Source organism: Benincasa hispida, chromosome 4, assembly GCF_027475165.1.
Source record: "Benincasa hispida cultivar pf3 chromosome 4, pf3_genome.v1.1, whole genome shotgun sequence".
Taxonomy (NCBI): domain Eukaryota; kingdom Viridiplantae; phylum Streptophyta; class Magnoliopsida; order Cucurbitales; family Cucurbitaceae; genus Benincasa; species Benincasa hispida.
The window spans coordinates 4,359,483-4,431,571 of record NC_143481.1 but is presented as its reverse complement, the minus strand read 5'-3'; the positions used below and the strand labels follow the sequence as shown (position 1 = coordinate 4,431,571).

Here is a 72,089-nt window from a genome sequence, read left to right as displayed (position 1 = left end):
TGTTAGTTTGAACACTTCAAACTAACCCAAAATCTGATTCTCAACTTGAACCCATTGAGCTACTAAGGGGACCTCATGAACCTGTAGCTTAAAGCTCCAACGGTACGTGAATAACTGACTAAACTCTTTAATCACGAGATCCACCATCCATTAACTATTGGTCACTCCACTAAAGACCGACAGCTACACTCTTCGCACTACAAATATATTTCTGTGTCCATTGGTGATAACGGGCAGAAATGCATGTTATTACAATGCAAAGATATAAAACAATGTGGGAATGCAACGGTAAAAATATGCAAAATTGTGTCCAAAAGCATTAAGTTGAGAACATTGCGATCGCATGCACCCATTGCATTAACGCAGCTAATTTACTTATTTTGTGCAGGAAAATGCATTGGCGCAAAGCAAATTGCGATCCAAGGAATTCGGCACCCAAGCGCATTAGAAGATTGTGACCACAAAGCTATGCAATCATATGCGCTCATGAAGATCTGTTCAAGAAGGTGGCTTCATAAAGACGACGCATCAAGGTGAAAGCATAATAAATCATGATGGGATGGAAAGCTGACGACGGTCGAATCCGAATTTAGTTTACAAGCCGTTAACGACATAGTTAACGACACATTTTATTTATTTTCCATCCATTTATTTCACGTCAACAGTTATCGTGTCTCTACCTCTCATTCATAATTCTCATTGCGTTGTCTGTTAGTTAGGAGTAGGAGTAGTGTTAGCATAAAAATCCCTCCATCATTCTTTTATTAACCCGCCGCATACACATTACCACACACGTCTAGCAACAAGTCCCTGAGTTCGACCTCGGATCACCTGAGAAAATTGCGTTTGCATTATACTTTGCGTGAGCACAAGAAAACTTGTGACAGGAACACATGGTCATCACATACATTCGTTAACGCGTAGTTCATTCCAACGCATGACCATGCATGATAATCAATGCATACATTAAGCACATGCATCACATATTGAATTCACCTTAATTTTAGTTTTCAAGTCCTTGATGATTTGGTAACCTAAATTTTCGTCATCAGAGAGGCAAGGAAACTTCAGGTTGTCGAGCTTGACGAATGGAGAAATCAAGCATATGAGATGCCAAGATCTACAAGGAGTGCGTGAAACGTTGGCATGAAAAACAACTATGTGAGAAAAATCTCCAAGTCGGACAGAAGGTCTTGTTATGCAATTCTTGGCTATGACTTTTTCCCAGATAATTAAAATCATGATGGTCTGGTCCATTTATAATCAAAGAGGTATTCCCGCATGGAGCGGTTGAGTTATCCAATGAGGACGGGACCAACGCATTCAAAGTCAACAGGAAAAGAGTAGAGATATATCACGGAGAAGACTTGCATCGCGAGAAAAACTCCGTGGACCTGAGGAATTCCGATTAAAGAAGACGTGAGCAGTCCCTGCATAATCATACGATTCAAACTCATCAGAGACGTAATCTTTTTTAAGTATCCTTTGAAATATTCATTTCATGAGCTCACTCTACCTTTTATATCCTTTATCCTTTTTATATCCTTTTTACACCTTCATTTCAAATAAAATATAATAAAAAAAACATTAAAAAAAATCTTTTACTCTGTCTTCTATATTTTTGACCCTCTCGATGTTTTTAGCAACGATCGTGGTAAACGATTGCAGTGGAGCTATGCGATAACCAAAAAATGTGACTAGTGGAGCTATGCGATAACCGAAAAATATGACTAGTTCGTTCAACCATCGTATTCGAAGAAATCGGCTCGCCGTAAAGAAGGATGTGATCATAGATGATGTGGGAAACAGAGAAAATTTAGGGGTTGTATTTTTCTTTGACTTTGTTTATTTCAAATTTTTCACTCTCGCATCTCATTCTTAACATTGATAATTTTATCATCGCATCCTCTTTTGTTGGTGCAATCAGTAAATATTAATTACTTCAATTAGTCACCGCATTGTTTTTTTGTACCAATTATGATTTCAATGATGAAACGCATGCCTATATTTCTCATCGCATGTACTAGGATCAACTCAATTTCAGGACAGTCAATTCATGAAATATTTCTAGAAGTTAGTGGTCCACCAGCTTTCTTTCAAACTGACTTTTACGAAACTTCCTAAGAGCTTCGCATGAATTCTTTCAGTCTATCAGCAATGAGGACTTTGCAACATTTAAATTTTGGGGTGCCAGTATTTATTTGCAACCTTGCTACTTTTAAAAATTTCATCTAAAAAAAGGAAAAAAAATAAAAAAAATCACAACGTTGAAATTGGATCCTACTCGTAGTTGGATGTCCGCATGACACCCGTGGGGGCAAGCCAAAACGACGGTAGGAATCGTGATCAATTGCATAAATTAAGTGATTGCAACTCCACTGCCAAAATGGCATGAGTTTAGACTGAGAAAGAACGACTTGCTCGTAGTTGGATGCTCGTATGACCCCCGTGTGGGCAAGCCAAAATCGAAGGCAAGGCACTTGGATCAGCGCAAGATCAGAAAATGAATATTTAAGTCACGCAAGGATAAAAATCATTTAGAAACACCCCGGTTGAATTTCTTTTTTTTTTTGGAAATAATTCATGCGATGTTCTAGAAACAAGTAAAGTCTTTTTGAAGGTTAAACTTGCAGTCCCTAAGTTTCAGAAATATTTTAAAAAGAGACCAGGATAGAAATTAAGAAGATCTTGGCTCATGAAATTTGAATAAGGCACCTCAAGAAATCTAGGTAAGGAAAATGCGGCTGACTCTCTAAAGAAAATCTTTAGTTTATGCTTGAGGACAAACATTGTTTTAAATTTGGGGGTGTGATAATGGGCAGAAATGCACGTTATTACAATGCAAAGATATAAAACAATTTGGGAATGCGATGGTAAAAATATGCAAAATCGTGTCCAAAAGAATTAAGTTTAGAACATTGCAATCGCATGTGCCCATCGCATTAAAGCAGCTAATTTACTTATTTTGTGTAGGAAAATGCGTTGGTGCAAAGCAAATTGCAATCCACGAAATTCGACGTTCGAGCGCATTAGAAGATTGCGACCGCAAAGCTATGCGATCGTATGTGCTCGCGAAGATCTGTTCAAGAAGATGGCCGCATAAAGACGTCGCATCAAGATGAAAGCATAATAAATCATGATGGAACGGAAAGCTGACGACGGTCGAATACAAATTTAGTTGACAAGCCGTTAACGACACACTGTAGCAAGTACATTCAACTTTTCGGTGACCATTAATCGGCGCATCAGACAGAGATTTAATGACCTTCCATCATTGCAATCATTTGAGAGAAAAGCTTCTTCACCTTGAAGCTCTATAAATACTGAAGGCCACCTCTGTTAAAGGGGTTCCAGTTTTGCTAGTTTGAAATATACACAGTTCACCATATACATAGAAGATAGATCATAGATAACCGTTAGTATGTAATTCATATACTTGGAGGCGGAGGCGAGCGGAGAGAAGAAGACTCCGAGAGATCAATCCAGGTAGAACTCGAAAGACTGCTGGGAGGCGCTATAAACAGAGAGAGGGTTGACATTTGCAAAAGTAGGAACATTATTTTGGGAAGAGTAGAGTAAAACACAGTGTAAAAGCCTTGGAAAGCAAGATATTGCTACCGTGCTTCCTATCCCTACTTTCCATTGTCGTTCTGTATTCTGATTTTATTCATAAAATGGAATTTGCATCTCTACATTTTTTCAATCTCTTCACATTGCGCATGAGTAACTAAATTTCTGAATAGGTTGAGAAGCACTTAGCTAGCATGACCTAAGATCTTCACTTTATGCGATCATCTTATCTTATATATGCGTTCTTCACCCTTTAGAGATACTTGAGAGAGTAGTTTAAAGAAAGAAGCTAGACTTGAGAGAGTTAGGTTAGAATTTAGACTCGAGAGATTCAGATTAGAACTGCATAAGCAAGAGATAGAAACTTAGAGATAAATTCTGTTTTCTATTATGCATCGCATGCACCCTAGAAATAGGATATGGTAGTATGCAATCACCTTGTGTATGTGCGTGTCATTCATCATCGCATAGATAAAAATAAAGGCTTAGACATAAGTCCTATCGACATTATCGTATACATCGCATACGTCCTAGAATTAGGAACTATGGCATTTGCATTGAGAGATGACATACTGTTGTGTGCATGTAGCATGATCATATAACTTGAACGCAATCTTAGGAAGTGTTAGCTAAATCCCTTCTCAACCCATTCCCCGCATACTCATTGTAACTTTCACTGTCATCAACTCTTTACTCAATTCCGTTGCATAGGATCTATACTTAAACAATACCAACCAAACTTATTTGTTTTTGTCACCACAAAGGAATCAAAATTTACTATCGCATATTGTCTCAGTAGTCCCTATGTTCAACCTTGGACTTACCAGGAAATCTAGTAAGGTTTATACTTGGATTTTACTAGGAAAACTTGCATGTGCAACGCATAATCCACCACCGAAATTTCATACCATTATTTCATCATATTCACAACGCATCAAGTTTTTGGCACCGTTGCTGGGGACGACGACAGTACATATTGCTCTAACGGCAACTTTTTGATTTTCGTTGCAGCTTTTAACCACTGTGCACTGCCTCTTTTTTTTTTGTAAGGGAAGAAGCAGGCATCGTATGAGCAAAGGACAAGTTCTTGAGCCCATTTATGACCCAGAGATTGAAAGAACTTTCCAAAGAAGAAGAAGAAACAACCGCCAACAACAACAAGAGAGAAATCCCAACATGGCGGAGCAACCAGAAGACAGAGCACCAAACGTAAATAATATCATGGAAAACCCCATTCTCCTTACGAACGACCACAATAGACGTATTTGAGACTATGCGTCGCCCAACCTCTATGATTTCTCACTAGGAATCTTGAGACCAGCCTTGGATGGATCGAGGTTTGAGATGAAGCCGGTTATGTTGCAGATGATTCTGACTGCTGGATTGTTTGGCGGAAGGCGTGGCGAGGATCTGCACGCCCATCTCCGAAGTTTTATTGAAATCTGGAATACTTTTGTGTTACCAAACATCTCAGCTGAAGAGATTCGACTAACGTTGTTCCCATTTTCGCTGTGTGACCAAGTAAGGAAATGGGCTTATTCTCTCGAACCAGGGGAGATCACGTCTTAGGAACAAGTAGTAGAGAAGTTTATGAATAAGTACTTCCCCCCGACAGAGAACACAAGAAGGAGGAAGTTGATTACAAACTTTGAATAGGATATTGACGAATCGCTCAGTGGCGCTAGGGCGAGGTTTAAAAGACTGGTGCGAGATTGTCTGCACAATGGCTTACCCGATTGTCTCTAAATGGAAATCTTTTACCACGGTTTGAACCCTACATCGCAGATGGCTGCCAATACGGCAACAGCTGGAGGTCTGCTTGACAAAACATATGATGAGGCTAAAAATATACTTGATCGCATTTCAAACAATCACGAAGACTGGAAGGAAAGCGATCAACGACTTAGAATTCGAGAAGGTGACTGAAGTAATAAGGCCACCGCATCCTTACAAAATCAAATGAATACGATGATAAATCTAATACAAAGTATCGCAATCGATAGCCCAGGAACGCATAGGAGGCAGGTCAACGCAATCGATCAAACGAGTGCAAGTTGTGCCACTTGCGAAGAAGCCCATCCAATGGAAAAGTGTCCGAGGAATCCACAATTTGTTTACTTCTTGAGGAACAACCCTTTCTCCAAAACTTACAACCCTGGGTGGAGAAACTACCCCAATTTTGCGTGGAAATATCAACAAAGTAATTTTCATCCCATGGCGCAAAAAGAAGGGCCGCCAGGATTTTTCACGCGAACAAACGGTCAATCAAAAAATCAAGCTAGCAGCTCACAGGCGCTGCAATCATCGTTTCTTAGAGCTTACTAAAGCAGTATATTGAGAAGAATGAAACAGTACTCGAGAATCAGGTGACTTCAATCCACAACCTCAAAATTCAGATAGAACAAATTGCGGGCGAGCTCAAAAGTAGACCGCAAGGGGCGTTGTCGAGTTCAACTGAGCTTCTGCGCAACTTAGGGAATACAGGAAAGAAACACTGTCAAGTTATGATGTTGCGAAGTGAAAAAACAGTAGCGAAGGAGAAGAAGGAGCCCAATCGAAGTATTCCATTTGCGATGGAATCCAAGACCCCGTTGACTCAAGAGGAACCAGAAGAGAATGAGACGATCGAACCATAAGTTGCATCCATTTCCAAGGCTACGGAATAGGAAACTGTGAAAATACAGCTGCCACCATTTCCTCAGAGACTTAAGAAGAAGAAAAATGATGAAATGCAGTATCATCGCTTCATGGACATGCTAAAATAGTTATATATCAATATCCCTTTCACTGAAACGATTGACCAAATTCCAAAATATGCGAAGTTTCTGAAGGACATGGTGACGAAGAAAAGGAGCACAAGTAAGTTTGCAACGGTGGCATTAACACAAAGGTCAAACACCATTATCCCAACAAAAATGCGCGACCCCGGAAGTTTCACAATACCCCGCTTGGCAGGATATATATTGGTCAAGCACTTTGCGATCTCGGGGCCAGTATCAACTTAATGCCCCTTTCAATTTTTAAACAGTTGAATGTGTGACAGCTGGTGCCCACGACGATGACTCTTCAGCTAGCTGACAGGTCCCTAGTTCATCCAGAAGGGAAGGTGAAGGATGTTCTGGTCTCAACTGACAAGTTTATCTTAGCAGCAGACTTCATCATCCTCGATTATGAAGCGGACAAGGATGTACCCATCATTTTGGGACGACCATTTTTATCCACTGGTCGCGCTCAGATTGACGTGTACAAGGGAGAGATCACGTTGAGTGTGAATGGAAAGAAGCTCAGGTTTGACATTATTAGAGCCATGAAGTATCTGGAAGAATAAGACCTAACATATTCCGACAATGAACCCAGTTGTTATGAAGAAGAAAAGTCTGAAGATGAAGATGAAAGAGAGGATGTGACCGCATCCATAATAACCTACAATGCGATCGTGGAAACAACAACCAAAGAAGAAAAACTGACGTTGAATGAAGAGAGAAAAGCACAACAACCTTCCTTGGAATAACCACCAACTGTGGAATTGAAAACCTTCCCAAACCACCTGAAGTATGCTTTTCTGGGATAAAATGAAACTCTACCAGTAATAATTTCCTCTACACTTCAAGAAGAACAAGAGCATGCGCTATTGAGTATCTTGAAAAAGTACATACAAACAATAGGATGGACGCTAGCAGACATAAGAGGAATCAGCCCCGCATATTGCATGCACAGGATACGTCTTGAGGAAAACCAAAAAGGGTCTATAGAGCATCAACGCAGACTAAACCCTGCGATGAAAAAGGTTGTGAAGAAGAAGATAATCAAATGGTTAGACGCAGGAATTATCTATCCAATCGCCGACAGAACGTGGGTCTACCCCATGCAATGTGTGCCCAAGAAGAGAGGGATGACGGTAGTCCCAAATGAAAATAATGAATTAATACCAATGAGGACCATCACTGGTTGGCGGATCTGCATGGACTAATGTAAACTTAATGCGGCGACAAAGAAGAATCATTTCCCCTTGCCTTTTATTGACCAGATGCTAGACCGCCTAGCAGGAAATGATTACTTCTGCTTTTTGGATGGATATATAGGCTACAACCAAATCATGATTGCTCATGAAGACCAAGAGAAAACCACATTCACCTGCCTCTACGAAACGCTTGCTTTTTGACGCATGACGTTCAGATTATGCAATGTGCCGAGCACGTTCCAAAGGTGTATGATGGTCATCTTCTCTGAGTATGGTGAAAGAAGGTATTGTGCTATCTAAAGAATTTGGAGAAGATGTGAAGAGACGAACCTTGTGCTGAACTGAGCGAAGTGCCACTTCATGGTGAAAGAAGGTATTGTGCTCGGGCACAAAGTCTCCAAGGAAGGGTTGGAGGTGGATAAGGTGAAGATTGAGGCCATTGAAAAGCTCTCACCTCCAGCAAATGTGAAGGCTATTAGAAGCTTCTTTGGGCATGCAGGATTTTATCAACGCTTTATGAAGGAATTTTCGAAGATTGTGTGACCATTGAGTGCATTGCTAGAGGTAGAGAGAACGTTTGACTTTGATGAACAATGCCTCAATGCATTCAAGATACTAAAGAACGCATTAATAACCGCACCTGTGTTGATCGCACCATATTGGATGAAGCCATTTGAGTTGATGTGCGACGCTAGCGGTTATGCGATGGGAGAAGTGCTAGCACAAAAGAAGAAAACAAATCTACACCCCAATGCATATGTGAATAGAACCTTGAACCCTTCCCAAATAATTTACACTACCACGAAAAAAGAACTTCTTGCGGTGATCTTTGCGCTGGAGAAATTAAGAGCTTATTTGCTGGGATCTAAAGTGATCGTTCATACCGACCACTCGACAATCAAATATTTAATATGGAGACTTGTGAGTGGAGGCATCCTATATAATGAGTTTGCATAAGACCAGGCCTTGAAATAGTCATTTTTCTTAATAACAATCATTTACTGTTAAAACTGGCTATTTCAAATTATATGACCTAGGGTAACTCGATCTTAATCTTGAGCTAACTGTAAACTCCTGTTTATTCGGGATTATCCTTTGATCTGCATAGATGAAAGTAGTCCAGCAACATTGTTCAATAAGCCTCCCATTTTGGGGATAAGATCGGGTAGATAGCTATGGACATAGTACTGCAAGATGGAATTCACTCCTACCCGGCTTAGGGTTAGCAGATAGGTTATTCTCTTAAGCGTTGATTCCTAATTTTGAACAATGGGGTCTCGCCCTTTCATAATCAAGAGTCATGGTTTATAGGTTGGACTATAAATCAATTATTTAAATGGAGGATCAGTGGGAGCTTAAGGAGCAAGATGTATTTACACGGGTAAAAAGATAACTTTGACCTAGCTGTAAATATGAACGACCTATGAAGGATCGACTTACTTATTATGGTTAAAAATGGACAAAAATATCTACAAGTGAGAGAGTACCACTATCGAGCTATAGTGGTGTGTCTCGGTAGTTAACAAATATTGATTAATTCGCTCTAAAGAGTTTAACCAATTAATCTCATTCGTTAGAGCTCAATATTTGTAGGTTCATAAGGTCTCTTTACTATCTCATACAATATATCTTGGAACAATGAATTGAGTAGATTTGAAATGTTCAAATTCAATTTAAGGTTTGATTAATTATATTCGATATAATTAAAATTTTTAATTTTGTTTAAATTAAACGAAATTGGAGAGAATAGAATATTTAAATATTGATTTAAATATTGGTTTACATAAATAGGATTCATGTATAAACTAGGTATTTGAGTAATTTAATATTTGATATTAAATTATTAATTAATTAATTAAAATTGTTTAATTAATTATTTAAACAAAAATAATTTCAATTTTTGAAAATGTAAATTCAATTTTAATTTTAATTTTATTTTTAGTGAAAAAAAAGAATTAAATTCAAAATTGAATTTTAAATGGAAAATTCCACTTTGGGTGGAATTATCCAAAATTTTCCTTTCTAATTGGGGTGGTTTCACCCATTTGATTCGGAACAACCCAAGCTTCAGAAAGGAATAGGGTTTTATAGTTCCGTGGGCATGTTGATGACATGCAAAAATGCATGTCATCTTAGGCCTTTTATTTAGAATTATGAAGGTTGTTATGCAGAATATGCGGCAATTATGTTAGGAATTCATGAGAAAATGAGCTTGCGGTGTTTAGCATTGAGAATCTCGACTAACCCATTATTATGCGTTATTATGCATTTAATTGTCTATTTTTGTAGCTAACGCAGGAAGTGGACGCAAACGCGAAAACTAAACTACCGCCTAGACGACCGCATGCGGAGAAACTCTCCATCGCAAAGGCGAACGCATACGATCAATGCATGGGTGTTGTGGTGATTAGCCGCATGCGTCCATCGCATAAGAGTTGTGATCGTCAAACGATTACAGTCATCGTGTAGAAGTTGCGGTTAAGCGAATGCGGTCACTACATGATTGCGGCTACACGATAATGCATAATAGAGGAATTAACGCAAGGTTGATGGAATGAACGCATCAACGCATCTCTCGGGAAATCAAAAGATGATGTTGACATTTCACCTACCACGCCGTTAGCAGCAAAGATTCAGAAAGGACTAATGCGCCGCGAATGTCAGAATCAGAGCAGTCTATTAATGCTGTCAGCAATCTAAGCTCTATATAAAGAAGCCGATGAGCAGAATTTCAATTTATCCAAGGTTTCTCCCGAGGTTTGCCTTAGGGCGGATCCTTGTGATCCAGACTAATGCGTGAGAAGAAAGCTTGGAGGTTCTTCATCTCCTTCTTCCATTCCGAGTGACGACCGGAGCTAGATCTCAAGAGAGTCAGCTCCACCACCCATCCATGGCACCATCGGCAGCCTTGATGCACATCCGATAGAAGAAAGTCATTTCTTCCAACTAATCCTTTCATTTTCTCTTCTTTTCTTGTATTGTATTGTATTACATTTTGTGATTAAGGAATTAATACATTATGTGTTTAATGCATTTCTATTTTTCCTTCGAATCCATCTCCATCTTCTTTACTTAGCATCTTTAACTTTCATTGCATCACTTAGTGAGATTGCTAGGGTATCGCACACTTAGTCATGTGATTAGGGATATGAAGCATATAGAAAACCACTGAGAGGTGTGCGTTGCGTGAGTGTGTGAGTAAACCTTATTTGCTTAGTGTGAAGCTGTAGCAACGCCTGTCTATAGGCAGATGCAATGCTTGTCTATGAGTAAAGTCAGCAACAACTAATTGCCCGAGAGGGTAAGTGGTTGGTCGCATTAAACAATGTAAGCTATTGTTTACTAGAGATAGGAATAATCTTGCGTCAGCCAAGTTTGTGTGGTTACCTTGTCTTATGTATGCGCCCATCACACCTTTAGAGCTACTCGAGAGAAAGTCTAAAGAAAGAACCTAAGACTCAAGAGAGCTAGGTTAGAATCGATGCTCGAGAGGGCTAGATTAGGTTTGCATAAGCAAGAATGGGGAACTTAAGATAAGCTTCGTTTGCTATCATGCAGCGTATGCACCCTACGGAGAGGATATTGCATGCGTCCAGGAAGTAGGATACGATGGTATGCGGCCATCACGCTCATGCGGCGAGAGCACGTGAACGGGTTATGGAGGTTTAGGCTGGCATAGGCTTCTCGACACTATCGCATATACATCGCATACGTCCTAGAATTCGGCTCAAGTGTGTGTAGCATGATCGCATAGTTTGCGTTGGCTGAGGTTACCCTTCCAGTCAAGCTCAGTGCTGCAGTAAAGACATCTCCACGTTTTATCTATTTTTCCATCCATTTACTTCATGTCAATAGTTGTCGTGTCTCTACCTTTCATTCATATACTCATTGCGTTGTCTGTTAGTGAGGAGTAGGAGTAGTGTTAGCATAGAAACCCCTTCATAATTCTTTTATTCAACCGCCACATGCACATTACTGCATATGTCTAGCTACAAGTCCCTGAGTTTGACCTCAGATCACCCGAGAAATTTGCGTTTGCATTATACTTGGTGTGAGCGAAAGAAAACTTGTGATAGGAACGCATGGTCATCGCATACATTTGTTAACGCAAAGTCATTCCAACGCATTACTACGACACATGATAATCAACGCATACTTCAAGAACATGCATCGCATATTGTGTCCAAGAAACTTTAGTTGTCGAGTAATGGACATCTAATTTTTAGTTATCACATGTTCATACCGTTCTATAAGATCTAAAAATGGCAGGTCACACTTACAAGAATTACTAAATGTTAGTAAAAGTTCTTGACCGAAAACGGTAACCAAACTACTGTAGGAATAAGAGTTATTCCAGATAGAATATTTGGTCAAGATTGTCTTGCTTCATTGAAGGAATATTTGATTGCCCCTCAGTAGCATTTATTCTAAATCACTAAAGTATTGTTGCAAATAAATAAAGAAATAGGAATGCTTTATTACTTTTGATAAAATTGGATTTAAATGCATAAGTTTAATAGAATTTGTTTATTTTTCAGCAATTTCGAATTCGTTTATACAACTTCTTACTTTTAATAAATTTAATGGAGAGGGATACTCTGACTGGAAATCAAACATAAATATAATATTAGTGGTTGACGATTTGTTTTAATGAAGGAATGTCCTCTTCTTTCCAGTTTAAATATTAATTGAAATGTTTGGGAAGCTTATGATAGATGGGTATGGGCTAATGAGAAGACAAGAGCCTACATCTTGGCAAACATATTTGATGTGCTCAACAAGAAACATGAACCCATGCCTACTGCCCGTGAAATCATGGCATCTTTGTAAGAGATGTTCGGGTAACCATCATCTTCAGTACGACATGATGCTATAAAATATATTTATAACTCACGCATAAAAGACAGGATCAATGTTAGGGAGCATGTCCTGGACATGATGGTTCACTTTAACATTGCAGAAGCTCACGACACTATCATAGATAAGACCAGTCAAGTTAGCATGATCTTGGAACCTCTTCTGAAGAGCTTCTTGACCTTCCGAACTAATATTGCAATGAATAAGATTAATTACAACCAAACTACTCTATTGAATGAACTCCAGACTTACCAATTGATGATGAAATTAAAAGAAAGTGAAGCAAATGTTGTTTCACAGAAAAAGTTTTTGAAGGGACCATCGTCGGGAATGAAGCCTTCAGATAAAAAGAAGTCTACCCTTCCTCTTCTAAAGATAAAAGTATCCAAATGAAAAAGAAGGGAAAAAGGAAGAAGAAACTTGCTGCTAAGAAAACCAAGGCTTCTAAAGGAAAATGTTTTCATTGTGGAAAAGATATGCATTGGAAAAGCAACTGCCTGAAATATCTGGCTGAAAAGAGAGCAGAAAACGAAAATCAAGGTAAATCAGATTTACTTGTAACTGAAACATATTTAGTTAAAAATTCTCACTTAACCTGGACATTAGATTCATGCACCACTAACCATGTTTGCACTTTTCTGCAGGAAACTAGTTCTTGTACTACACTCTCAGAATATGAAATGACTTTCAAAGTGGGAACAGGTGAAGTCATTTCAGCTGAAGCAATGGGAGACATCAAGTTATATTTTGGAGAATCTTTCACTTTGTTAAAGAATGTATATTAAAATGAAAATAAACTTGATCTCTATATCTTGTCTATTAGAAAATATGTATAAAGTATCTTTTAAAATCAATGAATTGTTTGTTTTTTCAAAAGGTGTTCATATTTGTTCTGCTAGACTTGAAAATAACTTGTATGTTTTAAAACCAACTGAAACAAAAGCCATTTTAAATATAGAGATGTTTAAGATGGTAGAAACTCAAAATAAAAGACAAAAAATTTCTTCTAATGCCTATCTTTGGCACCTTAGACTTGGTCACATCAATCTCAACAAGATTGAGAGATTGGTAAAAAACGATCATCTAAATCAGTTGGAAGACATTTCATTACCAACATGTGAATCATGTCTTGAAGGAAAACTGACTAAAAGATCTTTTACCGAAGAAAGTCTTCGTGCCAAAGAACCCTAGAACTTATACATTCAGACCTTTGTGGTCTAATGAATGTAAAAGCTCAAGGTGGATATGAATATTTCGTCAATTTTGTTGATGACTATTCGAGATATAACTATATTTATTTAATGAGTCACAAGTCTAAAACTCTCGAAAAGTTCAGAGAATTTAAGCCTGAAGTTGAAAACTTGTTAGGAAAAATAATTAAAACACTTCGATCAGATCGAGGTGGTGAGAATATGGATTTCCAATTCCAGAACTATTTAGTAGATCATGGAATTCAATCCCAACTCACAACACCTGGAACACCACAACGAAATGGTGTTGCAGAAAGGAGAAATTGAACCTTGTTAGACATGGTTCGCTCGATGATGAGTTATGCTCAGTTACCTCAATTCTTTTGGGGTATGCTGTTGGGTTCGATGCCCTAAATCTCGTAGGGTTCTATAGTTTGTAAACCTTATATGAATAAATATATATGTGATTAATAATATTTGATATTTTATTTACTTTGTTTATGAAATATATGATATTTTAGTTGCATTAACCACAAACTAATAAACTAACATCCACGGTTATCATTGTAACTAAATATGCATGTGGAGATATACAGGTGGATCATGTTTAAGTGATAACCTAAATGGTTTGTAGTATATAGATAAGGTTGGATACCTTATCCTAGCGACACTAGGAATATGGTCCACTTTGTAGATGTTACAAATGTTGTAAAGTGCTACAAATGATTTGATCTTGATTATTCATGTATTAGACATGCGAGTAGGGATATTCTATACAAAGGAGTTTGTATAAGACCGGACCACGAAATGTTTAGTCTCATTATATAATGTCGTTCATAATAGAGACTTTCATTTCATTAGGATGACCATAAGTACCATGACCTTAATCCTGAGTGAGTTGTGAACTCCTGCCTATGAAGGCTGTCCTTTGATTTGTATGGGTACAAGCGGCCAGATCGCCGACTCAACAAGCCTACCATTTTGGGGATTCATCTGGTAGGGGAGCTAGGAACTCAGCTACACAAGATGTAATTCACTCCTTCCCCGATACAGGGTAAGTAGATAAATTGCTCCCTTAAGGGTTGATTCTAGGTCTTGAACAATGTGACGCTACACCTTCTTCTGGCCCGAGAGGGGTTTAGTCATAGTGAGACTATGATCTATTGTTCATTAGAGGGATCAGTGGTACTTAAGGAGTTAAATGTAACTACAGGGGCAAAACGGTAATTTGGCCTAGCTGTACTTACGAGCAATTTGTGAAAGGTCATCGTACTATTGATTGGTTATATCTAATGGACATAGAAATAAATCTGTAGTGCGAAGAATGCAGTTATCGGTCTTTAGTGGAGTGTCTGACAGTTAACGGATGGTGGATAATGTAATTAAAGAGTTTTATTAATTATTCACGTACCATTGGAGCTTCAAGCTACAGGTCCATAAGATCCCATTGGTAACTCAAAAGGATTTAGTTGAGAATCAGTTTTTGGGTTAATTTGAATTGTTCAAATTAATAAGAGGGAATTTAATTATATATGATATAATTGATATAATATATTTGATACATTATAGTTTAATTTGAGGAATAAATATTTGAAAATTGTTCAAATATATTTTCTATGAATGAGATTCATAGTTGTTAAATTTAATATAAATATGATTTATATTAAATGCCATAAAATAGAGAAAAAGAACTATAATTTATATTGTACCTGATGCAATATTAAAACTATAGATTATAAATATAATATGATAAGTTGGTTATCATATTTATTTATATTATAAATATTTTGGATAATTGATCCCTTTTTTTCTCTAACCACCTTAGTGGGAGGTTAGTTGGTTTTTGTGGTAAAATGGAATAAATAAAATAAGATTTTATTATTTTCATATCGAAGACACACGAATTGTGGAGAATCTATACAATAGATTGAGAGAGCATATACAATAGGCTTACAGTCTAAACGATTGAGATTTTTTTCTCTATATGATAGTCTTCTTCTTCAATTGTCTTCCTCCTTCAAAGATACTACAGACAAATCAACAAAAGTTGTTGATCAAGCTGGTCCATCAACAATAGTTGTTGCCCCATCACATCGTTCTCAAGAGTTGAGAATGTCTTGACGTAGTGAGAGAGATGTTCATTAGCCTAAACGTACATGAGTTTAACAGAATCTCAGGACATCATACTTGATGATGGCCTAGAGGATCCATTAACCTTTAAATAGGCAATAGATGATGTTGATAGGAAACAGTGGATAAAAGCCATGGACGTAGAAATGGAGTCAATGTACTTCAATTTTGTCTAAAAACTTATAGATCAACCAAATGAGGTTAAACCTATAGGTTGTAAATAAATCTATAAGAGAAAGCGAGACCAAACTAGCAAGGTGTGAACCTATAAAGCCAGACTAATGGCAAAAGGTTTCACTCAAAGGGAGGGGGTTGACTATGAAGAGACTTTCTCTCCGGTTGCCATGATAAAATCAATCAGAATACTTTTATCCGTTTTCGCATATTATGACTATCAATTATGGTAAATGGATGTCAAGACAGCTTTCTTGAATGACCATCTTGATGAAAGTATTTTCATGTCTAAACCAAAAGGGTGAAGGAAATCAGATTCGAGATTTTCATTAGCAGTAGAAGAAAGATAATTCTAAATCACAATCATGAATGAACAATGAAAATTACAGTCGACTTCAAACAAGTGGTTATACAATTCACAGAGAAATTACAGAATGAAAAACTACAATACATAGAAAGCAAACTCTACGCACATGTGAAGATGCATCTCCACGCTCCTTTGCACATGACCGCTCGAACAACAGCAACCTCGAACGCTCGATCTACACGACCATAACATAGCACGAACACTTCATGCTCGTCCTCAACGATCGTCTCGGCCACGAATTCCTCAGCAACACGAATGGTCTCCACAGCACCATGAATGGCCTCCACAAAACCTCGATGGTGTCGAGTTGAGTCTGACACCACCAACAAGACTACCTTGGTATTCTCGGTGTGAGAATCAAGAGGGTGGGCATTGTTCGGACTTGGAATGAGGCAGACGAATGAGGAAACACAGATCGTGTACATGATTGGGCAAGTGGGAGATGGCGGAGACCTATCGTATAGGTCGATGCCCAATCGTTTAGATAAAGCTAAGCGATCGTCTAGGAAAAGCTATGCGATCATTTAGCTCATCATTTAACTCGGTCTGTCGCCTACAGATACTACACGATTGTTTACTTTGGGCAAGCGATCATCTAGTAAAACTATGCGATCATTTAGTAAATACTGCACGATCTTTTAGCTTGCCACTGCACGATCGTTTACCTTGCCCAGTCGTCGTTTAGTAAATCTATATTTACTTGACAACTCCGTGAGTTTCTTTTGTGTGAGAGAGAAAACTCAAAGAAAACTTTTTAGCCTTTTTAAAACCTCTTTTCAAAATAGGAAAACCATTTTCCTTTAAAACTCACGGTTACCATGAATCCAATAACCACCCACTACTTTGGTTACTAAAAGTAAAAGAATTAATTATCTAATAATTAATATAATTATAAATATAAATGATAACCAACTTATCATATTATATTTATAACCTATAGTTTTAATTTTTCGTCTCATGAAACATATAAACCATAGTTCTTTTTCTATTCCATGGTTTTTAATGTAAATCTCATTTATATCAATCCTCCACTAGATGTATCTCATACATCATACTGATTATATCATATATAATCAAGATACCTCTTGCCAATTTGAACATTTCAAATCAACACCAAGAACTGATCCTCAACTAAATCTATTGAGCTACCAAGAGGACCTCATGGACTTGTAGCTCGAAGCTCCAACGGTACGTGAATAATTGACTAAACTCTTTAGTCACAGGATCCACCATTCGTTAACTGTCAGGCACTCCACTAAAGACTGACAGCTGAACTCTCCTTACCACAGATATATTATGTGTTCATCTTAACCAATCAGCAGTACGATAACACTTCACAGATCGCTCGTAAGTACAACTGGCCCAATAAATGTTATGCCCCTGTAGTTACATATGTCTTCTTAAGTACCACTGATCCCTCTAATAAACATAAGTCATAGTCCTACTATGACTGAGTCTTCTCTTCCAAAGAGAAGTTGTGGCCACTATGTTCAGGCCTCGAAATCAGCCCTTAAGGGAGCAATCTCTCTACTTATCCCTGCTTCGGGAAAGAAGTGAATTCCATCTTGTGGATTGAGTTCCTAGCTCCCAGATCAGACAAGTCCCCAAAAAGGTAGGCATGTTAAGTTGGCAATCTGGCCACTTTCACCTATACTAATCAAAGGACCGCCCTCAAAGGCAGGAGTTCCCAAAACACTTAGGATTGAAGTTGTGTCACTTATGGTCGTTTAGGTGAGATGCAAGTCTCTAGTATCAACGGTGTTATATACAGAGTCTAATCATCTTGTGGTCTAGGTCTTATACAAACTCTTTGTATAGGACACCCCCGCTTGCATGTCTCCACATGAATGGTCAGGATCTACCATCTGTAGTAGTTTACAACACTTGCAAACCTCTACAAAGCGGGCTATATCTGTAGTGTCACCAGGAAATGTATCCTACCTTAATCCTTATACTACAGACCTATTTAGGTTATCACTTAAGACATGATCCACTTGTATATCACATATACATGCTTAAGTTCACATAAAATAACCAAGTAGCTTTATTTATTGATATGAGTAAATGCCAGAATTAAATAACACTTATTTTATTCATTAAACAATGTGTATATTTACAAAACAACGAGACTTCGGGAGAATTAAGATACCAATCCCAACAAAGGGTTCATTGTACATGGTCAAGAACAAAAAGTTCGTAAGTTTAAAAGATCCATTTATGGGTAAAAACAAGCTTCTAGATCCTGGAATATAAGATTTGACACTGCAATCAAGTCTTATGGCTTTGTATAGAATGTTGACGAATCTTATGTATACAAGAAAATAGTCAACAAAATTGTAGCTTTTCTGATCCTTTATGTTGATGATATCTTGCTCATTAGGAATGAGACAAGTTTACTTACTGACGTAAAGAGATGGTTAGCATCAAAATTCCAAATGAAAGATTTGGGAGATGCTCAATACATTCTTGGGATCTAAATTTTTCTAAATCACAAGAGCAGAACCTTAGCATCATCTCAAGCATCTTATATTGACAAGATCTTATCAAAATATAATATGCAAAATTCCAAAAAGGGTATGTTACCTTTTAGACATGGAATTCATTTGTCGAAGGAGCAGTGTCCTAAGACGCCTCAAGAAGTTAACGAAATAAAAAGAATTCCATATGCATCGACAGTTGGGAGTCTAATGTATGTTATGTTGTGTACACGTCCTAACTTATACTTTGTAGTTGGAATCGTTGATAGGTTCCAATCTAACCCTAGACACAGTCATTGGACTGGTATCAAGAACATCCTCAAGTATCTCAAGAGAACGAGAAACTATATGCTTGTGTATGGACCTAAGGATTTGATCCTTACATGATACACTGATTCTGATTTTTAGACTAATGTAGATTCTAGGAAATCGACAGGATCATTTTCACTCTTAATGGAGAAGCTATAGTGTGGAGAAGCATCAAATAGAGTTGTATAGCTGACTCCACGATGGAAGCAGAATATGTAGCTGTATGCAAAGCAGCTAAAGAAGTAGTGTGGCTGCACAAGTGGTCTATAAAAGAGGATCAAGTTTTAGTATATAGCCAAAATGGTCTATAAGTATATGGATGAGATTGGGTACCTCATCCTTGTGACATTATTGGATGCGGTCCATTTTTTATACTGATACAAATAATGTGATCCCAAAAATCATTCATGTGAAGACATGTTAATGAGACATCTTATTAAATGAGTTTGCATAAGAACGAACCTCGAAATAGTCATTTTTCTTTATAATGATTGTTTACTGTTAAAATTGGCTATTTTAAATTCAATGACCTAGGGTAACTCGATCTAATCTTGAGATAACTATGAATTCCTGTTTATACGGGATTATCCTTTGATTTGCATAGGTGAGAGTAGTCCAATAGCACTGCTTAATAAGCCTCCCATTTTAGGGATAAGACCGGGTAGATAGTTGGGGACATAGTTTTGCAAGATGGAATTCACTCTTACCCGACTAGGGTTAGCAGATAGGTTATTCTCTTAAACGTTGATTCCTGGTTTTGAACAATGGGGCTCTACCCTCTCATGATCGAGAGGGTCATAGTTTATATGTTAGACTATAAACCAATTGTTTAAATGGAGGATCAGTGGGAGCTTAAGGAGCAAGATGTATTTAGAGGGTTAAAACGATAACTTTGATTTAGCTGTAAATACGAATGACCTGTGAAGGAACAACTTACTTTTTATGGTTAAAAATGGACAGAAATATATCTACAAGTGAGGAGAGTATACAACTATCGAGTTATAGTGGTGTGTTTCAATAGTTAAAAAATATTGTTTAATTCGGTCTAAAGAGTTTAGCCAATTAATCTTAAATCGTTGGAGCTCATGATCTATAGATCCATAAGGTCCCTCTACTAGCTTTTAAAATATATTTTGGAATAATGAATTGAGATATTTGAAATGTTCAAATTCGGAATTAGGGTTTTGAATTTGAAGTGTTCAAATTCAATTTAGGGTTTGATTAATTATATTCGATATAATTAAAACTTTTAATTTTGTTTAAATTAAACGAAATCGGAGAGAATAGAAGGCTTACATAAATAGGATTCATGTATAAATTAGGTGTTTGATTAATTTAATATCTGATATTAAATAATTAATTAATTAATTAATTAAAATTATTTAATTATTTATTTAAATAAAAAAATTCAATTTAAATTTTATTTTTAATTTTAGTGAAAAAAAAAGAATTAAATTAAAAATTGAATTTTAAATGGAAAATTTCAGTTTGGGTGGAATTATCCAATTTTTTCCTTTCTAATTGGGGTGGTTTCACCTATTTGAAACAACTAGCCCACTCATAATCAACTTCTTGAGGTGTCATTAAGCTAAAATTAAAATGCTAGCATGATTAATTTGCTTAAATACATCTGATTTTATCAGTTTTAGAGGATCATGCAAGTTGAAATTGTTTTATCTAGAAATTCTCTCCAAACTCTTATCTTCTTTAATACAATTGACCTCAATTATGAGATTCCACCTCTCATTCCAATTTAGATGATAGTAGAGAAGATCCTTGTGATGGTCCTTTGGTGTTTTGGAGATCAAATTTGTAGAGGAGAAAAAGAATTTCAACTGTTCATTAAAGGTATTCTAACATGAAACCCTCTTTTCAGCAAAACTGTTTTAGCATGCTTTATAAACTAAAATTAAGTGTAATTGTAGTGCTTATTGATTCTGTTTTTTCTACTGCATGTTAGTTTTATCTATCAATATGGACATACAAGATTTATTTAATTGTGGTGTGGGCTTTTTCGATCCGGTCCTCTATTTGCCTGATCTACTCGTGGGTCTTCTGACCCGATCATTGGCATGGTGGTTTAGCTCTGGTCGCAAGGTCTGGCGCTCACTGGTGTTGTGCATTCCCCAGATTTTTTCAAGCTCCGATTCAGATCTCTTCAAGTTTGTGGGTTGTTTGAGTTGTTTGTTTGCTCCAAAGGTAAAAATTTTTTTTCATATTTATTTTCAATTTAGTAATTTAAAGTTATTTCATTCATTTTATTTTTATTTCAATGATTAAGCTTCTTGAAATTTTGAAATGTTGGAATTAAATTAGTTCAAGAATATGTACTTGGTTGATAGTCTTGCTTGGTGTGGTTCAAGTGTATAATAAAACCATTGTTTTTAATTATATATGAATTAATTTAGTCTTATTTGGTTGATTAAGCTTGCTTAGTATGATTCAAGTGTTATTTCATTCATTTTATTTTTATTCCAAGGATTAAGTTTCCTGAAATTTTGAAATATTGGAATGAAATTAGTTCAAGAATATGTACTTGGTTGATAGTCTTGCTTGGTGTGGTTCGAGTGTATGTTAGAACCATTTTTTAAAATTATATTTTAGCCTTTAATATTTTATTTGTGTTATTCCTTTGCGTTTATCTCAAAATTTAATATAAACTAATTTAGGTATTGTTGTCGATTATGGTTCATAAGATTTTAAAGTATTGAGATGAAAATTGGTTCATGAATATGAACTTGTTTGATGGTCTTGCTATCATCTTTTTATTTGGTGGCTAATGTGCTTATAGAACATTTTCTTGGGTTATATTTTAGTCTTGAAAATATTTTATTTGTGTTCTTTTGTGTTTTTCTCATGTTGATATAAACAAGTTTTAGGTTTTATTGTTGATTACTGTTAAGTTTACAAGCTTAAGGTTACACATTTTTTCCTTGTTATTGTTTGTCTCTTTTGTAGACTAAGTCGCATATTTTACAATCATAGATAAGTCATGGATGAAAATGAATAGATTGTCAACTGAGTATGGTTTAGGGGTTGAGATGTTTATTAAAAATGATCTACAACATTCAAATATATCGAATGTCATGAGTTGTCCATATTTGAAGTGTGTGAATGCAAAGACTCTAAATGTGAACATAATAAGAGATTACTTATTTTTTTAATGATATAGATCAAAGTTATCAGACATGGATTTTTCATGGTGAATCATTACCGATTAAGAGAAAGAATGAAAATGTGTCTACTAGTGAGAGAGAAGAAATTAATGAGGATGATGTTGATGTTGATGACACAATTGAAATGTTTGAGGCTGCACATAATTGGTTGTGCATGAAGAATTTTTTTTTTTTTATATATTTACTGCACTAATATCTGGTCCTAAACAACCGGTAAATGATATAAATGTTTATTTAGCTCCGTTAGTAGATGATTTGAAAAACTTTGGAAAGATGGGATGGAATGTTACGATGCATATGAAGAACAATGTTTCACGCTTAAAGCTATTTTATTATGGATCATTAATGATTTTCCTGCCTATGGAAACTTGTGTGGTTGCCCGGTTAAAGGATATCATGCATGTCCAATTTGTGGAGAGAAAACTTCATCCACTTATTTACCAAAAGGGAAGAAGATGACATATCTCGTGCATTGCAAGTTTCTACCACGTCATCATCCATATAGGAAACAAAATAAAGCTTTTAATGGCACACAAAAATTAGAATTTGCTTCAGAACCATTGAGTGGGGAAGAAATATTACTTAGTCTAAGTCATATATACTCCACTTTCTTAGTGTTTAAATCAGCGCACCCATATTATGTATATAATCTTTTCTCAATATGCCTATTCAAATGCCCATAGAGAGGGGAGATTCGAAGTAGGTCAAAGTCGCCTTTGAAAGTTGTCCAATTAGTCTAACCAAATCTTCCAGTGGAAGAGTAATAATACAATAAACAAGAGAAAGAGGTTGACATTAGTTAGCAGAGGCCTTTTCCGGGTAAGAGATGAATGAATGAGGTCTTACGAATGGCTTTTTCCCACTTAATAGATTCATTCCTTCGTTACGGTGGTTAAGGGTACCTGTCGTTTAGAGATGCTATTGGAGTTTGCAGAAACAAATAAGTATCAATATTCATTTGGTAAGAAAATTATCAAGGAAAATAACAGTGGAGATAGTCCTTCAACTTATTGGAAGAAAAAAATATATTCTTTTTTTAGCTAGAATACTGGAAGTATCTTGACGTGTGACATTGTTTATATGTGATGACCATTGAAAAGAATGTGTGTGCAAATATTATTGGCACATTGCTTGATATTCTTGGTAAAACGAAGGATGGAATGAAAACTCGAATAGATTTAGTGGAGTTGAACATTAGATAAGAGTTAGCCCTTCAAGTGGGAGAGAAAAAAATCTTTTTACTTCTAGCATGTTATACATTATCAAGAGCTGAGAAATTGAGCTTTTGTAAGACATTATTAGAAATTAAAGTACCTGAAGGCTATTAATCAAACATTTAAATTTTAGTGTTGAAACTTTACAGACTTAAATCGCATGACCACCATGTTCTTATGCAACAATTATTACACTTAGGTATTATGTGAAAATTGTAATACGTTTTACAGGATGAATTAACTAAAGTACATGAAGGTGAAGATGTTTTGACTAAGCATTGGGTATGGATGAACATTGGGGACGTGTTAGAGGAGTGGGTGATTTCGTTTCCCATTCTCAATATTTCAAGTTAGTAAAAGCAAAGTCCATAATGAGCCAAGAAACTCAAGGAGCCTCTGATGAAAAGAATGTTCAACGTGTCAAAGTATCAAGAGACAAAACCCATAGCAAACAATCTCATTAAACTAGATTGTCTATTAGAAGTGTCGCACTTAGTGCATCTGAAGAAGAGAATATGAAGAAGATGCCTAAAGAAAGTTTGGAAGTAATTGTATTTGTTGTGAGCTTTAAATTTTAATCATAGTGTGCTTAACCATGCATCACATTTGTTCTTTTAAATTTGTTAAGGGAACACCATGCCACTTGGCTACAGGATCTTTAGATAATATTGTTACAATACCTATAGTGTTTAATGATGATGTGGCATGTCCTACTGTTAAAGTACTGATAGATATTTGCTGGGGTTGATGCCCTAAATCTCGTAAGGTCTTATAGTTTGTAAACATTGCATGAACAAACTCATTGTGTGATTAATAAAATATATGATATATTCACTTTGTCTATAAAATATTTGATATTTTAGTTGTATTAACACAAACCAATAAACTAACATCCTAGGTTATCTTTGTAACTTAAAAATGTATGGGTAGACATACGGGTGGATCATATTTAAGTGATAACCTAAATGGTCTGTAGTAGATTGATAAGGTTGGGTACCTTATCCTGGTGACACTACGAGTATGACCCGCTTTGTAGGTGTTACAACTGTTGTAGAGTGTTACAAATGATCTGATCTTGATCATTCATTTATTAGACATACGGCAGGGTTATTCTATACAAAGGAGTTTGTATAAGATCGGACCACGAAATGTTTAGTCTCATTATATAATATCGTTCATAATAGAGACTTACCTTTCACCAGGATGACCATAGATAACATGACTTGAATCTTCAGTGAGTTATGAACTCTTGCCTATGAGGGAAGTCCTTTGATTTATATGGGTGAGAGTGGCCAGATCACCGACTAAACAAGCCTACCATTTTATAGATTCATCTAATTGGGGAGCTGGGAACACAACTACACAAGATGGAACTAACTCCTTCCTCGAAGTAGGGATAAGTAGATAAATTGCTCTCTTAAGGGTTGATTCCGGGTCTTGAACAATGTGGTGCCACACCCTCTCCTGGCTCAAGAAGAGTTTAGTCATAGTAGGGCTATGATCTATTGTTCATTAGAGGGATTAGTGGTACTTAAGGAGTTAGATGTAACTATAGGGGAAAAACGGTAATTTGGCCTAGCTGTACTTACGAGCAATTTGTGAAGGGTCATCATATTATTGATTGGTTATATCCAATGGACACAGAAATATATCTGTAGTGTGAAGAATGCAGCTGTTGGTCTTGAAAGAACTCGTTTTTACAGAGAACCTTTGAGCGGAAGCGGATCGTCCAAATCTCATTTCGATTGAAACAAACATTTACAGTCAACAATACAGATTATGCATCAGAACATAAATTACAACATGCTTTCTAAATAAGAAACAAGGTTTAAGAGAATATACCTTTGAAGAACTCTTCTTCACGTTAATCCCTCGAACCTTCACGAACACCTTGATCAAGCACGAACACTTCAAACAGCAGCATACAACAACACAACTTTTGAACCAAAAGAGGACACTACCATTTAGTTACCTTGGTATTCTCGATGTGAGAACCCATGAGTGGTGGGCTCTGGCTATTTTGGTTAGGAAGGTGTTTTAGAGTTGAAGGAGGAAGATAATTGAAGAAGAAAAGCACTATCACATAGAGTTTCGTTCAATCGTGTAGGCGATCAAGTCTATCGCATAGAGTTTCTAAGTTAATCTTATAGTCTCTCAAGGAAATCGTGTAGAAGACTTCACGTATAACACTGATCTCTGGAACAATAAAATCAAATTTTATTTTATTCTAGTTTGCCATAAAAACTGTTTAACTTCCCACTAAGGGTGGTTAGAAAGAAAAAGGGAATTAATTATCAAATAATTAATAATTATAAATAAATAAGATAGCCAACTTATCATATTATATTTATAACCTATAGTTTTAATATTGCATCATATACAATATATAAACCATAGTTCTTTTTCTCTATTTTATGGAATTTAATATAAATCATATTTATATTAAATTTAACTACTATGAATCTTATTCATAGAAAATATATTTGAATCATATTCAAATATTTATTCCTCTAATTAAACTATAATGTATCATATACATTATGACAATTATATCATATATAATTGATTTAATTTAATTATATCATATATAATTAAGTTTCATTTTATTAATTTGAACATTTCAAATTAACCCAAAAACTGATTCTCAACTTAAATCCATTGAGCTACCAAGGGGACCTTATGGACCTGTAGCTTAAAGCTCCAACGGTACGTGAATAACTGACTAAACTCTTTAATCACATTATCCACCATTTGTTAATTGTCAGACACTTCACTAAAGACCGACAACTGCACTCTTCGCACTACAAATATATTTCTGTGTCCATTGGATATAACCAATCTATACTATGATGACCCTTCACAAATCTCTTGTAAGTACATCTGGGCCAAATTTTCGTTTTGCCCCTATAGTTACATCTAACTCCTTAAGTACCACTGATCCCTCTAATGAATAATAGATCATAGTCCCACTATGACTAAACCTCTATCGAGCCAAGAGAGGGTGTGGCGCCACATTGTTCAAGATCCAAAATTAGTCCTTAAGGGAGCAATTTATCTACTTGCTTCGGGTAAGGAGTGAATTCCATCTTGTGTAGCTTATTTTCCAGCTCCCTAATCAGACGAATCCTCAAAATGGTAGGCTTGTTGATTCGTCGATCTAGCCACTCTCACCCATGCAAATCAAAGGACCGCCCTCATAGGCAGAAGTTCACAACTCACTCAGGATTAAGGTCATGTTACCTACGGTCATCCTAGTGAAATGAAAGTCTTTATTACGAACGACGTTATATAATGAGATTAAACATTTCGTGGTTCGGTCTTATACAAACTTCTTTGTATAGGATATCCTCGCTCGCATGTCTAATAGATGAATGATCAGTATTAGATCATTTATTGCACTTTACAACATTTGTAACACCTACAAAGTGGGCCATACTCGTAGTGTCACCAGGATAAGGTACCCAGCCTTATCCATATACTACATACCATTTAGATTATCACTTAAACATGATCCACCTGTATGTCTCCACATACATGTTTGAGTTACAATGATAACCATGGATGTTAATTTATTGGTTTGTGGTTAATGCAACTAAAATATCATATATTTCATAGACAGAGTGAATAAAATATCAAATTTTATTAATCACTGAAATGTTTGTTCATATAAGGTTTAAAAACTATAGAACCCTACGAGATTTAGGGCATCAACCCCAACAGGTCTGTAGTGGAGTGCTCGACAGTTAACAGAGGGTGAATAATGTAATTTAAAAGTTTAATTAATTATGTAAAAAGTTTTTTGCAATGCCGAAAGGTAGAGCAGCTTCAAGGTCTTCGGCAACGAGTGAAACTGCAGACCCAAGTGGAGATCAAAGAGCTGCATCTCAATCAACGCTATTTTCCGATCTGAACGACTAACTTTGGAAGCGGAACACGAACCTATTTCCGCTATTCCGGGTTCTTATTGAGCGTAGCGAAATCAAGGTTTATGATAAAGTCAGCGAAGTTTCGATGGTGTTCTACCTTTGCGTAGTCTCGGTCCACAGTGGAAGGCTCCGCACCTGAGCCTCGTTAGACTCAGCGGAAGTGTAAGGTGTAAGTAAAGAGAATAGAAGAAGAGATTCAGTCTGTCCCTTAGCCTAGTCTATATCTACAGCTGACGCAACTCCGTACTCTATAAAGAATCGACCAACTCTTCTTTTTTCGGTCTATTTGCATCAGGCTTAGCCCGTCGAGATCTCTTCTCTATGGTGGGAGGTTGATTTCGTCTCGACGAGTGTGTTAGGGGGCTAGAGAGGGAGTACCTATGCCTCTGAATCGATAGGATGACCATTCTAAGCAATCGTAGGCGAAGGAGACAAGGGCGAGGCACCGAACATGCTCGAGACTCAACCTCCATCCGTCATTAGTAATCTCAATCCGCTTTTCCTATTCACTAGTACACTGCGCGCTAAAACAAAACGGGAAGCCTCTTTCTTATTATTAGGTTGATTGGTTTGGAACCCTATACAAACAAGGGGCTGCTTGCTGCTCGCCCCTATTTCTAAGGGGGCTTATGCACTCTACTCGTTACCACTAAACGACGAAGCCTTGAGCGGAAGGAGGGACTTGAACCCTCAACCTCAGCCTTGGCAAGGCTATGCTCTACTTGTCCAAGAAAGGCTGGAATACCCAGTTCATAAGAGTGCAAAATGTGGCGGGGGCATTGGTGAGTCCGAATAAGAACTCAAAGGAGCCATACCTTGTTACACATGTGGTCTTCGGCCCATCTCCTTCGGCAATCCTTACTTGATAGTACCCCGATCTCAAGTCAAGGCAGAGATTTTAGCTAACAATGTCTTGACTTCTTGCCTTACTCAATGCTTCTCCATCAACAGCAGCAGGAAGGACAGGAATAGGAGAAGGAAGAAAGAGACCCTCTTTCTTTCTTTCTAGGTTGGCCCTAGGAAAGACATACCGTTGGAGCTTCAAGCTACAAGTCCATGAGGTCCCCTTGGTAGCTCAAAAGGATTTAGTTGAGAATCAGTTTTTGGATTAATTTGAATTGTTCAAATTAATGGAGGGATTTATTTATATATGATGTAATTCAATTGTTTCAATTATACATGATATAATTGTCATAATGTATTTGATACATTATAACTTAATGGGGGGAAATAAATATTTGAAAGAGATTCAACTATAATTTCTATGAATATAATTCATAGTTGTTAAATTTAATATAAATGAGATTTATATTAAATGTCATATAATAGAGAAGGTTTTATGTGATAGGTTTTATGTTATATTTGATATAACATATAATTTAATATAAATATAATATGATAAGTTAGTTATCATATTTATTTATATTATGTTATTATTATTTGATTAATATGGAAGGGAGTTAACTCCCTTCCCCATCTTTTCTTTCCACATACTTTAGTGGGGTGATTATGTTTTTATGGCAAGTAGAATAAAAGAAAAATAGTTTTTCTTTCTTTACAACTGAATGAACGTTGGTATTGAACGATTGAGAAAAAGTTTACATAAAGGTTCTGTATCTTTGAGTGTTCATGTGAAAAAGCTCTCAATCTTCTTCCTCCTCCACCTAAACTTTCCCTCTAAACCAAAATAGTCAGAGTTCACCACTCCTGGGTTCTCACTCTGAGAATACCAAGGTAGCATTGTGGTAGTGTCTGGTTTTGGTTCAAGATCTATCTTGAAGAAGGTCTTCAAGTTGTTCGTGACTGTTTAAGGGAAATACACGAAGAAAGATTCTTCAAAGGTTAGGTTTCTTGAAACTCATTTTCGTTTAATAGCATACTGTAATTTAATTTAAATACATATCTATTTGTATGTTTACTGTAAATTTTATATTCAATAATTTATGGAATTTGGTCGATCCGCTTCTGCTCAAGGTTCTCCTCAGTCGAGTTCCTTCAACATTGTCATGGGAGAAGATTTTCTAATACCAATTATTGTGAAGGAAAAAATAGAGTCTTTAAATCAAACGATAGGCAACTTCATAACATGGTCTCGTGAACTTGTAATTATGGTTGACAAGAAAAAAATATGCCTCTTTTTCACTCTATGAGTTTGGTTATTTATTATTTTTTGTACTTTGAATTTGTAACTTTGATTATGGTAGGAGCATTCAACAATTAAGAGTGTTGGGTACTTCTCCAAATATACGAACACCAATGGTACCATCAAGCTCTTGAATGGACATGCCATAAAGAACATGAACGATGTAGACATGATTCGTATCAATTTGAACGAGCACATATTTGGAAAGGAAAAATTTGTTTATTTAGACCGTGATGATCTAATCCATTATTGTAGTATGGTTGAAATTGGTTATATGTGTATATTGACATATATTGCGCAAGTATTACTCATCTTGATTCACAATCTTCATGTATATTTTTTTTGTCATGTTTAAATAATAACTTTTGCTTTGTTTAGGTATCTTTGGGATGACAATGATATTACCAAGAAGTTTTTTATAACTGACCAAGCAAAAAGATCACCATATGTAAAGTCTCTAGATCTTCAATCTAGAAATTTAGCCAACCAACTATAATTGGCTACTTTGGACCAATTAGTTCTTATTCCATATAGCATAGGGTAAGTAAATGACAGTTTCTTTAGTTATTTTTAATTTGCAGTATACACATACTAATATTTCAAAATTGTTGCTTATTATAGTTATCATTGGATATTGATTGTAAGCAATCTTCAAGAAAACTATGTTTATGTTTTGGATTCTATTCGAAGTAAGGTTCAAGAGGAATTTCATGGAGTTATAAATACGTAAGTGTAACTGAACTTTCTTAGCTCTTAATTCAAGTATTTATGTTTGGCTAATGTTTTCAAACTATTTAGTAGACTGAAAACATGGCAAGCCAAGCACAATCTCCAGCACTATCGGTTTTTTCCAAAATGAAAACCTATAAAGGTAAATTTGCATTCATATTTTAACAAATTGTGTTTGTTCAAACATAAAAATAATTGTTTTAAACTTCTTCACATGCAATGCCTCCGTTAATTAGATTCTATAGGATGTAGGTACTATGTGCAAAAGTACATACACGAAATAGTACATAATCCTAGTACTCCCATTATTAGCCTCGAACATAAATTATTTATTTTTATATACTAGTTATAATTTAATAAATGATGTAAACTTAGGTTGTGTTTATCTTTTTTTTTTCTTTTTGTAGTTCAATACAAAAAATGCATAGAATGAATCTTGACGAGTTTTGTAGTTTTGAGAGGTTGATGTAATTTGAACACAATGGGCAAGTTTTGTTGACCGATTTGTATAAGGATGCACTTTTTTTTTTTTTTTTTTTTTTTTTTTTTTTTTGTCTTAACAAAATATAAATGCTAGCTTATAATGAATCTTGACAAGTTTTGAGTAAAATATGCCAGTTTAGAATGACTTTGAAATACTAATCATTGTTTGTAGATAGACAAATTATTATCTAACCATGATCTTTTATTGGAAGATTTGTGTATAATTTTCTTTTATGGGTATTTGGTGTAAGTATTCATGGAAGTACTAATTGATATTTGTGAAGTGAGAAATGATTATTAATATTATAGAAGTGTTTGGTATTTCTAATTGTAGTTCTAGAGAGGCCGATGGTTCCATATAAGTGTTGGATATGATAGTTTTAATTACTGTTCTATGGAAGTGTGTTATCGATATACAAATGTTGTTTAGTGTGTTTATTCATATTTTTAAGTACTTATAGAATGGATTAGAAGTACTAATTATTGTTTGTGGATAAAATTATTATAGAAGTGTGTTTTATTACAGTTTTATGGAAGTTTGTTATTGTATTTTAGGTAATTTTATATTTAGTTTTATGTGTATTATTGTGTTTTGTTATATTTTTAGGTTTGGGTTATGGGTGGAAGAGAAATATTGTTGACTTGCCATGCAGAACGGTAGATATGTATAATATAACAGACACGAATTACAATAAACTATTTTTTATATATATTTTTTAATAAAATACGATGATAGACATTTCCTAACCTAAAACGAGACATTTAATGTCGTTTTTAACTCTTTAACCGACAAAATGCATTAGACAATTTACAAAATGGGATATTAGAAAATCGGACAATTATTGAAAAAATTTAGTAAAAACTGACATTGAAGATGGTGTACAATGTCTATTTTAAATTGACATTGAAAATGGTGTACAATGTCGGTTTTCAACCGACATTGAAAATAATTGGTACTGATATTGAAGAAATACAGTGAAGTTATCAAAAATTATCCTTCTTCCCCATTTCTAACTTTTCCCCTTGGTTAAACCCGACACATGTGAGTGTTATTGAATATTCTAATTAAATATGACATTAATTTATCACTTCGGGCATAGTTCAGAGAGGATAAAATACTAATTATTATATAAAAAATCAGTGAACTCAGCAAAATATGATGTTCGTTTTGTTCCTTTATAGTCTCTAATATGTTTTTATTTTATTTTGATCTTTCATTGTTTTATTCTGCAATTTCATCTAATTATTTTGTTATTAATCACCAATACATATTATGGATAGGTTTATTTTCACTTCTAATTATTTAGTTATTAATAGTTTTTACTAATACATAATTTTTTATTAAAATTCACATTTAGTCTTTAAATTTTTATAAATTTAACAAGATAGTCTTTGTACTCTCCATTTATTATGTAACAATTTAGTTCTTATATTTTAAAATTTGTAACCATTTAACTTTTATCATGGATGTTAACTTCATTATAATGTGTATGTATGTAAAAGGAGATTGTGTGTGAGATATTATGATTTTATTTGATTTTATTGAGTCCAGCTGTGATATATTTGATATATTCAGATGGAGAAAATTTGGATTTAAATTGCAGATCACAAAACAATTAAAAAAAAAAATTAGAGAAATAAGAGAATCTTAGGATGATAAGATATTGAAATGGAATTTTGGAGTCCATGGCTCTGTTTCGTTTGAGAAAAACAGAGTATTTATGGCAAATTCTATAAATCACCTTTTTTTTTTTTTGTTGACCAATTTAAATTTTGTTTAATATATAACTTTAACATACTAAAAAAAAACTTCAACAAATAGTTTTAAATAATTATGGTATATAAAATCATAATATTGACCTAGAGAGTTGGTGGTTTTGTGGATTTTTACTTCTTGTAGTTAGCTTTCGCCTAAAATAATAATAATTTACATTGATTTTATATTTCAACATGAAAAATTTTTGCAAATCAATTAAAGGAAGTGGGAGTAATAAATTAAATAAACATAAATTATAAAAGGAGAGAGAATGTGTATATGAGATATTCATATTTTTTTTTATTTATTAGAAATTTTTTATAAATAGAATAATTCTAAAAATATTTACACAGTATATCATATATTGGAAATAAATGGAAAATTATTTTCTGAAAAGAAATAAGAGAATCTTAGTATGATACTCTGTTTCATAATTTTTCATTAATACTCTGTTATAAAAACAGATGACACCGACTCCATTTCTTGATTTAATTTCTCCGGAAATTTCAACTTCAAATAATGGTAATGGGGATGATTGAAGAAGGCCTTCGGCTAGGGGAAATCAATGGAGTCAACATTCCTCGGAGGAAGAGATCCAGCAGCGTCGAATCCAAGCCTGACGATGACGGAGCCTCCATTTCCATGATGGAGGTGGCCACGATTATGATCGCGATGGCCAACGCGAACGGTGGCTACTACAAAAGGAAGAGGAAGAAATCTTCGACGTCGAAGCAGAGGAAGAAATCTTCGACGCCGAAGCAGAGGAAGAAATCTCCGACGAAGAAACAGAGGAGGAAGTCGAGAGGAAAGGAAATGGAGTTAGGGAAGAGTCCGCCGGAGATGCCGGCGGCGATGAGAGATCGGATTGTGGGAAATGGCGGAATCGAAATCGAATTGGTGATTCAAAAGAAACTTGAAGAGAGTGATGTGAACAGAAACAATGGGAGATTGAGTCTTCCGGCGAAGAAGGTGAGAAGGGAATTTGTGAGGGAAGAAGAGAAAAAGATTTTGGATGAAGAAAAGGGGAAGAATGAGAAGAAGAAGAAGGGAATGGAAGTGGGGATTGTGGATGATTTTCTCAGAGAAAGCTCCATGTGGTTGAAGAAATGGAAGATTGGGAGTGGTAAGGATTACTGTTTGATGAACAATTGGAATTGTTTTGTGGAAGAAAATGGTTTGAGAAGTGGGGATTTCGTTCAACTTTGGAGCTTCAGAATCAATAGTTCTGACCGTCTCTGTTTCGCCATTGTTAAACTCTCACATCTCCTTTAACTCTGTTTCAATCTTTTCTATGTATCGAGATTTGAAGGTTCTATCTAGACGATAGAGGAGTATATAGACGTCACTTTTTTAGGCTTAATTTTTAAAAATAAAAAACAAAAGATCAAACTGAACTAGTTAATATTCATGCTTTAGTGTTATTACTATAATACAAAAGTAATTATCTTTGACAACAAATTCTTTTATTATTTTTTTTATATATTTCTTTTCTTCTAAAAAGTAAATCGAATCTTGTTCTTATTTATAATTTTTTGGTTTAAACTAAATTATTATTGAGGTTTTAATTCTCTTGAAGAAACGGTCTGAGAGAATGAAGAGAAATTAGAAATTAATTGTTGACATTCAAAGGAAATTTAGAGCGTGTTAGACAATTTAGATTCGTTTTATATTTTCATATTCATTTAATACAACATTTTTATGTTTTCAATATATTTGAATTTTGAATTTTAAAATTTAAAATGTACAATTATATTTAAAAAGATAAAAATATTAATAATTATATTATTTCATATTATAAACTCAATTATTCTTATAAGAATATTGATATTATAAGATAAAAGTTATATAAAATTTTTAATTAATAAAAGTTCATAAATTAATTAGTATTAGTCTATATTTGAAAATTAGTCTTAATAGTTTATAAACATAATACCAAATATATTTTTTTAAAAGTTTAGATTGAATTTTAAATTATAAATTTGCTATCAAAGACTTAATTCTCCAGCCGTAATCACTATAATAAAATTTTAAAAAAATGGAAAAATGGAAATTTTAGTATGATTTAAAAAAAAAAAAAAAATCTTATTTGCTCAAAATTAAAATCCGGGGCCTGAGAGCTGCAAACTTCTTGTTTGTGTGCGATTTCTTTTCGAAACATAAGTGTTCAAGTTTTTTGTTTTTTTGTTCTTTCGTTCGTTTCAAAGAGAAGTTACTGGAAAATGGTGTTTCAGAGTTATCACTGTGACATGATATACGGCAATTACAGAGAACCCGGCTTGTTAAGAACGTTCAATATTTCCAGCTTCCATCTTGCTTCTCCATGATTCATCGCATATCCATGAATACTTTGAAGATTTCTGTTTAATTCGAAACAATGCTTCTAATTCTCATCGAACTTCATGAGAAATGCCTTGGACATCCGCCTGGTGGCAAACCGGTATGCTGCAAAATTGCAACTCTGTTCCCCACAGGATCCGGCTTCATTCTCACTTGCTCGGGCAGTCCATGCCCATATGATTGCTTCCGGATTCAAGCCTCGTGGGCATTTCCTTAATCGTTTACTGGAAATGTACTGTAAATCGTCGAATGTTGTGTATGCACGCCAACTGTTCGACGAAATTCCCAACCCAGATGCTATAGCAAGGACTACGTTGATTACGGCTTATTCTGCTTTGGGCAATCTGGAACTGGGTCGAGAAATATTTAATGGAACTCCATTGCGTATGAGGGATACTGTTTTCTACAATGCAATGATCACTGCTTATTCGCACAACGGTGATGGTTATTCTGCTCTTGAGCTGTTTCGTGCTATGAGACGAGATGACTTCCAGCCTGATGACTTTACATTTACAAGCGTTCTCAGTGCTTTAGTGCTTGTTGTTGACAATGAACAGCAGTGTGGTCAGCTACATTGTGCAGTGGTGAAAACTGGAATGGGGTGTGTTTCTTCTTCAGTGTTGAACGCTCTTCTGTCTGTTTATGTCAAGTGTGCATCACCATTACCGATATCATCTTCAGCAATGGTTTCAGCTAGGAAATTGTTTGACGAAATGCCCAAGAGGGATGAGTTGACATGGACGACGATGATTACTGGGTATGTGAGGAATGATGATCTGAATGGGGGGCGTGAAGTTTTTGATGCAATGGCTGGAAAGCATGGGCCATCATGGAATGCCATGATATCTGGGTATGTGCACTATGGTTGTTTTCATGAAGCATTAATAATGTCTAGGAAAATGCGTTTTCTTGGAATTCAATACGACGATGTCACCTATACAACCATAATCAGTGCTTGTGCCAATGGTGGATTCTTTGAAATGGGGAAACAGGTGCATGCTTACATTCTAAAGAATGAGCTGAACCCAAATCATTATTTTTGGCTGTCTGTCAATAATGCACTGATCACTTTATATTGTAAAAATGATAAAGTTGATGAGGCACGGAAGATTTTCTATGAGATGCCAGTTAGAAATATTATTACTTGGAATGCAATCTTATCAGGGTATGTGAATGCAGGGCGTATGGTGGAAGCAAAGTCTTTCTTCGAAGAAATGCCAGATAAAAACCTTCTTACATTGACTGTGATGATTTCAGGATTGGCACAAAATGGATTTGGAGATGAGGGTTTGAAATTGTTCAAGCAAATGAGGTTGGATGGTTTTGAACCTTGTGATTATGCATTTGCAGGAGCACTTACAGCTTGTTCTGTGCTTGGAGCATTGGAGAATGGTCGCCAGCTCCATGCCCAACTTGTTCACCTGGGCTACGAGTCGAGCCTTTCTGTTGGCAATGCAATGATCTCAATGTATGCAAGATGTGGAGTGGTTGAGGCTGCAGAATCTGTGTTCGTCACTATGCCTTCTGTAGACTTGGTTTCATGGAATGCAATGATTGCGGCACTGGGACAGCATGGGCATGGTGTAAAAGCAATTGAACTTTTTGATCAAATGTTGGAAAAGGGTGTATTCCCTGATAGAATAACATTTCTTACCGTTCTCACTGCATGTAGCCATGCAGGGTTGGTTGAGGAGGGACGCCATTATTTTAATTCAATGTTGGAAATTTATGGTATCACCCCTGGTGAAGATCATTATGCTCGAATGGTTGATTTGTTTTGCCGAGCTGGGATGTTCTCATATGCAAAGAATGTCATCGACACCATGCCTTCTAAGCCGGGTGCACCAGTTTGGGAGGCTCTTCTTGCCGGTTGCCGGATTCATGGGAACATGGATTTAGGAATAGAAGCTGCTGAACAACTTTTTGAGCTAATGCCGCAACACGATGGAACCTATGTACTTTTGTCGAACATGTATGCTGATGTAGGTCGTTGGAACGATGTTGCTAAGGTGCGGAAATTGATGAGGGACCAAGCGGTCAAGAAGGAGCCTGCTTGTAGTTGGATTGAGGTTGAGAACAAGGTTCATGTGTTCATGGTCGATGATGATGTGCACCCTGAGGTGCTATCTGTCTATCGTTACTTGGAGCATCTGGGCCCTGAAATGAAGATATTAGGATATATCCCAGACACTAAATTTGTGTTGCATGATATGGAATATGAACAAAAAGAACATGCCTTGTCTACTCACAGTGAGAAGCTCGCTGTTGGGTTTGGGATAATGAAGCTTCCTCCAGGTGCAACAGTCAGGGTTTTCAAGAACCTCAGGATCTGTGGGGATTGCCATAATGCATTCAAGTTCATGTCTAAAGTGGCGAAGAGGGAGATAATAGTGAGGGATAGAAAGAGGTTTCACCATTTTAAGAATGGTGAATGTTCGTGTGGTAATTACTGGTGATTCTCCAAAATGGCCATAATACCACCTAAAACACGCAAGGAGATCATCCATGAAATTGGGCACCAAGTCGGTGGATTTGCAAGTGGAGTTGAAGGAATTAAAGGAAAGGTTAGTGATAGGTCTCAACCTTTCAATTTTATTTATCAACAGAACAAGGGAGATTCTAGAGTTCCCTACCTCTCCAATGCCTGACGATTACATTTACCAATTTTTCAATGCCTTTACTCCTATTACATGCTCATATATATATACCCCTCTCACCTTCACTCTTCTAACCCTAACTAACAATATTCTTCCGGGCCCGCACCTAATAACTTACATATTCCCTAAGCCAGCTCACCTCTCTTCCTCACCCGTTTTCTCACATATACCTTAGTGATCGGGGCCTATCATTTAGCTAGAAAACTGACCTTATATTAATTTTATGGTTAAATTGTATATGTTGGCCCCATGTTTTGATTTTAGTTCTAGTTTAGTTCCCATGACTTTTAGAATTTCATTATTTAAAACTTAATAGACATCTCTACCACTACTGTATAACTGCATTTCAAAATTTATATTTATAGTTTCTGGCACTGATGGGAAGTTTTCTATAATAGCTTCAACTCTCAATGTTTTCAAACTTCATCTGTATAATTGCAGGTATTTACAAGTTTTGCCTCCTTTGTTGTTAAATTCCCTCGGTATCACTAACTATGTCGTCTGGGTCTCTAGTTCTCATGAATTATGGAATAGAAAGTTTAATAGGGTGTTTTGTTTAGTGTATGATGATTACTATTTTTTATACTTCACTTAATTCCATTTAGACTTTGAAATACAATTGTGCTAAAAGTGTAGCATTATTGAGCTTTGCTTTTTCTCCCCCCATCATACTTGTATTATTTAATCACCCATAAGTTTAAAACTGAAGTGGTTTGTGTTTTACCAGATGGAACCGCTGAGCAGTGGTTGCTGGAAACCTGTCATGCTGAGGTATAGTGGACATCGGAGAGCCAATTTAGCACACTTGAAGTTATGCAATGTCACTGAAAACTCACTAGCAACCCAACCCCCATTCTTTGTCGCCGTGCTCTTGTTTGCTGCAAACCTGTGGAGTCCTTCCATCTAAGCGAAAAGGTAAAGTTTTTGTTTCTTTGTCCATTTGTTTTCTAACAGGAGTGCCCTTGGAAATGCTATTGGAGTATAAGGGTACGTTAGTAATTAGCTAAGTTTGTTAGAAGAGTTTTCTATATATAGGGTGTGTAGAAAGAATAAAGGTTGGTGATTATTTAGTTAGATTTGAGCTTGAGTGATCTATTTCAAGAGAGGGAGGATCCAAGTACCTCATATGACTTAGTTCATCTTATAGTTTCTTACATTTTATACTTCAATATCATTTTAGTTATGTTTGGGTGCTATTACCTCCTCAATAGAGTATCCGAAATGCCTATCATCCTTTTAAATCTTTATGTCTATTTTATCTAATCATTACCCATCTAGTGTCATTCTTGGAAAATTATGTAAACTCAAAGAAAACAACGCATCACACCTAGAATGATACTATAATGAAGGATTTCATGCTATATTATGAAGTTTGGTGATAAGAATATGTGTGCTCCCAAAACGAAGTACAAGGTTGCAACAATACAAGGTTGCAACACTAAGCTTGATCGCAAGGATAACCCCAGCCAATGCAAGCTATGCCATCATGCTATACACACTTGACATAGACGCAAGCGATGTATATGCGATAGTGTCGAGAAGCCTATTTCTAAGCCTCTATATTCCCGCTCACGTGCTCTCACACATAAGCAAAATGACCGCATATCACCATATCCTACTTAAAGGGTGCATACGCTGTGTAGTAGAAAACGGAGCTTATTTCTAAGTTCCCCATTCTTGCTTATGCGATCCAATCCGTTCTCTCGAGTCTTAGATTTGAGTAAATCTGCATTATGTAGTCATGAAACTTATTTGTTCACACTATCATTCAAGAGTTCTGTCTTTGTTCCAGTTCCTAAATGAATGCTACAAGAAGGCTTCATTTTGACCATATTTTTCTAAATACATAACAGGATGTTCGTTAAGTCAAGGAGAAGGATGTGGATTATGAAGAGTTGAGACTAAGAGTCTACTATGTAGGAAGGTATGTTTTGCTTTGAACTTAAATAATTTTAACCTTGGAAGGTTCCACCATAAAAAGTTTGGATGAAATTGTTTGGGTCTTGACTCTAGTCTAGCTCTGTTTTCCATGGTCTCGCTTCACCTTAGCACCATCTGAAATGCTCAAAACTTCGAAGAACTTGGCTTGAATCAAGGATGGCTACGTGCTTTCTTTACATGAGGGGATGAGCCTCGATTGGGCGAGATCTTTATAGAAATGAATGACAAACAAAGATCCAGTTGAATATTTTTGTTACTTTTCTTCCTACTGTTGCAAAAATCAAGTATTTTTCTCCATGGTCAGGTAAAGAACCTTAAATTTCAAAATAATTGTTACTCGAACAACTTTACCCTTTTTTGTTTATGTTTATCATTGTTATGTGATCAAAATTAGATAAGCTTTGGGATATCTTCATGATTATAATTCTTCAGGATATGACCTTTATTTGGTGCTCTCTTAGTTACATTACCATGAATATCTCTTTGCTTCAAAGACCTACCTTTCATTATCTTCGTTGAAGCTCAAAAGCTTATTGAGCAAAAAAATTAAAAGTTTATTTTAAGAATTCAATAGATATAAAATTAAAAGTTTAGGAAATCTATTTAATACAAACTCGAAAGTTTAGGGTTTCAATATGTAACTTCATTCATAAAGAAATATCATGTTAGTTTATAAACTTTTAAAATATCTAATTTAGCCTCTAGATTTTTAAAAATAACAATTTTGGTACCTGCTCCCCGCCACCTACACTCATCTCACACCCACCTCATGATAATGACAAGGAAACCTCCACTTATCACTTCTCTTTTTTACCCATTCTATATGGTCCATTGACTTTCACAATCCATGTCCCAAACTTTCTTTATTTCTTTCAACTTTCTTTTAACTTACAAATGGCTATTTTTGTGGTAAAAATTATTTAAAATAAATTAAAAATTATTAAAAGAATTATAATTAATTAAGTTTCACTATTTTTTTTATCACTTTTAAAATTAAATTCAAAATTTCACTTTATAATTATTTTTTTATTAATTAATAAAAATTGACGTCACTGATTGAAAATGAGTATTTAATAAAAAAAATGAAGCAAAAAATATAAAATCTTGAAAACTAAAGACTAAATTGAAACAAAACTTAAATCTTAAGGGTAAAATTATAACATTGTGAAACCTAGGTAATTAATTGAAACAAAACTTAAAACTTAAGAATCGAATGTGTAATATTTAAAAACTTAGGGATCAAATAAAAATTAATCCAAAATTTAGAGACTAAAAAACTATTTTTCCCTAAAAATAATTATATAGATCCTTGGCATTTTTACCCTAAAGATTCGCAATGAAGAATGGGGAATAGATAGATAAATAAATAAATAAAAGATTCAGAGTCCCAAGATTCTGAACATTAATTTCCCGTTTAAAAGAATACAACAAAAATATTTGAATTATTAATATTATGGTACTAAATTTCTGTGGAGCTGTCGACATTTCCATCAATACCTTCACTTTTTAATGGGTTTAACAATGATATTTCTATTATATCATACCAAATTTATAAAAATATGAAATAAGCACTAAAATGTCGCTATTATAAATATAATATAAATAATAAATATTTTAACTAATTGGAAATGACAAAAATTTATTTATTCTTAAATATACTTTTAAAAAAAATTTAATATTCATCGACATCGACATTTTCATAAAATTGAAATCTCTACACTTTTAATCAAACATTTTAAACTTCGTTTATATATAACTCTAACGTACTATAAAAAAGAACTTCAAAGATAGATAGTTTTAAACAATTATAGTATATAATTTATATTGATTCGGGGTATTCTCGATAAGCTTCTCTCATTTCTCTGAAGAAAAATTAATTTAATAAATGATATATTACACGTAGACTTAATAAAATCAAATAAAATCTAAATCTCTCATGCGCACATATTCTCTCTCATTTTGTGATGGGAAATGATTAGATGCAGTCTCGTATTCCTTTTCTTTTATTCACACAAAATTATTTTTTTTTTAAATTGTGTCACGTGACTAAATTTCATTAGATGCTCTTGCTGCACCTAAGTTTTTTTCCTTTATAATGTATCTTTATTTAATTTATTACTCCTACTTCTTTTAATTAATTTGCAAAAAGACTTCACGTTGAATCAATATAAATTTGTTGTTATTACTATTATAAGGCGAAAAGCTAACTACAAAAAGTACCACAACTCTTGGGAGAAGATATTAAAGCTGTGAAACTAATTATCCAACAACAACCCCTAATCTCTATAATGTCAAAGTTAAAGTTAAATTATAATTAATGTCCAATAAATTCTCTCATCAATAATCGTTAAAGAAAAAAAAAATATTATCCTAGTTAGAGATTCAAATTTCTCTCCTAGTGAATGTGTGTGTTGAAATTGACTCAATCAAATTAGTCTAAATCAAGTGTGATTTTGATTGCATTTGGATGGACAAATTTTTAAGAACATTTGATTAAAAAATATTTTTGGTCTCTAAATTTTAACAATTTAGTTCTTGAACTTTGATCGATTTAGCCCTTATTTCAATTTTGCAACAATTTAGTTTCTGAATTTTATTATATAGTAATTTAGGCTTTATACTTTCAAACTTATAATAATTTAGTCCCTAATGTAAAAAAAATTATTAAAATTTCATGTCAATTTGTATTATTTTATGATGTAGACTTTGTATTTATAAAATATTGAGTCTCTAATTAGTTTATCAATTTATTTATGCAAGAAACCTTATTAAATCTTAACACTAATTTTTATAATAGGGACTCAATTGTTATATATTTTAAAGTATAAAGACTAAATTATATGTAGTAAACTCCAGAGACTAAATTGTTACAAAATTGAAAGTATAGGAATTAAATCGTTACAAACTAAATTTCTGAGATTAAATTGTTGTTTTTACGAAAGTTTAGGGACTAAAAGTGATTTTTAACTTTTATTTAATTTTGTTTTGTTTGGTATCATTTTTTACTATGAATTAGTTTTGACCTATTCAAGATTAATGGTAAGACATTAATATTTCTTTTTACTATAAATAGTTTAACTAAAAAAGTCTTTAATGATGAATAGATGATGAATCAAAGATGAAATAACGTAGAGTAATGGATGATAAATTATAATTTTGCATATCCAAAATTATAATTTTTGTTTTCGTAATTTTCAAATATTTAGCTGGAATTTTGTAGTGAATAATTTTATTTTTAGCAAAAACAAAACAGATAAGAAACATAAGGAGACAATGGTGAAAACAAAAAATCACCTCAGATTTTACAGCTGTACATAGCCAAATCCCAGCAAGAAAATTTCAAGTTAATATTTATCTCCCGAAAAAAATGGTCAAGGCAATATTAAAGTGAAATTACCAATTTGGTTCTTATAATTCAAGCTTGGCTTTGAGTTCAGTCCTATGTGTCTTTAATTTCAACCCGACCTTTATAGTTCCGAAAGTTCAAATTTCACCCCTAAAGTTTAGTCAAATATCAATAAAATATCCCTATTTGACGTCACAAAACATCATTCCACATTTGTTATACTAAAATTATTATTATTATTATTATTGCATAGGATAGTTGTAAATGTAACAATAAGTCCGAAATTATTAGCAGATATAACACAATGTAAAATTTTTTGAAGGCATAACAAAATTTAAATCTAGTTCTTGGACTTTATTAGTGATAGACCATATCGTTAGTAATAGATATTGTTATATTTGTGATACTTAAAAAAAATGTATACCCTTAATTATTATCTCTAAAAGTTAAAAGATAATTTAGGTTAAATTACAAATTTGGTACTGATTTATGAGCATTTAATCAAACTATGAGATTATTTATGACGTTTTTTCAAATCACAAGGACCAAATTTATAATTGAATTATTTACTATGTTATTAACAAAAACAATAGATACCAAATCAAAATCAAGCTCAAACCACAATTTTCACATTAGTTTGATAGAAAATCCATATTTTATTTTATGTTTAGATTCACTGAATTTAACAAATATTTGTTCGGCAGAAAAATTCAGATTCTATTTTTGAAAAGTATTTCCAGATTTTGTGATCCAAACCGTGCAAATTCTAAATATATATATATATATATATATATATATATATTATATATATATTTATATTTATATTTTCATTGTATTCAGATTTTGAATTTTAAAGTTTAAAGTGTGTAATTATATTAAATAAAGATAAAAACACTTAGAATTTTAATATGTCATGTTATAAACTAAATTCATTATTAAAAAAAACACATAAAACATGTTCATAAATTAACTAATAATAGTTAATTGTTAATTAATATTTAATGAGTAACTACAACAAATTTTATAATTTATAAATATAATATCAATCATAATTTAAATAATTATTTAAATTAGAATCCTGTTTCTAAATCTACTATCAAAATATGAAACTATTAAATCCTTATTATCAACTAAATATGGTTCAAATAGATGATATATCAAAAGGTACGAAGTTTGAATTCTGATCGGAAAAAAAATGGAGGAGGGTAAAAGCGTAAATAGAGTATTGATATAGTTGGAGATGGTAGTTATTTTTCAACGGTCAGTTGCAATCCCAAGTTAGGAGATGATAAAGAAGAGAAAAAGAGGGGATGAAGGCGGGAAAGAGAGAGAGAGAGAGAGAGGAATGGAGGAAAAAGCTTAGTTGTTGTTTTTGCCATTTTTGTTGTCTCCTTCCTCTCTTCCTCTCTTCCTCTCTTTTTCCTTTGTTGTTTTTCTTTTCAGATCATCTTCTGGAAAACCAGGACGAGAAGGCGGGAAAAACCCGATTTCCCTTTCCATTTTCCCGCTTCAAATCCGGCTTTCTGGTAAATTTCTTCTTCAATTTTTCAATTCCTTTATTCTAAGTTGATGATTCTGTTTCTTAATGCAACTTTCTTTTGTTTAGGAAAGGGAATCTTGAGGTTTTGAGGAAGGATCCCTGAAAGCAGAATCGATAATGGGAGGGGAGGAGCTAATGCAGGGCGTTACTAAAAATTCAAATGGTCTAGAAGAAACAATTCGTGTTTCTATTAGGTTAAGACCATTGAACGATAAGGAATTAGCTAAAAACGACTCGTCGGATTGGGAATGTATTAACAATAACTCCGTTATGTTCAGAAGTACTTTACCGGAACGCTCTATGTTTCCCCACTCTTACACATTTGGTAAGAAATTACTCCAAATGTTCCTTCTGTTTATTTGGTTTAGGGCATGTCTGATTCTGAAAATCACTTTGAAACAAGTTTTTAATTGTTTAAAATCACGTCAATTTGTTTGTTCAGTTTTAGGCATATCTAACACTAAAAATCACTTTAAAACATGCTTTTAATTATTCAAATTCATGTCATTTGTTTGTTTGGTTTAGGGCATTTCAGGTGCCGAAAATCATTTTGAAACATGTTTTCAATTATTCAAGGTCGCTTCAAATAATCGTTTTGGATCTGATTTTTCTCTTGTGTTTCTCTTTAGATAGAGTATTTGGAATTGACAGTACAACAAAGCAAGTTTACGAAGAAGGGGCTAAAGAAGTTGTTCTTTCTGTGGTCAAAGGAATTAATTGTAAATACTTTTCTTTATCTTTCCATTTCTGAATTATGTCTATCATATTACAACATGATGAAAATATTTAACAATGCCTTCAAATCTTTTAGCAACAATTTTTGCTTATGGGCAAACAAGCAGTGGAAAGACTTTCACTATGAATGGAGTCACTCAATATTCTGTGGCAGACATTTATAGTTACATCGAATTGGTAAGTTTCACATCTGAAACATCTCAATTCGTCACTATTGAATCTATAGACGCGTAGAAGTATTGATATTTCAATAGAAATTTAATACGATACAATTTTGTGGATCATAGCATCAAGACAGAGAATTTGTGCTGAAGTTTTCAGCAATTGAGATATACAACGAAGCTGTTAGAGATCTCCTTAGCTTAGAAAATATCCCACTTAGACTGCTTGATGATCCGGAGGTGCATAACCTACCTTTCTTCTTTCATTTTTTTTTTTTAATATTTATTTTCTTTTGTTGATTTATAAAAAAATAATGAAGATTTTAATGGTATATAGTCTTAATGTTGTAGAAAGGAACTGTTGTTGAGAAACTTACAGAGGAGACATTGAAAGACAGGAATCATCTCCAGGACCTTCTTTCCTTCTGTGAAGGTAAAAATATTTTGTAACTCTTTCTTTGCTAGCATCACTAACTCGGGCTAAATATATGTTTTAGTCTCTAATTTTTTATTGTTCGTTCAATTTAGTCTTTTTTTTTAAAATAAAATAAAATAAAATTCTCTCTTGTATTTCAATATTCTATAAATGCATGTTTGAGAGTGATTTTGAAATTGTTAAAATCATTTTTGACATCTTTACAATTGCTACGAACTATAACTTTAATCACTTTAAATGAACTTCGGCCCCGTTTGATAATAATTTTGTTTTTTTGAAAATTAAACCCATTTTCTCCCCATTTCTTACAATAATTTACATTTTTATCAGTATAATGGTTGAATTCTTAGCCAAATTCTGAAAACAAAAACAACTTTTTAAAAACTATTTTTTTATTTTTCAAATTTCAAGGTGGTTTTTAAACCAGTGGTAAAAAGTAGATACTAAAGAATAAATTTGGAGGTGAAAATAATGTTTAGGCTTTATTTTAAAAAACAAAAAACAAAAAACCAAATGGTTATCAAATGACACCTTAATATTTAATTTTACACTTTTAAATACAATTTTCATATCATCAAAATTGATTTTAAAAGATTAAAAGCATGTTTTAAAATATTTTTGAAAATGACAAAAATAATTTAAACTATTTTAGAATTACTTCTTTAACCTATCCTAAATTAGTTTTTCATAGTCGGTGAATGTTAACATGTCATAATGTTTAGAAAACTCATGGAAATTGAAAAAAAGAAAAAAAAAAAATCTTTAATTACTCCTCCAAATGTCTATATTTGATTTTTGACCTTTTTTCTTCTCTAAATTTCTAACAATATATTATGTCATGGAAGTATGTCATTAACCAATTTGAGCATAACCAGCTACTAGGAACTACCTTTAAAATTGTTAATATATTAGGGACCAAATTTAAAAAAATAAATAAAATAATAAAATAGTTAAAAATATTTATAAATAATAGTAAAATATCACGATCTATTTTTGATAGACTAGAATAGACAATAAAATTTGGTTATATTTATAAATATTTTGGTTATTTTTTTATATTTGAAAATAGTTTTTTAAAAAATAAAAAATATATATATATAATAAAAAGAGAGACTAAATTGGGGGAAAAAGACAAACCAGCATTAAGAATTAAAATATATATTTAGCTTTTTTTTTTTTTCCTTTTTTTAATTTACCCTACGAGCATTTATTGAAAATTTGGAGATACATTATTTTAAGCAGTTCAAAGAAAGATAGGGGAGACGTCTCTGAATGAAACTAGCTCCAGATCCCATCAAATCCTAAGACTAGTAAGTATGCCATTTATGTTACTAATTTTCTAGTATCTTTTCATTTGGGTCCCGAATTTGTATGATTTGATTCTTAAAATTTTATTCACTTTTCATCTTAATCCGTAAATTTTAAAATTTTCAATTTTAGTCTTCAACTTTCATTTAAATTCATGTTTAGTCCCTCAATGGAAAACATCGTGGAGACAGTAGTATATGAAAGTTGGAAGACTTAAAGATAAATTGGAAATGATTTTTGAAAAGGTAAAAAGTTGAATTTAAGATAGTTTCTATAATTGTTTTGAACTTTATTTCTAATTACCAAGGTCTCGTTTGATAATGTTTTTGTTTTTAGTTTTCTATTTTTGAAATTTATGTTTGTTTCCTCTCAATTTCTCTATTATAGCTTTCACTTATTTTAAGAAAACTCTTGCTTTTGTAGTCAAGTTTTATAAACCAAAAAAAAAAAAAAAAAACTACTTTTTGTTAGTTTTCAAAACTTGACCTGCTTAAAATTCAATGCACATGAATAGAATTTATATTTTATGTTAAACTTTAAAATTCAAACTTGGGTTGTTTAAAGTAAGTAGAAATAAAATTGTAAGTTTTCGAAATTCAAATGGAAAGGAATAGAAGTTTAAGCACCAAAATCATATTTAACCTAGGTTTTCAAAAATAGAAAAATAAAGAAAAATATTTACACAAATAACAAAATTTAATTATACTTGTGATAGACATTATTATCGATATCTATCATAGATAAACGTTGATAGAAGTCTATTAGTGTCTATCAATGATGAAAACTTATAGAAGTCTATCATTGATAGGGGTAATAGAAATATCAGTGTCTATCAGTGATTGAAACTTAAGTCTATCATTGATATTATCAGTGATAGAAACATATACAAGTCTATCATTGATAGAGATTTATAAAAATTTATCAGTGTTTATCAATTTTTTTTCTACTTCTGTAGATAGTTTGACATTTTTTCTATATGTAAAAATTTCTCTATTTAATACTTGTGCTTAAATTTTCCATTTAATAAACGTTTAAATGATGATTCTTGCAGACAATTGAAAGCTCCGCTCGCAAATTCAAGAAGTCTGAAAGTTCAAGTAGTCTCACAGCTACAGTGGTAAAAATAATATATACATCTATTCTTGGCAGTTCAATTAATTGAAATCCTCTTCTAGAGAAACAAAATGAAGGATTTTGTTAGACCCAAAAAGAAAAGAGAAATATCCAACAAGTAGAAATCAGTATTAATTAGAAGAAACCAACATTACAAGAGTTTGAAGACAAGATCTCCAACTCTGATACCATATTAAATAAATCGATTGACAAACTGATTGACGCGAAAGCTTAAGCTGATGAGTTATGGTAAATTTAATTATATCATCACCTTAACACCTTCTTTCTTTCTTCTTTATACAGAATTTTGTTGATCTTGCGGGAAGTGAACGTGCTTCTCAAACAAATTCTGCTGGTACAAGACTGAAAGAAGGTTGCCACATCAACCGTAGTTTGCTGACTTTGGGAACTGTCATTCGTAAATTAAGGTTTGGTTTTGTTTCCCTTACATATTTGATGGAAAGTAGGGTCTGTTTCTGTTTCTTGTTTCTCATTTTACTCCTTTAGAAACAAAAACTAAAACTCCGTTCGATAATTGTTTCTTGGTTCTAGTTCAGCAAAAATGTGTTAGGTATCATGTCAAGTTTTAAAGTAAAGCAACAAAAATTCCATTTTGATGCCTGTACTTTAGATCTCTCCTAATACTTTCAAATGTCTAAATTTAGTTTTAAGCTTTTAAGAAATTTTAAAATGAGTCCTTAGTTTGACGGTAATCTTATCAAACCTGGTCTCTTTCTTTTCCCATTTCAAGTTAATTTACCACATCAAATATCAACACATGATCCTTTATTCTCTGTTTATGAATGAAAATGCAGCAAAGGAAGGAATGGGCACATACCTTATAGAGATTCCAAGCTAACACGCATACTGCAGAATTCTCTCGGCGGTAATGGTCGAACGGCTATCATTTGTACAATGAGTCCTGCACGTAGCCATGTCGAACAATCAAGAAATACATTGCTATTTGCTACTTGTGCAAAAGAGGTGAGTACAAATGCACAAGTCAATGTGGTAGTCTCAGATAAGGCATTGGTGAAGCAGTTGCAAAAAGAATTGGCTAGACTTGAAAGTGAGATGAAGAACTTAAAGCCACTTCCTGTCAAAGGTGATTCTACTTCATTACTGAAAGAGAAAGAACTTCTAATTGAACAGGTGAGGGTTTGGCTTTTTTCTACTACTATCCATTCTATTTATACATGTATTAAATCTAATGGAAAATAAATTGATTCAGGCAGAGCTAAGTTATGTATTGGTGCCCTTCATCTGAATTCGGTTAAACAGCCTATATGTAATTTCAAACTTGGAAGAAAAAAGGAAAGAAACAAAGAAGATAAATTCAGTTTGAACATTAAGTCAGTTTGCTGAAGGAAATTAGCTCTTTTTTATTTCTAATAGTTGTCTCTAAAGAAAAGTGATGCTTAAGGAGAGTTAGCTTGTAGTATGAGGTGTATCATGTATGATAAATAGGAATTTAGAGGTAGAAAGAAGTTCTCTTTTTTGAAAAACTGCACTCAGCTAGCAGGCAAGTATTGCTCTTTCTTATCTTGTTTATGTGATTATTTGGATGCTCATGCAACTGTGCCTTGTTTTGTTTTGTTGTAAATACTCAGATGGACAAAGAGATAAAGGAATTGACACGGCAACGTGATCTTGCTCAATATCGAATCGAGAATTTATTGCATTCGGTTGGAGAAGATAGGATATTTAAGCTAAGTGAAAATGCAGTACAAACAATACCAGATCTAGTTGACCTAGATCTAGATCTACGTTCTGACGACTCGAGTCTCAAAACTTTCGACACATTTACTGCACATGAAGATAATAGCCCTCACAAGATTGATCCTCTATTCACTATGAGTCATGAGGACAATTTTCTACTAGATAGCAGTACTCCTGAATTGGCTGGACCTGATCCCTATCAGGACTGGGAAGAGATTGCTCAACGTGTTCATGCAAATTCTGAAGATGGGTGTAAAGATGTTCAATGCATTGAACAGGAAGAATCAAAAGAATCACTGGATGAAAATGGTGATTTAACTTTAGCTAGACTGGAAGACAATGAAGGGCAGATGATTAGTAGTTTTGGTACTAATCAAGGGACATCCCCACAAAGGAAGAATAAGGAGATAATTACAATCAACAAAGATTATACTTATGATGGTTTTATGCCAAAAACGGCTGAGATGCAGAAAACATTGAATTGTATTTTAAATCTTTATCCTTCTGAGCAATCTTTCAGCTCAATTGAAGCAGCAAAATCTCGTTTTCAAAACTTGAAGTTGGCCAGAAGCAAAAGTTGTTTGACTGTTCTAATGACCATCCCACCTTCTACTTTGATTGAAAAGGAAGAACAGGATCAGAATATTCAAATTGTTGGATCTGACGTGAACTTCTCTGGACAAGCAGAAGGTAGTCGGAGAAAGCGTGGTTTAAGCTGTGGAAATTTGGAGGGAACTTTGGACACCAAGGACTCGCATTCTGTATGTAGTCGCTGTTCGGAAACCAAAACTTTACAAATAATAGATGAAGATGATGACGATAATACTAGTGTTCTCAACTTTGCTACTGGAAAAAAAGGAAAGAGCAAAAATCGGTTAAAGAAGCGATCTGGTTCGGTGAGTTTGCTTTTCTTTTGTATTTTGCTTTTTTGTTTCTCATTCTCTTCTGTTGAGAAATCATAACATTTTGAGATTTTCTTTTCTTCCACTGTTATATCAACCACAATATATTTAGATAACAATGGTGAGAAATGTTGAATTTGAACTCTAGTTAGAATATCTCTCTTACCATCTCAATGGATGTATATGACAGAGGCTGGGAAGGGTCTCTAAAAAGGAAGAACCTAAAGAAACCACACAAGAAGTTCACATGGAAGAGGCACAGGATCTTCAGGCTCATTCTGAGTGGGTTCTAGAGTTCCAAGGTCAACAAAGAGATATAATTGAGCTTTGGGATGCTTGCAATGTACCATTGGTCCACAGATCTTATTTCTTCATCCTTTTTAAAGGAGATCCTTCTGATTCTGTATACATGGAAGTAGAGCTTAGAAGGTTGTTCTTTATAAGAGAAGCCATTTCTCGATCAGTCAGTGCGTCAGGAAGGGGCGACACCATCACGCTAGCTTCAAGGTACGTTCTTATTACTCTTTTTTTCAGTTTTGCAGAGTTCCATCCAACTTTTAACCAACCCATATCCATCACCAGATTACTTTTTACAATAAGTTTTAGGGGACCAAGAATTCTGATAATGAATTTTGACAGAAGGACATAGATGGTTACATTCATTACTGAAAGAAACACCAAAATGTATATAAGGAAACAGCATTAAAAAGAGTCTAAAATTTTGAAACCTGGATGATATAAATTCTAGACCAAATTCCTAAGTTCATCCAGTGTGATTATTCAGCACTATAATACTTTTTGTAAATTGGAGCACAGTTTGAAGGCTCTAAACCGCGAGAGAGAAATGTTGGCGAGGCGAATGAAAAAGAAGTTCTCAGTGAAAGAAAGAGACGCCCTTTACCAGAAGTGGGGTATTGACTTGAAGACGAAGCAACGAAGCATACAAGTGGCACGAATGCTATGGTCGAGAACAAAGGATTTCGACCATATAAACGAAAGTGCTACCCTTGTGGCAAAGCTCATTGGATTTGTGGAACCTTCTCAGGTCTCTAGGGAGATGTTTGGGCTATCCTTTTCACTACAATCCTTAGATCACAGATCTTTTCCATGGAAAAGGAACATGTCTCTTCCTTTTTGAACATTGTACCATCTCAGTATATATATTTTTTTTATTATGTCTCTACTCATCCAGACAAGTAGAATCCAATTATGTAATGAAAATTCCCTAGAAGATGGACAAGATTCTCTTTAATTTTTTTACCTTTGTTGTTGTATTGTCAGTCTAATTGATTCTTGTTCTTGTGTATATAAAAAATTGCAAAGGAGATTATTTGTAATGGGGAGCGAACATTTTCCTGCTTTGGTTTCGATTGGTATAAGAACATGAGAATATCACTCAAAATGCCCAAAAGATTTGATTATGTTAACAATGAACTTTATTTAGGCATGTTAAAGGTGTACAACTTTATTTAGGCATGTTAGAGGTGTACAACTTTATTTAGGCATGTTAGAGGTGTACAATTAAAAGATTACTAAAGTACAGATTGAAAGATTTTCTCTTTAAAAGTTCTACTATAATGATCTCTCTCTCTACTCAAACTTACTGTTAAGAAAAAAACTACCCACCACTCTTTAACGTTAAGAAGAACAATACTTGCAACATTTCAAATGTTCATTTAGAACCACTAAAAGAACAATACTTTCAGATTTTCAAATGTTCATTTACATCGATGATTTTTTGTGGAGTGTTGCACCGTTGCTACTCTTTCAGAGCTCTATTTTGACTTTGAAAGATAGAATCTTTTGAGACCAGTTTGGAGTTACATGTCTTAACAATTGAATTATGATCGCATTGGTCACGTTAGGTTGGTTCTTCATACAACCTCCAATTGGATTTTATTAAATTTCTCTATTTTTTGTTTAGATCTCTATGATTGAAAAAATTTCACAAAAATATTAGTAAATCCTTGTTTGAATTATAGTTCCTCAAGCATGTTCTTGATATTATCAATATTGAATATCTATGACAAGCTTGTACTAGTCTTTTTTTTTTTACAATATTTTTGAGTGTCTGGATCAGTTTTTGCACGCTTCGACTAATCTCACGAAACCTGCCTAATCCTACAACATTTAGGTGTCAAGAAAACTCATAGAAAATTAATTCCTAAATAGGTGACCACCATGGATTGAACCCTTGACCTCTTAGCCATTACAAGTCAAAGATAGAATATTAGTGTCAATATCAATATTGAGATTTTAATTTTACCGATATATAAATACAATATTGATATTATCAAATATTTTTGTAAATAAAGAATTTTATAAAAATTATTTAAATTAATAGTTGAACTCTTTTTTCTTCAAAAGTTCATAAATCTTGTTATTAATAAAGATATTTATATTGAGATTAATAAATAATATTTTTCTTTTTAGGTTTTATGTATTTTTTAAATAAAATTGAAGATATCGATTAATCTTAAATATCAATATTGCAATTTATGGATATATTGATAAATATATCGACATATCGATGGATATTAGGCCAGATGAATGATCAGTAAGGACGCACAGCAAACACTCAGTTTTCTTAATGTTGATCCAGATTATCATAAATAGTAATATTGTGTACGAAACAGTATCTAAAATTGAACTGCTAAAAAACAGTTAAAAATGAATTATTAACACAACAAATTCCATGAGTCTCGACAAAGTATCTCTTCACATCTCTCTTCCTCTTCACAGACACTAAAAAGCTATGGTAAATAGCAATCCAGAAGAAATGCATTTACAGGCTAATGATATATTACAACTATCCAATTATGATTCAAGAACGGCACCTTTGGTAATTTTCCATCCAGAACTGGAATATGACATCTCGTATCTCGTCGTATAGGTTTTTCTGTTTGAATCGTTGTGTTCTGGATGTTCCACATCAATGAGACGAGCTGATTCTTCAAGTGTTGCTTCCACCATGGCACGCCGACCATCTAAGGATACTGTTACACTGTCAATGGTCAGATTTGAGAGAGTGTAATCATAGAACCAACCGAGTTCTGAAATTTCGATTGCACGATCCATCCAGATCTTTAACATCTCACCATCTAAAATCTGAAAAATATATTAGAATCTCATTATGTTTGCTTCAAGTGAAAACATAATGTGAGAGAAACAATGCATTCAATCTAAAACGAGACGAGTTAAGTTTGATATCATTGGAAGGGGACACGATGCTGTGCTACACATAATTGTGAGACATTACTCTGAATTTAATAAACTCTATCATGAAAGGATGACAGTGAATGAACAAGAATTATGATTAACTTCCTAACATACAGTTTCAATAAGTGTTTTATCCTTGATATTTCGTAATGAAACTTCCTGATAATGACAACAAAACTTCTACCCATCTCTATCTTTATAATGGTATGATATTGTCTACTTTGGACAAAAACCCTCGTGGCTTTACTTTTGAAACTACTCAATTATCTCATACCAATAGAGATAATTGTCTTCACTTCTATACCATAGATCTCACCCTTCCCTAACTAATGTGAAACTTTGTTTACACCTAATAAACTATCCAGAAATTTGATTGCATATAAAATGCTAATGTGAAGCACATTTTCAGACATGGAAAATCACCATTAGAGAGGGAAAAAGAGGTGGGTGTTTTTTCCTTGATATTGCATGTAATGGAACTTTTTGTTCCTTCAACAAGAAACACATTTAAGGTTTAGCCATCTCTACTTCTGCTTCGTCTAAGAAGTTGTAGGTTCGCTACTCCTTGCTGTGATGCAATATTCTTAAAAGACAAACACTTTTACTTGCTTCAGTAAAAGGTACATCAAATTGAACACTCAAAAAGGTAGCTATAACCTGATATAACATCCATTGCAGATACACCCTTAGTTCTTTTATTTAGTCATTCCATGTGAACTTTTTGCTGACAAAGTTGAAAAGAAGTTTGATTAGTAATTTAGTTTCTAGGAATTCATGTACTACTATAGCAAATTGATGGAGTGAACTTGCATTTGGAAAGATAAAACACCCCAGCAAAAGAATCGAGATGTTTGCTTACGCGGATTATTCTCTTAGAATTGCAACGACGTTAACAAGACAATCTCGTACTTCAACGATTAAACTGGAAGGGCTTTTGTCCTATTTTATTTTATATTTGCGGGAAGGGGAGGGGGGAGAGGCCATTGAGGAAATTATTTTGCACTCAATGAAACAAAAACAGGATAATCTAATATGTACGAAATGTTAAACATCCTTACCTCTGATAGTTTGGCAAGGGAATGTTCAGGTCCAAAAGCCAGAGACTTAATGCTCTGCCATTTGCGAACTAGACCTTCTGCAATTCGTGCATCCATTCTGGATGGCTCCTTGCTGGATTTTTCGACTTCGGATGCTGCACAAATAAAAATCGGGTTATGAAACTCAAAGACCAGGTTTTCTCCTATGAAGTTGAACAGGAGAGAAGCTCGTAAATCATTAGGACAAGTTGGTGAAACTGAAAACAGATTTGGTATCACCATTTATAGTGAAAAACAGTAAAATGATAGAAAAATAAGTTACAAAATCCACTAAAACACCTTACGAATCCACCTAGACCTTAGAGTTGTGTCAAAAGCCTTCAAGAAAATCTCTAATCCAATCTGCTCGAATTATTATGACAATGCATCTAAAAAACTAAATAAACATCACTTAACCAGTATGTGAATTCTCTAAAGCACAAAACCATTTTCAACTAAAGATTTTAACATTTACACGTAAACACACTATTATAGGACAAGTACCTTGTCTAGAAATTCTAAACGTAGGAAGCTGAAATTAGTTTTCTTTTTTTTTAAAAAAAAAAATATATATATATATATATATATATTTAAAACATACCCACACTGGTAGTGGATGCCATTGAGGAACCAGCTTCTTTAAGTAGAGGAGTTGTGTTATTTCTAGCAGGTACAAATCTCAAACCAGCCAAAGTCAAGAACCCAACTGCCAAACCAGCACACATGATCTTCACACTTGCATCTTTAATTTGATCGGTAATTGGTTTTTCATCATTTATTTCACCAGCTCTAACTCTCTCAGAAACCTCAGAAAAGTTAGTACGTTCACTCTCATCAAAGTTCACTATAGGCACCTGACTATTTACAGCAGGAGAAACTTCCATTTCCGCTTCTGCCTCACGCCTATAACTGTTCTGAGTGAGGGGAAACACCTTCCGCAGTGCCTGAATTGCACTGGACTTCACATGATCTAGAACGGCAGTAGCCTCAGCACCAATCTTCACTATAGCTGCTGCTGCAGCTAGGGGTGATCCGTTAACTCCTTCCAGTTTCTCTAAGTACCTCAGAACAGTAGGATCATCATAGTAATCTCCCAGTTTAAAATAAATATTTTTAGTGTCTCTAAATCTGGAGAACACAACTTCAGCCAACCATGTCTCCAACAGCTTACATAGCCCCGGAAGATCATTTTCATCATCACCCTTCGAATTTTCAAGGATGAAATCTACAATAGCTGGATTTCTGTAAGGTGAACTCTCACTATCTAAGCCCAACCATGATTGACACTCATCAAGTTCTCCACCGAGTAGGGAACATAGCCCCCTCTCGAGAGCAAAATCAACCTCGCGAGGTGCATATGCTGTGACAGCAGTCCCAACAACAGCTTCCTTAGTTTGCTGAAGTTGTTGGAAGAGGTTGTCAGCATCTTGGATAAGGTGTGGTTTTTTGCCGACAAAGGCCTGTGCCACAAGTGCAAGTGCCACTCCATAAACTTCAAAACTTTCTGCAGGAATATTTGTCGGTGTGGCTACAAAGAGATCAACCTTTCAGAAAGAAAAAGAGGCTTAACATTACAAGCAGAAAAGGCAAAAGCGAGGATAAAAATTTAGGAAGAATTCAATTCTGCAAGAACCTGCTCAGATGCTGTCATTCGTTCAAATGCCTCATTCATAAAATCTTCACGGGTGAATCCACCAGCAATAGCTGTTGCTCCCCCTCCTCCAACAGCCCACAGAATATTCCGCACTCCATGAAGACCCTCTTCCCTTCTTGTTCGCCACTCGTCACCAAGAGGTAAAGCTAAAAGTTCCAGAACACATCGAGGTGTGATCTCTTCCAATGTCTCATCAATTTGTGCAAGCAAATCTGGTGCAAGGCTACTGGCACCCTCCTCCTACACTCCCAAAGGTAAGTGTTCTTCAATCAATATAATAAATATCAAACCCATGACTGACTTTATGAAAGCCAATTGATGTAGTCTTGATTTTGTGCCTTTTTCTCATCATTACTCAGTACTTAACATTTGAGATCGATGATCATCGTTATTTAGGTTAACCAAATTCCCAATTTAATTCACTCTCCAAGAGTGAACGTCATCCAGAACCATTGAATGCTATTTTGTGTAAGAAAAAGTAAAGATAGCTTAAAAGGCCCTCCTCGAAAATGGTAATGGGCGGATTGAAGAATTGCAATCAAATATTTACCTGCAACAACTTCAAGGCCCTCTCGAGCACTTCGCAACCCTGAATAAAATCAGGTGGAGATAATGCCATAGCATCCCTTGATATGTCAACATAAGCAAGAGCCAGGGCCAGGACAATATCTTGCTTGAATGATTTTGGCAACCTATCTCTGAGCAAGCTCTCTCCAATTTCAAGAACCAATGCTGTCTCTCCAGCTTCTTGCAACACACATAAAGCACCAGGAACCTACAAATTAACAATTCCAGTCTAAAACATCTGCTCAGTTGCGATTATAATAGCAAACAGCACTGATTTGGATAAAATATGCCTCGCATATTAAACCATAACAATTGACATTCGCTACAATATTAAGAGCACAATTTTTTACTCAACTAACCAAAGCAAAGTATCACATTGATTATAACATAGCAAAAATCGAAATAAACATCACCTTATCGAAAGGGACTTGCGTGAGAATGGTACCATCTTCATCATCCGAAAGGCCTTGATTGTACTCTCTTCGCGAAGTATGGTCCGCCAAGGTTTCGCAAGCTGCCTGAAGAATTTGCCGGCGACTTATGAGAGTCTCCTGGCTAAACCCATACTGCGGCGGCTTCGAAACTCTAGCTTCATAAGCTCTCCGAATCCCATCCCCAAGAAAATGCGTCTCCGCTCCAAGAACTCGATAGAAATCTATGGGGATTGTAACTTGGCGCTCAGGGGAGGCAATTGGGGGAGGGAAAGAAGGGGAGAGAATAACACTGGAGGAAGAGAGAGAATGGGAGTAGTCAGAGGAGGAATCGGAGAGGAATTGAAAATCTCCGAGTAGTCGCTCGGCCCATTTGCTAGCGGCACACTTCACGGAGGCGTTATCCCCGCCGGAGTGATTGAGCCGTCGTGGTTTAAGGCATGGAAATGTGAATAGTGAGCGGCCGTGGAGACCGGTGGTTGAGTGGCTCAACATTGTTTCCGTCGGAATGCGTATTTTCCGGTGGAGCAAAGTTAAAGGCTTCTTCTTCTTCTTCAGTTAGCTTTGGTGAATTTTGGAGTCTCTCTGAAAATGGCTTTCAGTTCGATTCGTGGATTCTTATTGAACTCCAATACTAATTAATTATTAAGTATTATATTAATTTAAGAATCATTTCTATACAGTTCCGTTGTAGTCTAGTTGGTTAGGATATTCGGCTCTCACCCGAAAGACCCGGGTTCAAATCCCGGCAACGGAAGCACTTTTTATATTTGTTCTTTTTTCCAATTTCTTCCTCTTCTCTTCGATGCTAAGTCCTTCATCTTCCACTTTAGTTCTTCAATGCTAATTTCACATCAATTACAAGTTGATTCCTCTTACGACTATTATTTTTGCTCTAGTTGTGAGAGAAGAATGAGGTAAGAATATATTTAAGAAGATTGCTTCAAGTAGTTGTTTTTATTTCTCTTAACGTATAAATCTTAAGCCTTCTAATAGTCATGATTTCAATTAAGTTTAAGCCTTGTTCTCCTATAAAGATGTTTTAATTAAGTTTAGTTTTGCTTAGTTGCTTTCACATTGTTTGAAATAATATTCATATTAGAAAATAGGAGTTGTTATAGGCCTTCCTGTGTCTCAAGTAGATGTTTCAAATGAACCAATGTTATTATTGATGATGCAACACCTGATAATGAAACTGTAAACATATATGTTTTAAACAATGCATAAATTTAGGAAGATTGCTTCAATTTGTTAATAGTTTATGTTAGTCTTTGATTGCCTTCTGATAGTCATATGATTGTCATCTTATTACCTTATGAATTCCTTTTTTTTTCCCGTCTATTGTCATCTAATTATTTTTTTACTGTTGTTTTTGCTTCTTTCTATTGGGGTTGATGCCCTAAAGTTTCGTGTCTTGTAGTTTGTAAACAGTTTGTACGAACACTTGTGATGTATAATATATGATATTTACTTCACTTCTTGATTTTGCTCAGTTGAATGTTTTATTTGCTTTACCACAAACCAATAAACTAAACCTCTGGTTATCTTTATGTAACTTAAGCATGTATGTGGTGACATACAAGTGGATCATGTCTTAAGTGATAACCAAAATGGTCTGTAATATATGGATATAGGAGGGAAACCTTAACTTGGTGACGCTACGGATGCGGCCCACTTTGTGGAATAGTTACAAATGTTGTGACTTGTCACAGATGGTCTGATCCTGATCATTCATGTTGGGGACATGCGAGTGGGGATGTCCTATACAAAGAGTTTGTATAAGATCTGACCACGAAGTGTTAACGTCTCATTATATAACACCGTTCATGACAGAAACTTCACTTCACTAGGATGACCATAGGTAACATGACCTCAATCCTGAGTGAGTTGGGAACTCTTGCCATTGTGGGTGGTTCTTTGATTTGCATGGGTGCGAGTGGCCAGACCTCCGACTCAAACCTACCACTTTGAGGATTTGTTTGATTTGGAAACTGGGAACTCGGCTACACAAGATGGAATTCACTCATTTCCCGAAGCAGGGGTAATTAGATAGATAGCTCCCTTAAGGGTTGATTCTAGGGCTTGAATGATATGGCGCCACACACTTTCTCTTGGCCCGAGAGATGTTCACACATAGTTAGACTATGTTGTATTGTTCATTGGAGGAATCAGTGGTACTTAAGAAGTGAGATGTAACTATAGGGGCAAAATGGTAAATTAGCTTACTTGTACTTACGATCATCTGTGAAGGGTTATAGTTGATAGAGATGTAACTATAGAGATGTTCACACATATGATATAATTGAACTGGTTAATTATATATGATATGATTGGCTAATGTATGAGATACATTATTTTGGAGGAAATTGGATATAAATATGTTTTATATCAAATAGAGGAGAAAACATTATAGTTGATATATGATATTAAACTATAGGTTAATAATATAATATGATTATATTAATTAATTAATTAATTGGGCGGTTATGTGATAATTGACCGAGTTTTTCTCCGGATTCGTGCAAAAGTGGGAAGTTCGATTCAGTTCTTGTAACTGAAAAATAAAAATGAAAATAGTTTTCATTTTTGTAAGATATCCAAAAAATCGCTCACGGTGTGAAAGATACGATTGCTTAGTGTTGAGAGCCTATGCGATAGTGCCCATCTTCCTAAGCGGTTGCACACCTGTGTACTAAACGATCGCCCACAATTTCTAAACGATCACTTACGTTTTCTATACGATCGCTTAGCGCGCCGAGCGGAATTAAACGATTACCTACCATTTGATAGACGATCGCTTAGCTAAACCTACACAATTGTGTACCCCCACCTAAACGACAAGCATCTGACTATACGATAGTCATCACTTTCTCCCACTTGCTTGTTTGTTTTACACAATCACTTTTCCTCCTTCCCTTTATCAACTCCATCAAAGTCCACCCTTTAGGTTCTCACTCCGAGAATATCGAGGGCTTCAAGTGGTGGTGTCGTCCCTGGTTGCTGTTTGTTCGTGTGCTGCTGATCGTGTAGATGACCGTGGTGCTGCTAGGCGACTACTTGTTGGACGAGTAAGAACGAGAGGAGTTTGTCTGCGTTGGAACGAGTCCCTGTGAAAACTGTCTTCAACTGGTAAGTCTCTCGGTCTTTTGTATTTATTTTTAAAAGCATGCTAGTAATTAGTGTTTATAGTGCATATCTGTATGTTAGAATGTATGTGTGGTAATTCTGTCACAATGAAATCAAAAAGATTCGCTTCCGCTTATAAGCATTCTTGCATAAGAGTTCCTTAAACTTTTAACGCATATTTTTTCCCCTTTTTCTCACTTTTTCTCTATATTTTTTTAATATTATTTTTCAATCAATTAATATATTCAGATAGTCATTTGATTATCTTCTGATTTTCACATGATTATACTATATTCCCTGTCATATAGTTCGTAGTTTCTAATATAGTCAACTGATTACCTTCTATTTTTTATCAAGTAGTTAATAGTTTATGATAGTCTTCTGATAGTCATATGATTTGAAAGGGGATCGAATCTCGCAGCAGAAGCGTTTTGTTAGAACACCTTGCATCCCACAATCTAATTTTTGCATAAACATAATCATTGAGTTAAAACAGAATAAAAACATGTAACTTAGCATGCATTAAGGAAAAGATTAGAACAATTCTTACATTTGTAGATTTTCAAGTGCCATGAACAATCCTCTCCTACTTCCAATGAACGAATCTCTAACAATCTTGACACGAACAATTTCTTGAACAATCTCGAATAGAGTAACTTCGTTATTCTCTAGGATTCCAATAGAGGGATAAGTGGTATCTAACTATTAGGAGAGAGAAGAGAAAAGGATTTTGGAGAGTAGGAGAGATTTTTTTTTTTTTATGGCTTAGAGAAAATTTTGCATAATAACAATTGTGTATTGTGTTCTGTGTGTCTTCCTAAAGGGTCATAGGGAAGTCTTTATATAGAGAAGGGTCAAACTCTTTTTCTAAAATTTTCCTTTTCTATAGTTAATTAAATAACAACACTTATTTCATTAATTAGTCCATTTAATTAATTAACACTTATTTAATTAATTAACCCAATTAAATAACACTTATTTAATTTTATTATGCACAATAATTAAATAACTATTTATACATTAAACCCAATTTAATGTATATATTTAATTATCATAAACATCTCATGTATATGTGCAAAACCTCTCTATTAATTAATTCTTTGTGAATCTAATTCGCTTGAATTAATTAATTTGAATCTTATTCAAATATTACTTTCCAATTTAATTATAGATCATAATCATAATTAATTATATATTAATCACATTAATATATAGTTTCCTCAAATTAATTTAAACAATTCAAATTATCCCTCTTAAGTATCCTCTAGTGAGCTAACGAGGGGGACTGGTGGACCTGTAGTTCAAAAGCTCCAACGATATGAGATTAATTGAATAAGTTCATTAACCAAATTAATTAATATTCTTTAACTGTGAGTACACTCCAGTAAAGATCCACAACTACACTATTCTCACTACAGATATTTTTTTGTGTTCACGGATATAGACAAATATCAACAAGTTAGTCCTTCACGAGTGTTCGTAACTCCAACTGGGTCAAATTATCATTTTACCCTTGGGTTACCTCTAACTCCTTAAGTACCAGTGCTCCTTTAATGAACAACCTATTTATGGTTCAATAAATAAACAGGAACCCCTCTCAGGCCAACAAGAGGGTAGGGTTCTTTGTTCAAGTTCCAGAGACACTATTTAAGGGAACACTCATCTACTTACCCTTAAGGTGGGAATGAATGAATTCCATCCTAAATTATTATGTTCCCAACTCCCCACTCGGTTTTTTCCCAAAATGGTAGGCTAAACTGGCCATTCTCACCCATACAAATCAAAGAACAATCCCTCGTGAATAGAAGTTCATAATATACTCAGGATTAAGACTAAGTCGCTTACGTCAATTTATTGAGATAGAAACTTGACTAATCAATGGTGTTACATCTAGTGGTTACTATCTCGCAGTTCAGTCTTATGCAAACCCATTGCTTAAGATATCCCCACTTGCGTGTCACCTACACGAACGCTTTAGATCATTATATTTGTATCAAATACAATATGGGTCATATCCATAGTGTTACCAAGATAAGGTATCAAATCTTATCCCTATACTATCGACCCTTTAGGCTGTATCTTGAATATTAATTCCTGTATGTCTCAACATACAATTCAAAACTCATAAGACAGTCTTGGATGTTAGTTTATTGGATTTAGGGTTATTAAGAAAAAATAGACAACAATACAAACAATAAAATTTATTGATTTAACATCCATAACTCTTTATTGATGACAGTCAATTAATGACATTTACTATCTATGAGTTTTATGGCATAAAATCCAACATGATTGTCATCTTATTACCTTATGATTACCTTCTTTTTTTTCTTTCTATTGTCATATAATTATTTTTTTTATTGCAAAAAATGGTAAGAACAAGGAAGATGAAAAAAGCAAAAAACGACCAAGAAAAGATGGGAAGGGAGAATGTTCGACAAAAAAAGAAAAGAAAAGTAAAAGACCAAGGATCAACCAAAGCCCTGGAGTAAGTAGCATATTACCACATTGTTAGATTGCCTATTGATTGACTCATGTTTTACTTCATGTAATTAGTGATTGTTATTTGATACACTCATTTCTTAAATTTAATATAGTGTCTATATACTTTAACAGGGCATCTTATCACATCGGGTCAAGGTTCATTATTATTTTAAGTTTGAAATAATTGAAACATTGATTAAGAATCTAACACTAACACAAATGAAAATGTTTAAAAGAGGCCCATTTGGATTCTTTTTAGACTTTGGAATCAATATATTTCAAGGACAGTTGTTGGTTTATCTTATAAGAAGGTTGTTTGAAAAAGATAGCACAGATGAACAATTAGTCTTCCATTTAGAAAGGTTTAAAGTTAGATTTTCCATGAAAGAATTTTGTTTGATCACTGGTCTAAATTGTAGTTCGTTTTCACAATCCTTACAATTGACCAATGAGTAGGATAAACCACGTTTATTGAGAGATGGCATTTTCAAGAACTTAAATTCAATTAAGAGAAATCACGTAGTAGCTTCTATTGCAATGCCTTCACATGATAATGGGTCGATGGTAAAGCTTGCAAAATTGTACATCTTAGAGTGTTTCCTTCATTGCAAGCAAATGCATAATGAAGCAGAGTCGAAAGAATCTGAGATGATAGAAAATCATGAAACTTTAAATAACTTTCCTTTATATTAGTTTTTAATCTGACTGTAGAATTCTTTAGAAGGACTGCACAATCCAAAAACCCAAACTGTACATTGTAAGGTTTTCCACAAGCTTTGTTATGTTGGCCATATGAAATCATCCCAAAACTTTTTAAATTGTGTTGGGACTGTAACAAAAATTAGTGAAGAATGCCCGAGAATGTTGAGATGGAAACCAATGAAAAAACCTGATTGGAATTACCTCCAAGTGCGTATCTTCAAAGTAAGTTGATAACTTGTAAAAATACAAGTTATTTTACCTTTTTTTTTTTATCTAAAACAATTAGGAAAAAAACTTAGCAAATGCGATAGCTTGGTAAAAAATTCATGAAAATAATTATATCATACGATCACATGCGTACAAAATCTCACAATCCACGAAAGATATAAAAAATGTGCTTTTTTGGTGTAGGAAATCTATTTATGCGATCACAAGGTATCAACGCAAAGGAATTCCCAACACCAACATTGGAGTCGTATAGTTGAAAACATAGCCTCATGCGATAGAAGGTGACATGACACATGGCGGTGGATGTCAAATTAGAGACCAAGTTGGTAGCTGACAATAAAGCTTCATGGCAGAGCCAATGAACTGACGCGGAGTAGACAATGCATCAAGGTATGGAAATTAATGCGTCTTGTCCGTACAATCATTAGTGAGAAAGGAAGAAGTGCTTCTTGATGCCTATAAATACCCAACAAGATTTCCATGCAAAAGATATAGTGAAGACATTAAAGGAAACTCTGCAAAATTTCTCACTTCATAAACACTTCCTTTAGAGCCCTCGTGAAATCTTGAGTGAAAGCTCAAGATTTCTTCCAAAAAAACAAAGGGGAAACTTCACCTTCAACACAATCTTACGAAGCAGTCATCTACAAAGTCAGAAGGAGCAATGAATTGCACTCCACGGCTTGATAATCTATCTCTATCTCTTTTCCTCTACTATTGTTGTTATTTATATTGTGTAAAACGATGAAAAGCTTCTTTTTATCAATATGAATGCATCTATAGTATTTTGTTTATCCATCTCTCCATCTTCTATCATGAGCAACTAATTTCCTTATGAGTTGAGAAACATTGAAACTAACATAAACTAAGTAAAGCTTAATCATGCATTCAACTTGTTTTATGTATGTTTTATAAACTACTTGAATAATGCGAAAGATTGTTCTAAATAGAATGAATCGATGTTTGAAAAAGCAAAGGATTTAGGCCACATAAAACAAGAAGAGATTATCTTTAGAAATAGAGAGACATCTTTTGCATCAAATACTCATCATATGCATCCTAGAAATAGGATATGGTGGCTAAATACATTGAGAAGTATAGGTTATGATTTTTGAGTGATTTACTTAAATGCATGATTTATGCAGTTACTTAGGAATTGTTAGTGAACATTTTTCTCAACCCTATCTTTATTCATTTGAAACCTATATCTCTCCACATAGGTTGTTTTACTTATGATTGTGATTTCCATCGCATCCATTACTATTTATCTTAGTGATAGAATAGGAACAAACTCATTGCGTATTTAACAAACAATTCGTGTCAAGATCGAAACAATCATTGTCAACGCATAAATAGAATGCAATCCCTGAGTTTGACCCTGGATTCACCAAAATTTTAGTTGGATTTATACTTGGATCTAACTAGGTAAAACAATACGTTTATAAGATATTACATAGAACTTAATCATCGCATAGATAGAACACATCAAGTTTTTGGTGTCGTTGTCGGGGAACTGTGGCAACTAAGTTGCGCTAAGATTATTGTTTTTTATTTTCGCATGTCTCGATTTTTGACATATTGTACCCTAATTTGTAAAAAAGGTACAAATGTTTTATGAGCGAGGGATCAACACTTGAGCTAGTATATGACCCAGAGATCGAGAGGACCTTTCACAAAAGAAGAAGAACAAATAAGAACATGAGACAAAGGAACAAGGCTCGAAAGATGGCAGATCAACTAAACAATCTAGAAGAGTCGAACGCAGTAATCAATGATAATTCAGATGCTTTTACCAACCCCATTCTTCTAGCTAATGATTGCAATAGACCCATCAGGGACTATGCTTTGCTAATCCTATATGATTTCTCACATGGAATTATGCGTCCAACACTAGATGATTCCAGGTTTGAAATAAAACTAGTGAAATCACATGAAATTTATTGGATCGATATGGCAACCCTAGAGAGGATGAATAGGGTTTAATTAAACTGTTTTTTTAAATTAACACAATTAAACTAATTAATACACTTTTTTATAAATAATAAGAAAAAATCAATTTATGCAACAAATAAGATGACAAAAAGTGTGATAATTTAATTCTATCAAATTTTAACAAATAAATAAGAACAAACTAAAACATATAATAAATTGCTTAAATTAATTGCAAAAATAAAAAGGAAAAAGTTAGAGAAGAAGCCACTGTAATTTTTATAGTGGTTCGGTCAAACTCAACCTACTCCACTCCCCAAGCGCCTCTTGGGAATTTGAATAAAATCTTTCCAATTCCTTCCACGGATTAGAACCCAACCGTTACACCACCGCTCCTTTTACGGGTTAAAGAGCAAACCCGATCCTTTCCACGGTTTAGGATCAAATCGTACAAATGTTGGAATTTTTGAAGAACACAATACAACTCTCACTAGAGTGGATTTACAAGTTTAAGCACTTAACAAATTTATCCTCACAATACAATAACACTCTCTCAAGAATAAGATTAAAAGAAAAAAAATTGAGAGCTTAGAGAGAGCAACAATGGAAACTTTTGAGTTTTGGAGGATTATGAAATGTAAAATTTGTTAGTTCAAAATTTGGAGAGGAAGATGGTTTATAAAGAGATGGAAAGGAAAAAATTGAATTTAAATTGGACCATTAGATTTGTGTTAAAAAAATGAAAGGTAGAGATTAAAAGAAATTAAAAGAAAAATAAGAAGATAAAATAAAAAATAAAAATATATATTTTATTTTATTTTTTAAATTCTGAAATTTTCAAACGGTAAAAAACATGTATAAAAAATATAATAATAATTATAATAATAAGTTAATGGTAAAAAAAATTTGAGATATATATATATATATATTTCTAAAAAAAGCTTCCAACGGTAGGAGCATTTAATGCTTTCTGAATTTTTTTTTTTTTAAATTTCAAAGAAACCGTTTGACACATTTTTTTAAATAAAATAATATATATAATATTTTAAATAACCAAAAGCCCCACGTGTCACTCTCCCAAAGCTCCACGTGTCGTCGCTGGATTGATCATTGATGTTGACTCAGTTGCCACGTCATCGCCACTAGTATTTTTCGATAAAACTTGTTTCGGTCATAACTTCTTCGTTTTAGCTCCGATTTGAGTGATTCAAGAGGTGTTAGAATCGTTGTTCTGAGCTCTACGCTATGGACATATTAAAACACTAAAATTTCTAGTAATTAAAAATTGAGTTTGTTATCATCAAAACATTGATTAATTAATTAATTAAAATTAATTAATTTGAGATTAAGAGCCAAAAAGCCAACAGAATTATGCGTCATGCTTCAGATGATTCAGATAGCTGGACAATTTGGAAGGAGATGATGCGAAGACCCTCATGCTCACTTGAGAAGTTTCATCGAAATCTACAACACATTCGTATTCCCCAACATTACTCCTGAAGAAGTTAGACTCACCTTATTTCCATTTTCACTATGTGAAGACGCCATGAAATGGGTTTATTCACTTAAACCTGGTGAAATCACATCATGTGATGGAACACGAGATATACGCAGCGGAATAAGGATCTAATTACACTCTAATTGCTTCTAATTAAAAGGAAAATAGCATGCAAATATAGGACAAACAATAAAGTAAAAGTGAGTAGAGTATAACCTTTGTAGCTCCTAAAAAAAGCTTTTCCTTGCTGAATCTCGACCCCAACTCTTCCAGACCACCACTAGAGTTTACCCGCTATTCTCTGGACTCAGAACCGAGTTGTGGGACCTGATGAATGAAGGAATGAAAAGGGGAAGAAATAGTGGTTCAAGGTTAATGTATGAAAGAAAGGAGAAATTTTAGTGAGAATTATGGAAAACAAAATTAGAAAACTTTTTTTCCTTGAGTAAAACAAAAATATTTCAAAAACCTCTTTTTACTAAACAATTATATGCATCTAATGCATGTAAAAACTCACCAAAATTCAACACCTCACAAAGCACTAAACCAAAGTGGGCTATGTGTCGTTCTATAATGTTTACACATAGTCCACTTAAGTTAGTGGGATTATCCAACAAAAATGTTGGATAATTCCACTAACTCTTAGAGGGAAAAATGGTCTTTTTTTATTTGGTCAAAGTCAAACTTTGACTTTTAGCAAAAAAGATAACCCTTTGACTTTTTACAGTTTTGACCCTCATGAATAATTTTGACCTCCCGAATATGAATCCGCATTCATATTTTCGAAATTCAAATCAAATTTGAATAAAGAGTGCCATACAAAAAACCGATAGCGATATCGCATATACTTGTCGATTTTAATCCCTTTTCTTAATTTGAACAATTCAAATTAATCCAACATACTGTTATGAATTTAATCCGTATGAGCTAGCAGGGGGATCTAATGGACCTATATATCATGGGCTCCAACAATTCGAGATTAACTGGTAAAACTCTTTAACCTAATTAATCAACATTTGTTAACTAACGGCTCATTCCACTAAAGTCCCGTAGTTGTACTCCCCAAACTATAGATATGTTTTTATCCATCTAATATAACCATAACCAGTAAGTCAATCTTTCACAGGTGTTCGTGGTCTTGGCTGGGTCAAAATACCGTTTTACCCCCGAGAACACTTCTTGTTCCTTCAGTCCTACTGAACCTCTAAAAAACAATTGATTTGTGGTTCAACCAACAAATCCAGTTCCTCTCAGCCTAGTGAAAGGGTGGGGCCCCTTGTTCTTATTCCAAAGTCAGCACTTGGAACAACCTATCTAGTACCTTTAGAGACGGGTAGGAGTGAAGTCCGTCTTGCACCCTATGTCCCCAGCTATTTACCCGGTTTTACCCCTGAAATGGGAGGCTTATTGAGCTGCTCTTACCCATGTAGATCTAAGGATAATCCCGAATAAACAGGAGTTCATAGTTAGCTCAGGATTGAGATTGAGTTACCTAGGTCATCAAATTTGAATTAGTCAGTTTTAAACACTAAACGGTGTTATAAAGGAAAAGTGATTAAGTCGTGGTCCAGTCTTATACAAACTCAGTGCATAGGATGCCCCCACTCACATATCTCTATATGAACGATTCAGGACCATATCGTTTGTACTAACTACAAAGTGGGCCACATCCATAGTGTCCTCAGAACAAGGCGCCCAAACTTATCCCTATACTATAGACCATTTTAGGCTATATACTCGAACTTGATCCTTGTTTTATGTCATCACATAAAGTTCAAGTCTGCATAAAATAGCCTCAGGACCTTAGTTTATTGGATTCAAGATTACAATTTCAATAAAAATTTTATTGAAAAACAAAACAGAATATGTTTATCAATTTACAAACGATGAGTTTTAGGACATAAAATCCAACAAACTCCCACTTGGACTAAAACTCCTAGTGGAGTATCACAATGTTGAATTTAAGTGAGAAACATATGAATATAATAAACTAGGGCATATACCCAAAAGTTCTCCCATTTGTCCTAGTTTACAAACTTCGTAGACCTAGACTCTGTAAGTGACCTTTAAACACTTTAGCCGTGAGGGCCTTTGTAAAAGGATCAACAATGTTTTGCTTAGAAGATATCTGGGTTACCACAATGTCTCCACGATGTACAATCTCCCTGATAAGATGGTATTTGCACTCAATATGCTTGCCGCACTTATGGCTTCTTGGTTTTCTTGAATTTGCAACTGTGCCACTATTATCACAATATAGGGTGATACGCAGATGCATATTTGGAACGACTTCCAAATATGTCAAGAATTTCCTCAACCATACTGCTTCCTTTGCTGCTTCAAATGTAGCTACGTATTCAGTTTCTATTGTGGAGTTCACAATATAGTTTTGCTTCATATTTCTCCACACTACTGCTCCTCCATTTAGAATGAACACTGATCCTAATGAGATTTTCTTGCGTCTTTATTGGTTTGAAAATTAGAGTCAGTGTATCCAGTAAGAATCAAATCCTTAGTACCATACATGAGCATGTAGTTCCTCGTTCTCCTAAGATATTTGAGGATATTTTTAATGGCAGTCCAATGATCATATCCAGGATTGGACTGATACCTACTAACTATCCCTACTGCGTAGCATATGTCAGGTCTAGTACATAATATTGCATACATCAGGCTCCTTACTGCGGAAGCATAGGGAATGCGTCTGATATCCTCAACCTCTCGAGGTGTCTTAAGACATTGATCCTTTGACAAATGAATTCCATATCTATAAGGTAACATACCTCTTTTGGAATTCAACATCTTATACCTAGACAAAAAATTTTCTATATAAGTTGCTTGAGATATGACTAGTGTTCTGTTCTTGTGGTTCCAAATAATCTGAATCCCGAGAACATACTGTGCATTTCCCAAATCTTTCATTTGGAACTGTGTTGCTAGCCATTTCTTGATGTCAGTTAGGTAACCTACTTCATTCCTAATGAGTAGAATATCGTCAACATATAAAACTAAGAATGCTCTCACCCATGCAGATCTAAGGATAATCCCGAATAAACAGGAGTTCATAGTTAGCTCAGGATTGAGATCGAGTTACCTAGGTCATCAAATTTGAATTAGTCAGTTTAAAATAGTAAACGGTGTTATAAAGTAAAAGTGATTAAGTTGTGGTTCAGTCTTATACAAACTCATTGCATAGGATTTCGCCACTCACATATCTCTATATGAACGATTCAGGATCACATCGTTTGTACTAAGTACAAAGTGGGCCGCATCCATAGTATCCCCAGAACAAGGCGCCCAACCTTATCCCTATACTATAGACCATTTTAGGCTATATACTCAAACTTGATCCATATTTTATGTCATCACATAAAGTTCAAGTCTAAATTAAATAGCCTTAGGACCTTAGTTTATTGGATTCAAGATTACAATTTCAATAACAATTTTATTGAAAAAAAAAAAAAACAGAATATGTTTATCAATTTACAAACTAAGGACATAAAATCCAATAGGGAACAAGTCGTGGAAAAATTTATGAAGAAATATTTCCCACATACATAAAACGTAAAAAGAAGAAGGGTAACCACAAATTTTCAAGATAAAAAGATTGAAACATTAAGCGAAGCATGGGTGATGTTCAAAAGGCTAGTAAGAGATTGTCCACATTATGGACTCCCTGATTGTTTACAAATGAATTTTTTATTATGGCCTAAATTCAATATCTCAAATTGTTGTAAACGCTGCCTCAGTAGACAGTTTATTGGATAAAACTTATGTTGAAGCCTAATTGCATTTCAAAGAACCACGAGGACTGGAATGAGAGTGAATATGACTCAATACCGAATGAGAGAGGAAGAAATGGACAAAGTAACCATCCCATTGCATCACTACAAACACAAGTGAATGCGATGACTAGTTTGTTGCAAGTGATGACAATGACAAAAACTAGCGTCAGAAATGGCAAATGAATGCGATCACTCAGATGACTAATGAGAATTGTGTTCTTTGCGAAGAAGCTTATTCATTCGAGGTATGCTCACGTAACCCACAATCTGTCTGCTTTGTAAAAAATAACCCAATTTTGAATACTTATAACCCTGGTTGGCGAAACCATCCAAATTTCTCTTATAATGGAAATCAACAAGCACACGCCAACCGTCATATTGCCCCTAGAGATGGACCATCTGGGTTCCATCAAGGATAGAATGGACACCAATAATCATCAAACTCATCACAACAACCAACACATTCACCTTTGGAAAAACTATTAAAAGAACACATATAGAAAAATGAGGCAGTTCTGCAAAGTCAAATGACATCCATTCAAAATCTTGAACTTCAAATGAGGCAGAGTGCCAGAGAATTGAAAAACAGACCACAAGGTTCACTACCAAGCAACATTGAAGTTCCTCACAATGCAGGAAGTTCAGGCAAAGAACAAAGTCACACAATGACATTAAGAAGTGGTTGCATAATGAAGGAATATCATAAGGAAAGTCAATCAAGCTTACTAATGAA

At 34.4% G+C, this 72,089-nt stretch overlaps 3 protein-coding genes, 1 non-coding gene and 2 pseudogenes across 5 annotated transcripts; 5 read left to right on the top strand and 1 right to left on the bottom strand.

Moving 5' to 3' along the window:
- The first annotated feature begins 12,777 nt into the window (after positions 1-12,777).
- On the top strand, positions 12,778-31,367 carry LOC150036416 (uncharacterized; annotated as a pseudogene).
- Positions 31,368-32,936: 1,569 nt separating this feature from the next.
- Positions 32,937-33,749, top strand: LOC120075520 (B3 domain-containing protein At2g24670-like). The gene has a single exon (XM_039028991.2). It carries the CDS (start codon positions 32,982-32,984, stop codon positions 33,732-33,734), a length of 753 nt encoding a protein of 250 aa, XP_038884919.2. The 5' UTR covers positions 32,937-32,981; the 3' UTR covers positions 33,735-33,749.
- Positions 33,750-34,544: 795 nt separating this feature from the next.
- On the top strand, positions 34,545-39,850 carry LOC120074965 (pentatricopeptide repeat-containing protein At1g25360 pseudogene; annotated as a pseudogene). Its single transcript, XR_016528997.1, has 4 exons — positions 34,545-37,363; positions 38,184-38,371; positions 39,310-39,380; positions 39,506-39,850. The product of XR_016528997.1 is annotated as a pentatricopeptide repeat-containing protein At1g25360 pseudogene (transcript).
- Positions 39,851-44,366: 4,516 nt separating this feature from the next.
- On the top strand, positions 44,367-52,025 carry LOC120075264 (kinesin-like protein KIN-7F). Its single transcript, XM_039028481.2, has 12 exons — positions 44,367-44,608; positions 44,913-45,002; positions 45,095-45,195; positions 45,306-45,419; positions 45,531-45,612; positions 46,858-46,925; positions 47,975-48,040; positions 48,340-48,464; positions 48,852-49,188; positions 49,647-50,651; positions 50,848-51,164; positions 51,474-52,025. Exons 1-12 carry the CDS (start codon positions 44,401-44,403, stop codon positions 51,793-51,795), a joined length of 2,835 nt encoding a protein of 944 aa, XP_038884409.1. The 5' UTR covers positions 44,367-44,400; the 3' UTR covers positions 51,796-52,025.
- Positions 52,026-53,239: 1,214 nt separating this feature from the next.
- Positions 53,240-58,251, bottom strand: ARC6 (Chaperone DnaJ-domain superfamily protein). The gene is made up of 6 exons (XM_039030182.2): positions 57,587-58,251; positions 57,157-57,381; positions 56,586-56,846; positions 55,554-56,496; positions 54,935-55,068; positions 53,240-53,765 (listed from the first exon to the last, which is right to left on the bottom strand). The coding sequence occupies exons 1-6, from the start codon at positions 58,097-58,099 to the stop codon at positions 53,475-53,477; spliced, it is 2,367 nt and encodes a 788-aa protein (XP_038886110.1). The 5' UTR covers positions 58,100-58,251; the 3' UTR covers positions 53,240-53,474.
- Positions 58,252-58,288: 37 nt separating this feature from the next.
- On the top strand, positions 58,289-58,361 carry TRNAE-CUC (transfer RNA glutamic acid (anticodon CUC)). The gene has a single exon. It is a non-coding gene; the product is annotated as a tRNA-Glu (tRNA).
- The last annotated feature ends 13,728 nt before the right edge of the window (positions 58,362-72,089 follow it).

What these genes read in the sequence shown, in the direction of transcription:
- LOC120075520 (XM_039028991.2), top strand. Translation starts at nt 32,982, where the DNA reads ATGGTAATGGGGATGATTGAAGAAGGCCTTCGGCTAGGGGAAATCAAT.
- LOC120075264 (XM_039028481.2), top strand. Translation starts at nt 44,401, where the DNA reads ATGGGAGGGGAGGAGCTAATGCAGGGCGTTACTAAAAATTCAAATGGT. An exon ending in TCCCCACTCTTACACATTTG is followed by an intron (nt 44,609 to 44,912) that starts GTAAGAAATTAC and finishes GTTTCTCTTTAG; the next exon opens with ATAGAGTATTTGGAATTGAC. An exon ending in GTAGTCTCACAGCTACAGTG is followed by an intron (nt 48,041 to 48,339) that starts GTAAAAATAATA and finishes TTCTTTATACAG; the next exon opens with AATTTTGTTGATCTTGCGGG.
- ARC6 (XM_039030182.2), bottom strand. Translation starts at nt 58,099, where the DNA reads ATGTTGAGCCACTCAACCACCGGTCTCCACGGCCGCTCACTATTCACA. An exon ending in GGGCCTTGAAGTTGTTGCAG is followed by an intron (nt 56,847 to 57,156) that starts GTAAATATTTGA and finishes TTGGGAGTGTAG; the next exon opens with GAGGAGGGTGCCAGTAGCCT. An exon ending in GAATGACAGCATCTGAGCAG is followed by an intron (nt 56,497 to 56,585) that starts GTTCTTGCAGAA and finishes TCTTTCTGAAAG; the next exon opens with GTTGATCTCTTTGTAGCCAC.